The sequence below is a fragment of the Papaver somniferum genome, chromosome 11, assembly GCF_003573695.1.
Source record: "Papaver somniferum cultivar HN1 chromosome 11, ASM357369v1, whole genome shotgun sequence".
Lineage (NCBI taxonomy): Eukaryota > Viridiplantae > Streptophyta > Magnoliopsida > Ranunculales > Papaveraceae > Papaver > Papaver somniferum.
The window spans coordinates 124409704-124481792 of NC_039368.1; the positions used below are offsets into that span (position 1 = coordinate 124409704).

Genomic DNA, 72089 nt, shown 5'->3' on the forward strand with positions numbered 1-72089 from the left:
GTTTGTGAACTCCTGTCGGGAACTTAAGTCCGCGAACTTGAGTATGGTTATGTCTTAAGATGATTGTTTTGAACTTATACTTATAAATACTAAGTAATGCAGTTTTCAAACCGCAGCTATAAAGTTCATGAACCGGTTTAAGTGAATCAAATCATCTTTGCATCAATCGTATATTGTGTAGTTACATAAGATTTCCTTGCAATTGAACAACTCTCTAACTAGTTCATATGAGTCATTTGAACTAGTTATGGTGAAGAAGAATATGGTTGATATGGAAGTGATCATTTGGTTGATTACTGTTGAACCAACTAATGCATACATTTGGGTACGGTTACACAAACCTAGAAACGTGCATTTCATTTGTGTGTAACAAGCTAAGTTTTCGATCTAACGGTTGAAAGATATTAGCTTGAATCTAATCAGGTTTTCATCTAACAGTGAATATTGAATGCTTTGTTACTAAGCTAACATTGATTGCAAACCATGATTTGAAAGACTATATAAGGGGAACTCTAGCATCTATGCAAAACTAATTCCCACACCTTACGTGTGATACTAGTTTGTTTTCTAGAGTCGATTCTCCTTTAACCTTTGGTTTCTTCTTAAAAACCAGGTTAACGACTTAAAGATTTCGTTGGGATTGTGAAGCCATACCGATAATACTTTTATCGTAATTATGTGATCTGATCTTGCATCTTCTATCTTACGAGTACAATCTGATTGATTTGCTTGAGCTTGATATCTCCGATATGCAAGATATAAAAAGTAATCGCAAACATCTTCGTCTCATTGTTTGTGATTCCGCAACATATTGTTTCGCTACCATACGATTAATATTGTTGTGAGGTGATTGATAACTCTAGGCTGTTCTTTGGTAATATAAGACCGGATTATTAATTGGTTCCTGTTCACCTTGATTTATCAAAAGATGGAACAAAAACCTTTGGGTTTATCTGTGGAGACAGATTGATCCTTTCAATATACTTGTCTGTGTGAGACAGATTTGTTTATTTTCAAGTCTTCGACTTTGGGTCGTAGCAACTCTTAGTTATGGGTGAGATCAGCTAAGGGAATCAAGTGCGTAGTATCCTGCTGGGATCACAGACGTAGGGAGCGCAAATGTACCTTGGATCAATGGGACATTGATTGGGGTTCAACTACAGTTCAATCCGAAATTAGCTTGGAGTAGGATAGTGTCTGTAGCGGCTTAATACAATGTGTGTTCAATCTGGACTAGTTCCCGGGGGTTTTCTGCATTTGCGGTTTCCTCATTAACAAAATTATGGTGTCTTTGTTATTTTTTATTTCCGCATTATATTGTTTATCTTTATAATTGAAATAATACAGATTGTGCGTTGTAGATCATCAATTAGAATATCCGACCTTTGGTTGTTGATTTAAATTGATTGATCCTTGGATATTGGTCTATGGTACCATCCAAGTTATTCCTTGTATTTGATTAAAGACTCGTTGATTTCTATTAGCTCGAGTAAATCAAATCAAGAGAGAGATATTAACTCCTTGAGATACTTTTACCTAGATTGAGTCTGACTGTCTAGTTGATTCTATAGAAAGTATTTCGTAGTTAGTTCATACAGATTGCTAAGCGAAATATTGGGTGGTGTTGTTAGACCCCTGCTTTTTCAATTGGTATCAGAGAAGGCAAACACTTTAAACCTAACAAGTTTGTGTTTGTTCGTTCCTTAAAAATTGTCCCATGGGAAATTTATTTGGAAAACATGCTATTGGCATCTGTAACGCACGCCAGAAATCCTTAAAGATTTCTCAAAGATTGTTATGGTCAAAACCTCTGGTTTCTCATGATAGTCTCTCTTCATCTAAAAATGAAGATTTAGATGATAAGTATCAATCTAAAGGAAAAAATAAAAAGAAGGAAAGATTGAGAAAACGTTCGTCATGCTCAAGGATATGGACCCTCACTAGATTAACTCTTGATCTCTTTGAGGAATACTATCATAATGGATCAATTGATAAAGATCTATTCAGAGCATTCGAAGGCGTTTTTAAATTCTTAGAAAAACTTAATTCTGTTAAGTCTAAGAATCATTCCGAAAAGGGTTCGTACATGTTAATACTGTACAACCTAGGAATCGGAAGAACTTTCCTTCTAACAAGATTAAATAAAGAAGAGAAAGCTCTGACTGCCCTGATTATCATCATTATTTTGATTACACAACAGGGACTGTTCACACATATCAACCATAAACGTTTCATGAGAATTCTTCTGCACATTATGCCTCTTGGTAACAAGCTTGGCACTACCCCATGTGTATATTTCTTGAAATGGGGCAAGAAATGGCTTGAATTGTGTACAGTTTTCTTATTCTCTTTTCGAATATCAAATAAAGCCTTCTTATGCATCCATCATCTCTCAAAGTGTGTTGTCAATGGATGCATAACCTTTGTTGTGCAAGCGGCTAAGAAAATCCCACTTTCCTCGTGTCGGTCGCGGTTCACAAACGGGTCCAAGCCCATTTTTGTCCTTATAAAGAAGAAGTTCGCGCACCCTCTTCTTCATCACCCGTCCGCGTACGTGAACCTCTAGGGTTTTGTGTGTTTCCTCCATTGAAGCCTCCTTGAAGAAATTGAAAGAACGGGTGCTCAAGATTCTCTCCAAGTAAGTAAATTTCTCTTGATCCTTTCATATCTCTAGATCTATGATGAATTCTTGATGCTCAAAATGGAATTCTAAAAGCTCAAAATCCTCTAGCTTGAATTCTCATAATGACCAAAATTCTCTTAGAATTAGGTTTGTGGATGAGTCTTGTAACAGAATTTTCGAAAGGATTTTATCAAAAGGTTTCATTATAGAAAAGAAATTGGATTTTTCAAGTGGGCATGAAGAGGATTTAGTTTGTTTTAAAAAATTCAATCTTGGAAATATCTTTGATGGTCTTGGTCAAGGATTTGATTCTCTTACAAGAATTTTCTATGCCAACATTCATGATGTTGATTAAAACAAAATGGAATTCAAATCCATGATAAATAGAGAAAGGTTTCTTGTTGATACAGAATTAATTTCAAGGATTACCAAAATACCGTTGGGAAATGTACGGCTTCCTAGGCCAAGTGAAGAACGTCCGCCATGTGATGATATCTCAATTGGGCTTTGTGGCAAGAAGGTCGTTTGGAGTCAAGGAAAGTTCCCTACTAATAATCTTAGTATTGCATTGATGGCATTTGGAAAACTTGGTATCCCCAATATTTGTCCCTCCACAATTGAAAATTCTTGGTGGAGTCATAAGTTTGCGAAATTAGTCTATTTCCTTGAATCGGGTATTCCAAGTCTCGATATTTGTGGTTTTATTATATTTAAAATGATTTCGATGACTTCACCCATCAAGACGTTAGGTTACCCTTGCTAATTAGTCAAATTTGTCGTGACCGTGGGTTTGATTCAATTGGAAACTCTCTTGGGGTTCCCAAACCGGTTCGTCCTTGTACCTTCAGACGCATAAGGGAAAATGCTTGCAAGCGACAAATAATTGCTTCTCTTGATGTAAGTGATCCTACTACCTTAAGCCTTCTTCAAAAAATTCACAAGGGTGTGTGTAAGGTCAATTCAATGGTAAACTGCGTGAAAGAACAATTGTCATTGGTTTCAACTAAGTTTCCCGATCTCAAGGAAGAATTGAATACTATTCAAGCATCTTGGATTTTTTCCGATGAAGAAGATGACGAGTAAAGGTTCTTGTTTTTTTTTTTGCCTAGTAAATCTTCTTTTTTGTTTTTGGAAGAATAACTAGAGTTTGGAATAGCCATTATTGTGACTACACATAGCTATATCCATTATTTTCATCTTCATGTTCTTAGGTTTATTTGTTTAAATTCTAAAACTTTTTGGGAGATGATTTTTGCAGTATTAATCTTTATGATTTTATATATTGCAATATGTTATGGTATATGTATGTTTACGTCCGTGAACCTTGTTTGTCCCATACCTTGTCAAAAGTAAAGTCGTTCGTTGTCGATATTCACATATTGATAAGAGAGTGAATGGACTTTTGACAATTACAAAAGTTAAGCCTATTATGTCAATTATTGATGGAAGATAGGTTAAAATCTTTTGTGAACAAGGATTACTTCTATTAATTGTCGTTATGCAAATAGTGATGTAAGATAGAATGAATCCTTGTATATTCCGCAGTATTGATCTTCCCTGATCCATATTTATGTGTATACTGCATTACTCCATAAGTTTTGTTGTGTTGAGTATATGAACGATTAATCTAATCATTTCCTTATGGTTAACTTAGTCGTAGCTTCGTAAGTTCTCTTATGTTGAGCAATTTTTCAATTAAATTGATCACTCTTGTGTTTAATTTGATTGCATATTCCGATTAAATTAATCATTGGTTTACTCGTGATTAATTTGATTGAGTTTTTTGGATATAGAAAATCATTCCTTATGGTTTTTTGTGTCCAACAAAATCCTTCTTTTCTTTCGAAATTAAGGTTGCTCTTGTTGTTCTTTCGGGAATGACATCAAATGGGGGAGAATTCTTTTGAACTTGTGATTAATTTCCAAATATTGAGAGGAGTGCGGATGTGGAATATTATAAGGGTTATCTTGTATCTTTAAACTCCTTGATGAATGCATTTAGCTTCGGCTTTATGATTGTATCTAAATTAGTTGGTATGTATTTTTTTTTTCTTTTAGTCATGAAATGTCTCTTTCGGAAATTTCTTTAGGATCCCGTTCTTGTACCTTTGCCAATTTTATTTACAAAAAGAGGGAGAATTAATATGTGGTTCACACTACAAATACATATGGTTTTCGGATCATTATGTAAGGGGGGGTGGTTTCCATGTGAGATGGAGTATTGACAAAGGGGGAGTGATACGTATCACCATAGTGTTATTGTCAATGTTGTAATTCAATTGAACTTTAATACTATGTAATAATACTATGACATTGTATAACAATGATCGAGAACTATGTTTTCTCATTGTTATAGCTACGGATCTTCAACAACGGTGATGCTGAACTTACAACCTTTGGGATCATTGGAGTACTTGGAAGTGACGAAGATTTCGAGTAATGTTGAGGATTAAGCATGTGGAATAGGAGCTACTAAAGTTTCTTTATCTTTTTTTTATTCCATATGTATTGATAGTTTTGTCACTAAAATTAACAAAGGGGGATATTCTTAGAGCATTTCTCGGTCGAACTCGCATGTGTTGCTATCTCAAGCATGTTTGTCAATGTTAGTGATCAAAACTATAAGTCTTTATTTATGGTCTACTATAGAGAAGTCTCGGACTAGGATAGAAAGTGTAGTTGAGCTCAAGAACTCCATGGAGATTCATCATACAAGACGAAGAACTACTCAAAAGAACCGGTGGAACTTCATCAACTAAAAGGTATTTGAAGACTTGAACTTATCTATCACTCAAAAGTCTATCTACTCTATCTCCTACTTCTTGAGACAAAAAGTAGTTTGCTATATATAGACTTTATTATATACATTTGGTATTTCGAGCCGAGTATACCTCTCTTATCTATATCTCGAAAGAGTTGGTAAGCTTTTCGCTTTAACCAAGTTTATCTTTACCATGTGGCGAAAGTCATGATATGTTTCAATCATCTTGAAAATTGCTTTGACGAGAAATGGTGTAACAACTATATAACGTCCTCTATGAATGTTTCAATGATTGGAATGAAGGTTTAGATTATCTAACCAATGGTGTACATAAGCATTGTTGTGGAAACACATTTATATATAAGTCATATTCCTTGACTCATTCTGCAAACCAGCGGAAGTTTTCGTCCGAGAATTTCTGCTGAAGTTTGTGAACTCCTTCCGGGAACTTAAGTCCACGAACCCAGTACGCGAATTTGAGTAGGTTATATTTAAATATGATTGATTTGAACTTATACTTATAAATACTAAGGAATGCATTTAGAAAACCGTGGCTATAAAGTTCATGAACCGATTCAAGTGAATCAAATCATCTTTGCTTCAATTGTGTCTTGTGTAGTTACATAAGATTTTCTTGCAATTAAATAACTTTCTAACTAGTTCATCTTGAAGTAATTTGAACTAGTTATGGTGAAGAAGAACATGGTTGATATGAAATGCTCGTATGGTAACCTTTGGTTAATTATTGTTGAACCAACACGTGCATACATTTGGGTACGGTTAACAAACCTAGAAGCGCGCATTGTTAAGTATGTGTAACAAGCTAAGTTTTCGATCTAACGGTTGAGAAATATTAGCTTGAATCTAAATCAGGTTTTCATCTAACGGTGGATATTGATTGCTTTGTTACCAAGGTAACTTAAGTGCAAACCCTGATTTGAAAGACTATATAAAGGAGACATCTAGCCTTGTGCAAAACTATTCCCCATACCTTACGTGTGATACTAGTTTGCGTGCTAGAGTCGTTTCTCCTTTAACCTTTGGTGTTCTTCTTCTAAATCCAAGTTAATGACTTAAAGACTTCATTGGGATTATGAGGCCAGACCGATACTACTTATCGTAGTTGTGTGATCTGATCTTGCATCTTCTATCGTACGAGTATAATCATATTGATTGGCTTGAGATTGATATCTCCGACAGGCAAGATATAAAAAGTAATCACAAACATCTTCGTCTCATTGTTTGTGATTCCGCAACATCTTGTTTCGCTACCATACGATTAAGATTGTTGTGAGGTGATTGATAACTCTAGGCTATTCTTCGGGAATATAAGACCAGATTATCAATTGGTTCCTGTTCACCTTGATTATTATCAAAATACGGAACAAAACCTTTAGGGTTTATCTATGGGAGACAGATTGATCCTTTGATAGACTTGTCTGTGTGAGACAGATTTGTTTATTTTCAAAGCCTGCGATTTGGGTCGTAGCAACTCTTAGTTGTGGGTGATATCAGCTAAGGGAATTAAGTGTGAAGTATCCTGCTGGGATCAGAGGCGTAGGGAGTACAATTGTACCTTGGATCAGTGGGAGACTTATTGGGGTTCAACTACAGTCCAGTCTGAAGTTAGATTGGAGTGGGCTAGTGTCTGTAGCGGCTTAATACAGTGTGTGTTCAATATGGACTAGGTCCCGGGGGTTTTCTGCATTTGCGGTTTCCTTGTTAAAAAAATTATGGTGTCTGTGTTATTTCTATTTCCGCATTATATTGTTTTATCTTTATAATTGAAATAATACAGGTTGTGCGTTAGATCATCAATTAGAGTAATCCAACCTTTGGTTGTTGATTGTCACTGATTGATCCTTGGATATTGGTCTTTATTACCATCCAAGTTATTCCTTATATTTGATTAGAACTCGCAGTTCCTGCTTGAGTAAATCAAATCAAGAGAGAGATATAAACTCGTTGATATACTTTTAATCGATTAAGTCTTGTTGATTCTCTCAAAAGTATATTCGAGTTAGTCCATACATATTACTAAGCGAAATATTGGGTAGTGTTGTTAGACCCGCGCTTTTTCAATTGGTATCAGAGCAGGCAAACACGTTCAAGACCTTACAAGTCTGTGTTTGTAGCAATCTGAGTCTGAGGACAGAATCTATTACGCATACCAAGATGCCTCCTAAAGCTTTCAACTATGTCAGTTGTCTCGGGAATACCTCAAAGTATTGCTCCTTAGTTGATTCTTCTGAATCCCGAGGTAGGAAGATTGTCTCATCTTGTGTTGATCACTCTTCCTACAATGAGACATTGGACACAATGGAAAAAGCTGAAATGGAGCTCACCAGAATCGCAAAAAAATTATACTGAGTTTGTTGATCTTTAGAATCATGATCAACTCATCGATGAATTTGAAAAGTCTATTGATCGAGAATGTGTACTCTATAACGTTATTGAGTCCTTCTCTAAGGATATTGAGAAACTTCTTCAAGAGAATAATCTACAGCGTCAAAAGATTTGTGATCTTGAAAAGGTTGTCAAATAAGGCTCAATTAGAGAAAAACGTTTGATCAAGACACATTCATCTGATCCTGACGTACTTCGTGTTGAAAAAGATAAGCTAGATGCATCACTTTCACGAGCCCATGAACAGTGTATGACCTTGGAAAAGGAAAACTCTGTCTTAAGGAAAAATTCTTTTGTTCAAACTGTTCCTCTTAACATACAGTACATGAAGAAATATCATCCAAAAGAAGATTGTGTCGAGAAAAGTTTATATAACTTACAATCTTCTCATAGGGCTGTAAAGTTAAAGCAGATGTCGTCTATTGCGTCTTCTCCACGAACTTGTACTTTCTGTGGAAAAGGAAATCACTATGTTATCCGTTTTTTTGCCGGAAAGAAAAAAATTTCTAAACTTCGTAATTTGCTTCTTTCCACTGTCAATGGAGTAAATAGTCAGTCGACTACTGCAGTGAACCTCATGCTCATAGGAAACCAAACATCTTATAAAAATGATCTCTTTCCTAGAAATCATTACATGAATTTGGTGCATCCTAGAGGTATAAATTCTTGTGCTTCTAGTGATAGCATGTTCTGTGCTTATAAGAACAACTCTGGTAAATCTAAGTCTAGAGTTTGGAGACACATTTCAGAGAATCCTCTAGACCCGATCTCTAGAGGTCCTAGGCTCAGTAATCAGAAAGCTTCCTCTGTTGAGCTTTCAGGAAGGGCTGTGAGAAATTTCTCTAACTTTAAAAGTGGCCAAGGAAAGACAAGAAATGCTGAGTTCAGATATCCTGGTGGAAATCACAACTACTCTCTCAAAACCTATGGTGAGACTATGTCTCCGTCTTCTACCTAGTAGAAGAAAGTCCCATTCTTGTATCTAAATTGAGAGATACAAGGATGATGTTTGAGAGATGCTCAAGTGTTTAGTTGATTTTCATCTTTTTGTATATATGATATCTTATGATGTGAGTTTGGAATATTTCTTCCCCCATGACTGTGATCTTTCTTTTGGGCTGGAGAAATTTTGGAAGCAACACAGTATGCAGTTTTCCTGGTTGGGTCATGTTGTCTTGGCATATGACTTAGTCCATGAACGCCCATATCTCCTCAAGGAACTCTAGGGTTTCTATCAAGGGTATACACCTGAACATATATATATCCCATATATGTGTCCATTAATCTTCATAAAGGAACTCGATGAAACTGTTCCCAAAGAAGAAGTTAACCCTACTGTAGAGGATGATCTCAAAGGAAGTGATCCTGCTCAAGAGTTTATTCTGAAGAATATGCTTGAAAGAAAAGAATATATTAACTCTTGGATTGGAGAATCTGTCAAGGATTTAATTCTCGTTCAGAATGATGTAAAGAACGAACTTCCTAACCTTCAATTGCAGATAAACCAGCTTATTGATGGACATGCAAAATCCTTGGTACTCAGAACATCTTGATTAGGATTCAGAAGAAATTTATTCTTGACTGCGCTAAGGCTCGACATTTTGCTCGTATTATTAATCGAAAAACTAATGTTCTCACTCATGAACATGGGGTCTCTACGGTCAACAAGATCAAGGATATCAGTGATTCCTATTTCGACGGACCATTCCAGAGGTATGAAATTATCAAGGAAATTTGAGTTCTATTTTTATTTTGCCTAGTATGTATTCTTTTTGGTTTAGTTGGAAGAATAACTAGTGCTTTGAATAGCAATGATTGTGACTACACATAGCTATTATTTTTCATCTTCTTGTTCTTTTTTTAGGTTTATTGGTTTTAAATTCTAAAATATATTTGGAGGATGATGTTTTGCAGTATTAATCTTTATGATTTGATATATTGCAATTTGTTATGGGATTTTGGTGTTTACGTCCGTGAACTATGTTCGTCCCATACTTTGTCAAAAGTAAAGTAGTTCGTGTTCGGTATTCACATACTGGTAAAAGAATGAATGGACTTTTGACATATACAAAAGTTAAACCTATATTGTCAATTTTTGATGGAAGATAGGTTAAAATCTTTTGTTTTCAAGGATTATGTCTATTAATATCGTTATGCAAATAGTGATGGAAAATATAATGAATCCTTGTGTATTTCGCAGTATTGATCATCCCTGATCCATATTTTATGTATTAATGTGAGACTTCGTAATGTATCTTATGTTGAGCACTATACAACCAAGTTGTTATTTTTATCTTAGTTGGTGTTCCGTGAGATATGTTATGTCGAGCATATTGAACTAAATTAAGCATCTTGTTTGGTTATTTAGTTATTGCTTCGTAAGTTTACTTGTGTCGAGAAAAAAAAAAGACAATTAAATTGATTACTCGTGATTACTTTGGTTGTGTATTCCAATTAGATTAATTATGGGTTCTCTTATAATTAATCTAGTTGAGTTATTTCATGTCTCCATAAGTTCTCTTATGTTGAGCACAATTAATTGAATTGATCACTTTATGTGTTTAATTTGATTGTGTATTCCGATTAAATTAATCATGGGTTTACTTGTGATTAATTTGATTGAGTTTTTGGATATAGCAAAAAATTCTTATGGATTTTTGGTGTCCAATAAAAATACTTCTTTTCTTTCGAAATTAAGGTCGCTCTTGTTATTCTTTCGGGAATGACATCAAATGGAGGAGAGTTCTTTTGAACTTGTGCTTAACGGTCATATCTTGAGGGGTGTGCGGCTGTGGAATTTTAGGAGGGTTATCTTGTATCTTTAAACTCCTTGATGAATGCATTTACCTTCGGCTTTATGATTGCATCTAAATTAGTTGGTATGTATTTTTTTTATTTTAGTCATGAAATGTCTCTTCGGAAATTTCATTATGATCCCGTTCTTGTACCTTTGCCAATTTTATTGAAAAAAATGGGGAGAATTAATATGTAGTTCACACTACAAATACACATGGTTTTCGGATCATTGTGTAAGGGGAGTGGTTTCCATGAGAGATGGAGTATTGACTAAGGGGGAGTGATACATATCACCATAGTATTATTGTTGAAGTTGTGATGCAATTGGACTTTGACACTGTGTAATAATAATATGACACTGTATAACAATGATCGAGACTGATGCTTTCTCATTGTTATAGCTACGGATCTTCAACAGCGGTGATGCTAAACTTACAACCTTTGGGATCATTGGAGTACTTGGAAGTGTCGAAGATTTCGAGGAATGTTGAAGATTAGGTATGTGGAATAGGAGCTACTAAAGTTTCTTTATCTTTTTTGTATTCCGTATGTATTGATAGTTTTGTCACTAAAATTGACAAAGAGGGAGATTGTGAGAGCATTGCTCGGTCGAACTCGCATGCGTTGATATCTCAAGCATGTTTTTCAATGTTAGTGATCAAAACTATAAGTCTTGATTCTAGTATATTATAGCTAAATCTCGGTCTAGGATAGAAAGTGTAGTTGAGCTCAAGGACTTCATGGCGATTCATCATACAAGTAGAAGAATTACTCAACAAACCGGTGGAACTTCTCGAAAAAAAGGTATGTGAAGACTTGAACTTATTTATCACTCAAAAGTCTATTTACTATATCTCCTACTTCTTGAGAAAAAATGTCTTATGCTATATATATAGACTTTATTATACACATTTGGTATTTCGAGCCGAGTATACCTCGCCTATCTATATCTCGAAATACGAGTTGGTAAGATTTTCGCTTTAACCAAGTTTATCTTTACCATGTGACGAAAGTCATTATATGTTTCAATCATCTTGAAAATTTCTTTGACGAGAAATAGTGTAACAACTATATACCGTCCTCTAAGAATGTTTCAATGATTGGAATGAGAGTTTAGATTATATAACCAATGGTGGACATAAGCATTGTTGCGGAAACACATTTATGTATAAGTCTTATTCCTTGAACCAAAGTTTGTGAACTTTGTTGATCAAGGGAAATGGAATGTGCTCAGTCCGCAAACTCAGTCCGCGAACCGGCAGAAGTTCTCGTCCGACAAATTCTGGTGGAGTTTGTGAAATCCATTCGTGAACTTAAGTCCGCGAACCCAGTCCGCGAACTTGAGTAGGTTATATCTAAAGATGTTGATCGTGAACTAATACTTATAAAGACTAAGGAATGCAGTATGCAAACCGTGGCTATAATGTTCATGAACTGATTCAAGTGAATCACTTCATCTTTGCTTCAATTGTGTCTTGCGTAGTTACATAAGATTTTCTTGCAATTGAACAACTCTTTAACTAGTTCATCTTGAAGTCATTTGAACTAGTTATGGTGAAGAAGAACAGGATTTATATGAAATGCTCATATGGCTAACCTTTGGTTAACTATTGTTGAACCAACAAGTGCATAAGTTTGGGTACGGTTAACAAACCTAGAAGCGTGCATTGTCCAGTGTGTGTAACAAGCTAAGTTTTTGATCTAACGTTTGAGAAATATTAGCTTGAATCTAAATCAGTTTTTCATCTAACGGTGGATATTGATTGCTTTGTTACCAAGGTAACTTAAGTGCAAACCCTGATTTGAAAGACTATATGAAGGATACATCTAGCCTTGTGCATAAACTAATCCCCACACCTTACGTGTGATACTAGTTTGCGTGCTAGATTCGTTTCTCCTTTAACCTTTGGTTTTCTTCTTCTAAAGCCAGGTTAACGACTTAAAGACTTCATTGGGATTGTGAAGCCAGACCGATACTACTTTTATCGTAGTTGTGTGATTTGATCTTGCATCTTCTATCGTACGAGTACAATCAGATTTATTGGCTTGAGATTGATATCTCCGATAGGCAAGATATAAAAAATAATCACAAACATCTTCGTCTCATTGTTTGTGATTCCGCAACATCTTGTTTCGCTACCATACGATTAAGATTGTTGTGAGGTGATTGATAACTCTAGGCTATTCTTCGGAAATATAAGACCAGATTATCAATTGGTTCTTGTTCACCTTGATTATTATCAAAAGACGGAACAAAACCTTTAGGGTTTATCTATGGGAGACAGATTGATCCTTTGATAGACTTGTCTGTGTGAGACAGATTTGTTTATTTTCAAAGCCTGCGATTTGGGTCGTAGGAACTCTTAGTTGTGGGTGATATCAGCTAAGGGAATAAAGTGAGCAGTATCCTGCTGGGATCAGAGGCGTAGGGAGTACAATTGTACCTTGGATTAGTTAGAGAATGATTGGGGTTCAACTACAGTCCAGTCTGAAGTTAGCTTGGAGTAGGCTAGTTTCTGTAGCGACTTAATACAGTGTGTGTTCAATCTGTACTAGGTCCCGGGATTTTCTTCTTCTCTGGCATTTGCGGTTTCCTCGTTAAAAAATACAGTGTCTGGGTTTATTCCTATTTCCGCATTATATTGTTTATCTTTCATTGAAATTGAATAATACAGGTTGTGCGTTAGATCATCAATTAAGTATCCAACCTTTGGTTGTTGATTGTCATTGATTGATCTTGATATGGTCTTTGGTACCATCCAAGTTATTCCTTTATTTGATTAGAACTCGCAATTCCTGCTTGAGTAAATCAAATCAAGAGAGACATATAAACTCGTTGATATACTTTTAATTGATTGAGTCTTGTTGATTCTCTTAAAAGTATATTCGAGTTAGTCCATACAGATTGCTAAGCGAAATATTGGGTGGTAAATAGACTAGAAATCAAGACTATAGTTTTGATCAACTAAACTTGACAAACAAGCTTGAGATAGCAACGCTTGCGAGTTCGACCGAGCAGTGCTCTAACAGTTTGTAATCCCATGCATGTTTAAGGAATGGGGAGGGACTTTGGACTAGGTGTGACCCAAAGTTACAGGTTTTGTTGGTCCAAAACCAAGGCCCAAAAGTGTATAAAGGAACGGTAAGTCAATAAATGATGGTTGACTTGAAACTTGAAAGTCAATGGTTACTTGCAAACGAGGAAAGTGATTGTTTAGTAATAAGAGAAAGAAATGACATGTGTCGGTGTGAGGTGAGATAAATAGGGTTATAAAGGGAAAATAATATTATTTTGGAAAGTATTTTTTAGTGACTTTCTCCATTAAGTACGGGGATTACACTTGCTATCTCTTGTACTAGCCTCCTAAGTCCTAACCATTTTCACCAATGAACACATACTTTGAAAACTCACAAATCAGCTCATGAATACAAGAGTAAATTTTCAAGTTCAATGCATACAGTAACACTTCAAAATTTCATAGTTCGCGAACCCATAAATTGGTACATGATCTCTTGTGCACTTTGGAGTCCAGGCATATCAGTGTTTTTTTGCGTAGTTCTTGAATATCAATTTGTGAACAATATGTTTCAACTTGATATCTTTAGGTTTATATATTCGAAAACATAGTTTTTGAACAAAAAATTGTTCTCCACCTCAAAAGCGATGAACTTACGAACACCCATTACTTGAAATTATATTTAGATATTTGTCAAGTACAAGCTTGAAATCGAAACTTCTTCTTTGCAATTTATCATATACAAAAATAAATGACTTTATTTGTTTCTTCTGACCTGTAAATTTAAGAACTTAAACACAAACCAAATTAGGTAAATATGAATGATACTCATGGTACATGGATCATTAACCATATAGGTTTGCCTATTATAAGCATCTCATCTATGATCTATTACTACCTTAATCACGTGAAAGAATTTAAAGATGAATAGAGAACTGAAAAGTGTGCAAGCTGAATTAAGGTAAACACCAATGTTTCACAAAATACCTATATGATTATCATGCCTTGAGGGTTCTACCCAGAAATCATAACCTAGGTTCAAATATCAACTTTATCATTAGATATAAAGGGAGGACCCATGGACACTCTTAGATGCACGTTATCATACATGATTTGTGTCATTCTCTCCATAAACCCAAACGATAATGAATTTAAATATAGTATTTTGATGATATGTTCCTCTTATAAGACTCTACATTCTTACCAAAAATGTGCATGATCCAAGATACCAAACCTCACCATCCACCGATCTTAATTTCTACCGTTAACTTTTAACGTCTGATATTCAAATGGGTAGATGGTGGTGTTATACGTCTCGGATTGTGCTCATTTTTGGTAGGAATATAGAGTCATATTAGAGGAACATACCAGGAAAATATTATATTTAAACTCATTGTCTTTTGAGTTTTGTGGATAAAATGGCGCAAATCATGTATGATAGTGCATTTAAGAATGTCCATGGATCCTCCCCATCTAAGCTTATTATGCTTGTTATGCAGCTATTTGATAGATCATTTTCCGTCTCTTGCATAGAAGTTATATAGGCAATGAGAATTATACAAAGCGTAAGAAGCGTTGACACCCAAAAAATGCAACGGAGTTCTACGGAGAAAACTCTACATAAAAAGCATAAGTGTCAACACCTAATCATTATATTTTGGACACACTTTGATATCACCTTGAGTTGGAATTTTATTTATTACGCTTCCTTTTATATTTATTTATGCTATTAGATTAAGAAAATTTCTTTGGATTCATAATTTTTCATACCTTTTCTTATTTTATCCCTTGTCAGATTTCTATTACAATTTTCCATGCACAATAAATAAGGGTATTTAGAAAAAAAAATCCATCTTGAAACTAGGACTTCGCCTATCTAGTGGTACAAATAAAAATAAAACTTCCTCTTATATAATAGGTACAGAGGGAGTATTGTCTTCCCTAAATAATTGGGTATTTAACTAACTCCGAGTATATGCTTATGATGATCCCAAAAAATTAAAGCGCAAAAATCAAAAATAAATTGATTTTGTTATTATTTTGTAGCTCTAACAAGGGCTACACATATCTATATTTAAGGGACAACGGTGTTTAGATATGGTGTTGGTTTTATGGTTCTAATTGTGGTTCACTCAAACTATTCAATTTAGTTGGATGCCAGTAAGCATAGTGTCTATTGATATCAAGTGTAAGTTGATCAGGTGTTCTAGATTTATCTTCAAAAATTCTAAGATACCTTTCCTTCCAAAGAAACCAGCACTTTGTTGCTGCGAGTGCCATTGATATAGAAGTCGGATCTCCTGCTATCCATTCATTGTACTTGTGCAAGAAAGAAATATTGACATAGTTTGAGTTATGACGTGCTCCCTGTAAGGCCATTGGCGGAAGATTCCACACATCATTTGCATAATCGCAGTCAAAGAACATGTGATATGTAGATTCCACAGCATCATTGCAAAACACACATTTGTTATCCACTGATCTTAATTTTTGTCTAGTAGGCAGTGCGTCTTGCAAGCATTTCCAGATGAACAACTTGATTCTCTGAGAAGTACTCATGCTCCATAATCCTTCCCAAAACTTCTTTGTTTTGTTAGGAATTGAATTAGAAGGATTTAGAAGTCTGGCATATAGAGATTTTACAGAAAAATCTCCATTCTTGGTTAAGATCCATCTTAGTTTATCTGTTTTCAAACTCCCTTCAGCATTCGTATACAATCTAATTTTATTAATTTCTTGTACTATTGAATTGTCAAACAAAGATTGTAACAGTTCCATATTCCACTTTTTCGTGTTTGAGTCTATTAGCTCATACACAAGTGTTATGTTTCTGTTTCCTTAGTGAACAGACTCTGCCAGAGTCTCTCCCCTGGTTGGTATTCATTTATCATCCCAGATATTTATGGATTTACCATAACCCACTTCCCATATACTATATTTTTTAATGTGTTTTATGCCCTGTAAGATGGACTTCCATATCCAACGATTTCTTCTTGGAATGTAAGGCTCCTGTTTTCTTAAAATATTTCCCTTTTAGAATTTGAGCCCATAAATCATATGGTTTACTTACTAACCGCCAAGTTATTCTGCTGATCATGGCTTGGTTGACCTTGTTCGCCTCCTTAAAACCTAGACCTCCCTGTTCTATTGGTTTACATAGAAAATCAAAGGATTTTATGTAAATACCTTTAGAATTTGAGTGTTTTCTCCACCAAAAGCCTCTTTGTAATTTATTAATTCTTTTTGTTATCTTTTTTGATAAAACAAAACAACCCATGCTGAAGATTGGCATGCTAGAAAAAATTGCTTTGTTCAAAACTATTTTACTTGGCTGTGACGGGATCTTTCCCAGTCAAGTTTTTATTCTTTGTTCCATTTTTTCAATTATATTGTCGAAGGCTTTAAGCTTTGATCTATCTATGAACTAGGGTACTCCTAGATGTGTGTCTTTTATGTTTATCTTTTTTATCTTCATTCTGCAAATTAAGCCCTGGTGTTTATTGTGAACTTTTTTGCTAAAAACAATCCAGATTTTGCAAAATTTATTACATGTCCTAATGAAGCACTAAACATGTGAATGACTTCTAGTAGATTTTTACAACTACCCAGATCAGCTTTAGTGAACAGAAGGAGGTCATCTGCGAAGGATAGGTGGGAAACTGGAGTTGATTTAGGAGTTAATTTAATTCCTTGAACTTTTTTCGTACTTTCTAAGTGACTTCATAGTCTTGAAAAAACTTCCATACACAGGATGAATAGGTATGGAGACAATGGATCTCCTTGCCTAATTCCCCTAGATGGTTTGAACTCACCACAAGGGTTTCCATTAAGAAGAACTGCAATTGAAGAAGTAAACATACATTGGTAAATAAGTGTACACCAATGTTCAGAGAAACCAAAAGCTTGTAGAGTTTTGATCAAAAAGTTCCAGTTTACCCTATCAAACGCCTTCGACATGTCTATTTTCAGGCCAATGTTACCAGTTTTCTTTTTACTTTTTTTTTCATAGAGCACCATTTCATGAGCAACAATAATGTTGTCTGAAATTTTCCTGGATGAAGGAAAAGCAGACTGTAAAGGTGAAATTATATTTTCCAATGATTTTTTGAATCTATTAGCCATAAGCTTAGCTATGATTTTATAAGGTGTATTACACAGACCAATTGGCCTGAAATCTGCAGGAGATTTTGGATTTTTTGTCTTTGGAATAGAAAAAGAAAAGTTTTATTAAGCTCACTATTTAGTTTTTTGCCTTTTAAAAAATCTTGTTTTACAGCCACTAATTGTGGTCCTACTATACCCCAATTATGTATGAAAAAACTCACTGGGAAACCATCTGGCCCCGGAGCTTTGTTTGGTTTAAGTTTTTAACCACCTCCCATATTTCATCTGAAGATGGTACTTCTGTTGGTGCATTATTTTCCTCAAAGGATATACAAGGTGAAATGTGAGAAAATATTTGGTCATCAGAGTTATTGGAAGTCTCAGTGAACAACTCAGAGAAGTAAGAAGTCAAAACTTCTTCAATTTCTATTCTAGTAGAAACCACAATATCGTTTTTATCTTTTGTACAATCTATGTTATTTCTTTTTTTCAAAGTTGTAACATGAAAGAAAGTCGTGTTTCTTTCACTCAAAGCTATAATGTTATTTCTTGATTGTTGTTTTGCAAATTTCTCTTATAAATCATACAGTGCATATAGTTCTAATAACTTGTTGTTTATGAGATTTGTATTAGTTTCATTTGTTGGTTTTGCTGTTAATCTCTCTATGTTTTTTCAAATTATCTTGATTTTTTTATTTGGCTTTCCATACACATCTCTTTTTATTTTGTTTAAGAGAGCTTAGTACATCTATAGATACCAACTAATACCATATCCTTCACCTATATTTTACTCTGTAAATATATCTGCTAATACTTGAGCTTTTTTTCTTCATTAAAGATACCAACTAACCGAACTATATATAACTAGCTTACACTTTACAGAAATCGGTTTAAGAAATATTTTAATATTTGATTGCATCTCCATTTTGTGCTAGAAAATTATAAAATTATGGCAATTTTAGCTCTCCTTTGTCCTCTTAGGTCAAGGTGTTTCACAGTCTCGTACCATTGCCATTTAGACCGGGTCTCTAATTTACTTTTAGATCTCAAACACATATGCAGACAAAGAGAAACTCTCCCGTAAATCGTGAATTTGTTCATGTATAATTGAAGATAGATTTTTGTTGAATTTTACGGGCACAACGTACCTAAATATTGTAAATCGTTCTTAATCGAGGATTGGTTACTTTTGTGGATTTCACTGAGGATCGTAAGTGTGGACTTAAAGTGAATATTGTAAATACTTGCAATGGGTAGAAAAACGGTAAGTGATAATTTGGCGGTATATATCAATAGGACCATCACATTCTTTCAGAAACAGAAAAACAATAGTTGAACAAGGTTTCATTGGCAATTCCATTGTTGATAGATCGACCATTAGGTCCATCACACTAACAACTAATGATATAAAGTAATATACATGATAAAAATTCATAGTACCGTGAAATCGTCACAAAAACAATGTCTTATTCCACATTGAACTTTTAAGGAGTATGATCTACAATAATATAACTAATCGAACAAGTGTAGCAAACATTCCGAACCAAATCCCGTACATATCCTAGTCCAAACATACAGAACAATGAACAAGGTTTACTTTACAAAACCCATTTTAGAAAAGCAACTTCTCTGTCTACAAACAATTTGTTAGATAATCTAAATGTAAAGACACGAGAACACTTATCCTAGAGGAAAATCGAACGTCAAAGAGTAGACCAAGAAACAAACCCCTGAATGATACCATCTTTCTCAGGATTACACATACTATATATATGCACTTATATTCTATAACAGCGCTTTATAAAGTTCTAATAATACACTGTACTCAGACTGTTCTATACCCTGTTAATGGTTTACTTCAATTGGTAATACGATGAGAGTACCCTCTCACAGTCAATCATCCAAAACAATCACTCCAGCACTTCTCTTCGGTTCGGTATCAGCCATATCCACATCTACTGATCCTTCCACGGAACTTGACACGGGTATTGACGAATCATTGGACTCGGCAACTTCAGAGCTATCCTTCACAGAATTTAGGAGAGCTGACGGAGGCTCTGAATCTGCTTCAGAAACCTTTGGCAGGGAATCCAACTTTTCACCAACTTTGGAATCATCTCCATCTTTTCTTGTTAGACACTCACCTCCAGAAACAGTATCCTGGGCTGATTGATCAGATACCACTTTGATTTCTTCGGAAGATGGGGTGGTATTTGGAGGAGTAAAAATATGTTGCAAGTCCTCCTTAATGGCTTCAATACGAGAGATGCTTCCTTTCAGGGTAAAACCGGCAGGTTTATTTCCGTCCTGTGGCTGAACTGATTCTTGGATGTCCTCTCCAACTACTTTACACAGCTGGTGGAAGATTATATACAAACAAAAAAGGGTCAATAGGGATGCTAGGACTTACACGTGGCATTAAATATTTTGCTCGATCTAGAAAAGACTATCGAGAAAATAAGAAGCTGCTTAAGAAAAAACACCCGGCCAAATTTAGAGGGAATCAGGCCGATCTTGCTCAACTCATGCAATAACGATTGACAAGTAAAATTGAGTTTTCATGATCAACTGTAATGGCATAATATTACAAGCATGTTAGTTTACCTCATTATAAAGCCTTCCCATATTAATACGATCTGAACTGTCATCACAGGCAACAGTTTTTAATTCTTCAAGAGCTGCAGACATCCAACCATGTATATGAATAAACTTTCATATAAAATCTAGCAGACAACATTGATATATATGTATCACCAATCTCGGCCGCATTATCATCTAAGCAAAGAAACTAAATGTTGAGTAACTATAAATTAAAGAAATAATCCACAATGCGCAGAAAAAGTGAAGATGATTACCCTGTCCACTGATCTAGATAAACAAAAATACTCATGTAGATTTATTTTGGGTTTTTTGTTTTGTATCCTAACAGGATAGGTACTGGCGTATTGCCTTCAAACTATTATAATAACCTAAATGATATCAACAGAAGAAAAAAGTTACTATTTACTCTGTTATGTGTAACATGATCCATGCCAAAACTAACTTTTAGCAGTTATAGGCTTACCAATTGGTTCTATCGGAGGAAGAGGTTCACCAGTTTGGGCATTGTTCCCCAAGGAAGTAGGCCTCTCGACGTCAACAACATTTGGAGCACCATTTGACACCTCATTCGGTTGGTCATCTCCCTGAGGCCGCACCCCCCCCAAAAAAAAAAAAAAAAACTTGAATGAGAGTCATTCATTACCTTGCAGACAAACCTGATACAGGACCCATTTGCATATATATGCAGTCTCCATAAGAAAGAAATTAAATCATTATTCATCAACACTGTCAATGTCTCCCCGTAAAGACTTAGTGGTCTCATCATTATTTGGAGAAGAGTCAACTGTCATCAACATATGGAACACACACAGCATAAACATGCCCAATTTGGTTTTTCAACTAGCAATGTAAGGAATTATGACTCGCGATTCATCTTGCATTGAATACTTATGTTGTGGAGATAATAGTAGACTATTAGTTCAAGATACACCACGAATGTGATCACATCTAATCATATCATAAACTGGAGTTACATGCAGCCACACTAATAGAAGTGAATTAACAAAAAGACAACTTACAAAATAAACTTTCTGGTACTCTGCATTGAGTCCTTTCTCCAAAAGAAGTACTCTTTTTTTAATAAACTCAACCAATCTTCTCTGCATCTCCCTGAAATTATACAACATAGAAGGATCCTGAAACACTTGGGCACGGTTAGCGTTCTCTGCGGTACCCAGTGCAAAATCAGACTTAAAATCATTTACACCACCAGATCCCGTTGATTGCTTATTGGATGTCATTTCAGGATTAACTGGATTTACACCAGCATTCATTTGAGAAGGTCCATAGGAAGAAGTATTTATGAAGGGTAGATTTTGCTCCTGGCAAATGATCTCTTGAAGATGCAAATCCTTATCATCAACAATATTTTGCCATCTTCCATACCCATGCCTAATGATTTAAAAAAAAAATCAGATAATAAAATGGGAAAAAGATATATACTCTGCACCAATTGAAGAGTGTATTTATACACATCAGTAAATGGTTCAACCTGAGAGGGTCTTTTAATAGATTGGCAGTTCACCATATTCACAGTATGCAAGTACTTAAGGTGCGTGACATAAATGATTTGTCATAAAGGTAAGTAACCAAAACCAGCTACCATAAAGACAACGCGGATGCTTTAAATTGGAATGTAAAAAGTCGTGGACCCATATGATATCCTCAAGGATAGGATACTTCATTTATATACTTGCATGGTCACATGATGGCAAATGTCAAAATGTGCTAGTCTAGCTCTAACAACCTGTAAAGATATCATTTCAGACTCAAACCCTACTGTATCCTCCACACTGCCATTACAGGCATGTCAGTTTCTCATATTCATGGCATAACGACCAAGAAACAAGGCCTAGGCTAAAATTCATACGATACTGTAACAACCAAAATGTTAAAAAGAAATGCAAATAAAAACGCAAAACTAAATAATTGCTGGCAATAAGCTACATATCTAAGAAGCACAATGGGATAAAATCCTGGCAAACATACTTTAAAACTGCATGCAACAACAATAAGTCATGTTCCTCCCTCCATGATTTTCCACTCTTCAGCCCAGGATAGCGTGAAATGATGTTTTCCGCAAAAAGGGGATTACCAGGTTGTTCTTGTTGAAGCTGTACCTGTTACATTCCTAAAGTTTAGTAATTTGTGAAATCTGTTTAACATGTGCTTCTAGTACTTGTGTGTGACATTCAGTTCAGAAAGAACATAATGTAACTTTAATACAACCAGAAATCATCCAAAAACCTTTTAGTTTAAAATAGAACGGTGAGGTTAAATAATTAGATCCAACAAATTTATTACCACCTGTAAGTAAGACAGCTTTAAATGCGGAATACTATTATGCACTTCCAACATAAGTGCGACCACATGTAACAGAAATATCTCAACCAGATAGTTACTTGCCTTTTCTTTGATCAACATCAACACTGCAATCCTAACAAGTACATCTTGTATCCTAAGTCCTTCTTTTGGTACGCCATCTGTTGCAAAGCCAGTTGACAAACAAAAATCTAGTAAAATGTCAAGAGAGTCAAAAAAACAATAACGCAAACAAGCGAAGGCATACAGATGTTCTAAAAAAAAATATCAAGCGACACTAATTAGAAGTGCATAGGACTGGGTACAAGGAAAAATTACCTGAAAAACATGGCGCATCATTAATATCCTCAGTAATATGTGACAAAAAGAGAGTTCCATATCTGAAGAAGTGAAGATTAAAATCAAGGCATTGCATAACTGAATAAAGTTCCACAGCACAATACTCTACTTTGTATGTGGTCCTACTGGTACTTCTCTTTTATTGGCAAGTGCTAGCATTCTAATTCAAAGATCACAGATCTAATTTATAAAGAAATTTTAATACAAAACTGATGGATTCATGTTCTTAATACAATTTTCCTCCCTTAGAAGTGTTTCAGATACTAAGCAATTTTAAAAATGAGCACATACTCTTTGATTTCCTCGTATGCCTTCTGCTTCAAGCGAGGAGCAAACTCAACCCAATCATAATCACCTACTCCGAACCTGCAAGATAAACAACGCGTCAGCCTTCAAGGAATAGGCACAAGATGAGAGAATACAATCTTTTGTTTCTTATTCAGATGAATAGATGTGATAAAGATCGCCAGTAAAACAAAACAAAAAAAAAATCAGGTTCAATCCACGATAGCAGTTAGCATCCAGAATCGCGTTTTTCAACAATAGAATCTTAAAATATGTCCCTCTTGAAGACCAATCTATGATATGCGCTACCGTTTCATACTCCCCTCCAACCCCATGATTGTCGAAATTATATAAGTGACAGCTAGATACAAGCACTAAGGTCCAGATATTAGTCACCAAAATCTAAAGTGTGTAGGATGCACCTATCTGTACTGATATCAGTGGAAGGAACCAAATCGTATTCTTTTTGTTTGTTTTTCTTGTGTCTACAAGATGTTTTGATATGTCTTGGTTGATTTAATTACCTCATTAATATCTGGACAAATGCAGCCCTTTGGCTTTGGTTGAATCCGAGAACTCTGAATGAATTTCCCTCACCTTCCATCAAAGGAATCGGTCCGCTGGCATCCGCTGTAAGATTTTAAACTCACAGTTATGCTACTAACAGAAAATATATGCACCAACTAATTTATCAAAGATGAAGACTAAAGTGACTGAAGATACCACGTGCTTTCTTCTTTGACTGAGGCTTCTTTCCTGCTGCAGTCCCAGCAGAGATCATTTCAGCATCAACCCAATCAGCTTCAGTAACATCAAATTCTTCATCAGAACTAGCATCTTCAAGTCCAGCTAGGTCATCCTCTTCGACAGATACCATCTGATACAAGCCAAAAACACATAAAGCAAAAAATAAGCTTGAACTAGAAACCCAGGTTGTTCAGACACTCTAAATTTCACAACAGATGATAAAAACCAAAAATGATAATAACAAATGTGAAGCATAAGCATAATTGAAAACATAATTGCACTGTGACTACAAGGATACCCTGGTAGCCAGAACTTATGAGAGAAAAGACCCTGGAAGGCAGAAGTTGTGGCTTTGAAAACAATGCAGGCAGCAATGTTAACCAGCTTCAAATGTATTTCTGCAGTAACTCATGGCCCTTCTTTACTTTTTCGTGTTTTTCCCATCCTCAACCTCAATAAATTACAGACAGAGTTTGAATATACCTGTTTACGGCTTCTCTTTCCCTTCCCCATAGCAGTGAATTCTTCAACTTTATGTTCTTCATATCTGTCCTTTAATAGATCTTCCCAGTAAACTTTTGTTTCTGTATTGCTGGCAGCAGGCTTATTCAGCATGGACGCCTTCTGCGCTTCTGCTTCAGCTGCTGCTTGCACTTCATCTATGTATTCAAAATTTGCTACCTACAACAGATTACACAAATGCATTATTAAAATTACAAGAAAAATGACAGTAGGTACTGAAGCAATGCAGTAGGATACCAGTCACTAATCACTACAAACGTCAGAGAATGATAACAACAGCATTTATATGTTTTTTCAATTTTTAAAATGAAAAACAAATATAAAGAAATATGAAAAACAAATAACCAACCGCATCATGCCTCAAGTGTACCGGTATGATAAATGACAGTTTGAGTTCAAGAAACTACCACACTAACTAAAGGGCATAACATGCATCTAACATCTTAGCCGAGGATACTTGACATTTTAGAGGAAAAGTCCCAAGTCATCGTTCGCTTTGAAGAGAGGTGTTATCTTTCCATCTAGGTCTTTACAGAAGTTGGCCTATGCAATCGAGTTCATAGGTGTGTCCATCTTAGCATGATTCAGTTCACAGCAAGCCTATTGCTCGAGATGATAATTGAAAGAGAACAATTACAAGAGTTTTCACGCAACGGTGTCAAAACCCTAGTAAAATCCAAGTTCTTTCACCCTCGAGCCAAAGAAGAAACAGGGAACTCATCTCCTTCTATTCCCAATCCATCTACCAAACTTTTCTTTTGAAGGACTAGGTTCTATTGAAGGGGCATGAATCCATATTCTATATAATTCGTATCTACACATCCAGATTTTTCAGCAACATCATGCAGTGTGCTATACCCTTAATGCATCTGTCTTATTTCTCCTGACATACCCAAGTACTGTATAGGACTTATTTCAATCAGTTCAGAATCACAAAGTGGTACCTCATTCCCAAGTCCCAACTAGAACTGCATAGGTTCTCTTAGTTCCCACTCACCTCTTATGGAAAATTTTTAAATGTGGCGCACTTCAAAAAAATAAATAAATAAATTGCCCCCATTAGATGTCGAAGGCCCAATGCACATCACAATCCAAAATCCAAAAATGATTTTCTAAAGGCCCAATGCGTCTTTAGATGTCATAAATATCATTCGGAACTTCTAAGCGCACCGATATGTTAGTCTTAAGATTTTTCACGGATACCAGGGTACCCTTGAGTTCAATTACTTCTTCCATGCTGCTTAAACTAACTCAAAATCCTGCTTAAACTAACTCAAAAATTCCCTGTCCGTCTCATCCTGAAACTTCATAGCGGTTACCTTCAAACCCCTATTCCACTGACTAGATGAGTGATCAAATCTTGGTGGGGCATTTATCAAGCACTTGGCATTGCACTTTTGAGTTCAACTTCACCAGAGGATGGGTTACTCATATTATAGCCATCATAACTCAGCTGATTAATCTTGGCTAACACCCCGGGGTCTTTCTTAAATATCCCATTTTGTTTTGAATCATCGTAAATATGTCTAGTAACATGCCGAACCTTTGAGAAACACAGAAATCCTTTACTAACAAACACATGACACCACTAAGCTTAGATCCCACTCAAAAAATTATTCTTATCTCAACCAAAAACTCTAGGAAAATCTTCTACCAATTTGACAACAAAATCAGATACAAAACACAAACCAGCCCAATTGCAATAAACAAATTCAACAGACTACCAATCCAAATATCTACTACCAAAATCAAACGTCACAAGACAAAAATTAAATGCGTACTGAGATAAAATCTTATCAAGGGGTTCATACCTTCGTGTTGACGGCACTGTGACCAATTGAACTCCTAGCTCTTATAAAGTTGACACAAGGAAGAATCATGAAGTCGATGTTATTAAATTCTACAGAAGGCCCCCAACGAATATCTAGAACTAGATACTAATTTTATCTAAGAAAAGGAGATTGGGTTCACTTGTTTTTCAGATTCCTCGTTATTAACAAACATAAAATAGTTTTATCTAGCTAACGACCCATTTTAATAGCACTATGCGATGCAAAGCCAAGATAAAAAGATGAAAGATTTGCAAAACCCAAATAAGGACAATTTTTTGCAGGACCAAATTGATGAAATGTAGGATTTGCAGAACCAAAATAAGGACAAACAAAGGTTTGAAAAACTAAAAAAAAAGAGAGGCAAAATAAGGACACGGAGGTACGCGCAATAAAAGGACAAACATCATTTTCAGAATATTGCCCTCAATTTTAAGACATAGGATAAAACGTAAGGTAATCGCAGACATCCACCAATTAATTAAGAGGTTGCTCAGACTTTTTGATTTTTTAAAGGTTCCGAATGATATTTATGACTAACAAGATCTTAAGACGCATGTAATCTTCTTATTACAAAGAAACAACAGAGATGGAGAACTGCTCATCTTCACAAAGCAAAGCGTGCATTCCCTTGTATATGTGGAGAAAAAGTCACCATTTATCATGGATAATTTATAAAGTACAATAGAAAATTTTCTCGACATCATGGCCCAATACATATATATGCACAAACACTATTGAGTGGGAAAGGGAGAGAAACCTTAAAGGCTTTTAAAAAGCCGCCATCATCAACCACGTCATCTACTGTAGCCTCTTCTGCTCCAGCTTGATCACGATCCAGCAATCTATTCAAGGTAAACCCCATAATAACATACAGTAAATAAAAAACATAAACTTCAAATTTGTTGGGTGAAAGTTAAGATAAAAGAGAAGGCAGAACAAATTTCACCTATCTATTGCAGCATCATCATAGTGTATTTGACGAGCTTTTCCAGCTTCATCACTCTCATCCGCAAAAAGCTCTTTTGAGCCATATCTTATGATGTCGTCTAGCTCTTCCTGAAAATATAGTTTTAACATCAGAAGCTGTGTTAAAATTTCATAAAGAACTAAACACATGATTAATATTCAAAATAAATAAATAAATAAAAATAAGTCCCTGAAGAAGCATGCGCATCTATTCTTTGCTAGGAAGCATGAATAGAAAGAAAGACAATCATTCCACATACATGACGTAGAGGGACTATAGAGCAAAGTTATACCTGATTTATATTTTGTGCTTTGAGTTTCCCCACAACCAGATGCTCCAAAACCATTTTCTTTTTGGTCAGCTGCATCATTCTCTCCTCAATGGTTCCTCTAGTTATCAGCCGATAAATCATTACCTGACATGTGGGCAAGAATCAACAAACATGCAACTTGCACTGACTTTTATCAATATTCAATTATAAACATGTGGCAACAAGCTCCCGCACTTGCACCTTGAAGCAAAAATAAGATGCCAGTTCATCAAACCAGTAATTAAACAGTGGAATCAAACCTTATTGGTCTGACCTAGCCGGTGAGCTCTAGCCATGGCTTGTAAATCAGCATGAGGATTCCAATCACTGCAGAATATAAAGGTTTTGTGAATGCAGAACATAGGCAGATAAGGTAATACTAATAAACTAGATTTGTGCCCGTGCTACGCATCAGGAGTTTTTTTTTTTCTTTTAACTTGGTGAGTCGCTGGGCATCGCCCCGCCCCATGGCGATGCATTTTCGATTTGGTGAGTCGCGGGGCATTACCCCGCCCCGTGGCAATGCATTTTCGATTTGGTGAGTCGCGGGGCTTCGCCTGGCCCCGTAGAGATGTATTTTCGATGTGATGCGGCAAGGCGAATACATTAAAAAGTGGAAAAAAGATATGAAATATGTGCCGATTTTATTTAATTTTTCTTTTTTATTTTCAGATACATTTATTTTCTTGCTTTTATTTTTGCATAAAATATGTGGGTTCTTTTTCTTGTATGTATTAATTTGGGAAAAAGAGTCCTAATATGGTAGGTATTCGACTTCCCAATCGAATCCGGATTTCCATAATTCCAAACACGTTAAAAAAGGAATTTTTAAACAATTATACGATGCCAAGTGTCCTCACCAAAATGCTCGTTTCACAGAACTCAAAAAAGACCTATTTCTACCAGTAGGAAGCGAGGGTTTTCTCACCGTTCAACATGGGAGCTAATTTTGTCTAGGCCTTTAAGTCTTTAGATGATAAAATTTGAGAGAGATCAAGAAACTAAACGAGCATATGTATTATGCACTCTAGAAAAGAAAGTTTAAATGTAAAGAAACAAGTAATCACCTGTCATAAATGATGACTGTGTCAGCAGTAGCAAGATTTATTCCCAATCCCCCAGCTCTGGTAGAGAGCAGAAAACAGAATCTGGAAGAGTTATTGGCATTAAAGCGATCTATACGGACTTGTCTCTCTGCTCCACTGACTTTTCCATCGATCCGTTCATATAGCCATTTCTTGAAAATATAAGCCCCGGTATATCAACAGAAGACACTCTTAGAACACCAAAAAATTAAACTCGTGCAAGCCCCTACTCGTTTTTACTAAACACACATTACTAAAATTTCTTCAGATAAAAGACACTAGAGCATTACCCCACAATATTCACAAGAGCAAATCACCAGTTTGGATACAAACTTTTACTAGCAGAATCAAATATTGATAAAATTCTTTGGAATTTTACCTTGTAGATGCAATAGTCTTCCAATAAATCTAGCATGTGCTGAAACTGCGTATATATAAGAACTCTATGCCCTTGTTCTTTAAGCTTCACCATCATTTTGTCCAATAAATGCAATTTTCCAGAAGTATCTAGAAGCTGCCTGCCAATTGGAAAAGAATACAAAAGCACAGGAAATGAGAATTATAAAATTATTGTTAATTTGAAGATTAAAATCCAATCAAATAATATCTAAAATTTGTATACATAATTTTTTGTAACAAAAGCACACCAGTTATCTAGATTTTGCTGTATCCGCATATACCAACAGTTGTGGATACTTCAGTGCGTATATAATGTGTGTACATCTCGCTTATTATGTTAGTAATGGAGTGCATATCTTGTTTGTATAATTAACAAGCAAACATAGGACACTATATTCAGTTTACAATTGTAAGCGACAACTATAAGCTAAAAATACACCTTATTTAGTTTAAGAAGTTAAGCGAATTAGTAAGGAGACATGAATGGAAGAACAAGGCAACATATTATCCCGCTTTACATAGTCAAGGAAATTCTATGGCAGCATATAAATATTTAATATGCAACCAGATAAGAAGCACTAGCAATTTCACGAACTAACATCAGCAGTAGGCGATGGATCAAATTCATAGCATGTTACCTGTAAGCTTCGTTAGGATCTTCTATATCCGGTTCAACTCCATCTAGCATATATGCATGACAGCACAGCTTTCGTAGTTCCATAACCACATTTATAAGAGAAATCTGCATAAATTATGAAAAACGAAAAAAAGAAAGAAAGCAGAAATCATTATGCTTCCAACCATAACTTCAAAGACAAGATGGTTATTCATCACAATTCTGCATTCTTACATGTCCACCACCCTTGCGAGTCAGTATCTCATAATTCCGAGTCAAGATGGCTTTGTAGTATTCTTTCTGCTTGCTACTTAATTCCACGCGTAAAATGAGTTCCTTCTTAGGCGGCATCTCCTTCAAGACATCCTTTTTAACTCCTACAGTTGTCGCACGATTTATATATTTTTAACTCCAACAATCATCAGAAGAACTGAGGTAAAGCTAAGCACATAAAAACTAAGACATGAAATTATTTATGTTCATCCTTCCAAATACCTGACATAGGAAAACAACTACGAGTAAAAGAAAACAACAGTTTTTAAGCCAACAAGAACAACCAAATACTATCATTTCAGCCACCACAAATTAGTTATGGGTTATACATAATGGAGGCAACATGATTATTCCGGTTATTTCACCTGTAAGGGTGAAAAGTAAGGGTGAAAATGATGCCTGTATAAGTGGTGTTAGAGTAGAGACGTGGCATCAGCAGATCAAAATCCAACATGCTTTCGCGGATGAGTATACTAATATGAGGATGTGGCAGATTTGTCTGATGACAAAAGAACGACTGCTATGTGCATTCATATTTGTAATCAAATTTGGATAACCAATCAAATTTCTAAGAGACCATAAAGCACATAACATTGTACTTTCAATTCAGAATGAAATTAAAATGCATTTTTCATCGAAAAACAAGTCAGTTATGAAAGTAGTCCAAGCTAATTCAATGAGAGATACGAAGAAACCAATATTGTCAATGGAATTAAAGCAGATTTAGATTTGTACTTCTGAGAAGATGTGGCGCCAACATTTTATGGAGCCTAGCAATTTGCTCTTCTTGATTGATATCCTTAAACTCCTCTTGGAACTCCTCCAAACTCGAAAACTGCAAGTATCTACCGCAAGTCAAAACCATTTTCCGATCTTTGAAATCTACCTTGGTTTTTTGTTGGTAAGTATCAACGGGACATAAAACTGACCTTTCCAGCATCTAGGAAGTGCATCAGCATGAAAAGCTCATCAAGATTGTTCTGCAAAGCATATCAAACAGGAACCATCAGTGTGCCTACAGAAGAATCAGAAATGCACAGCTAACTAAAAGGAACATGAATTGCACGACAAAATCACTTCGCTGATAAACTCAACACAAATATTATCATGGAAAACATCGCTGAAGCAAAAGCAGAATGTAAAGTCAGGTACATGAAATGGTATGGGCCATGAGAACCAACACTCAATACTTTTATTACTTTATGCTTTGGTTTTCCGTCTCCTTTCTTGAACACGATATAATGAAAGGAAACACCCACGGTGCACATAATTAGGTTGCAAATGAAGAAACAAAGCCCGAGTAAGAAGAAGAAGAAGAATAAACCTGTAGAGGAGTCCCAGTTAGAAGCGTACGATGATTACTGGAGTATTGCTTCAGTGAAATAAATAATTTTGAATCTTTGTTCTTTAGGCGATGGCCTTCATCAACAATCTGCAAAACATATATCCACATTAGCAATACATGTCGCCAACTAGCTAGGAATGCAACCAGCAAATGAGTAATGAGTATTACCACACACTCCCACTTAATCGGTTTCAAGGAGGCTGAGTCTAAATTAATCATTTCATATGAAGTTAGAAGGACGTCAAATTTTATTCTATCTTGCTTGCTTTCAGACAAAATTTGACCAGCCTTCTTTTTCTTCAGCTTCTTAGATTGACCTTTAGGGAAGTAAAATTCGTATTCCCTAATGACAGAACGAGCTGCAGAAGACCCGACATACATCACCTGAAACAAATTTATTTTGAGCCCAGATCACAACTTCATAAAATATTTGCTCTGTAAACTCTTGTTGGTTAACTATAAAATGATTAGTTACAAGGTGCAGATCGCTATGGGGCTTTTTGTTCATTGCAGGATACTTCAAATAATGTTCGACATAAAAAAAATATATTGAAGGAGAAGAATGAGGTGCACCAAGAAGTATATCGAAATGGTTAGGCAGGTTGATAAATACAGAGACTCATGATACATACCACATTCATGTGAGGCGCCCAGGTTGCAAACTCACGTTCCCAGTTGCGTAAAGTTGAAAGAGGTGCAACTACCAAATGAGGATAGAGATTTTCTTCGAATAAAGATCCCAGAAAAGCAATACTCTGTATGGTTTTCCCTGCACTCAATGACAATCCTCAGCCATGCATCTATAATGATACCAACAATCAAAATAAAAGGGAAAAATAAAAAAGCTAAATTCTTTGTTATTAAGCATAAGTCTTACCGAGACCCATTTCATCTGCAAGGATGACATGTGTCTGTTTAGACCAAGAGAACCGTAAAAAGTTTAACCCTTCAAGCTGGTAAGGATGTAGAGAACCTACAACAATGCAAAGCAATTATAAAATGATGAAGTAAAAGGTTCACAGCGCATATATATAGAACATTAGAAAGATCCATATGCCTTGAAGAAAATGGATGTTCTGCGAAAGCATGTACCTCCAGTAAGAAAATCAGGGCTACGTTCATAATGCTGAAATTCTTTCGGCTTCTTTTTGGCTTCCTTTGCATCTCGGATAGCACTTTTCTGCTTACTGGAGGATGGATTGCGAGACTTTGAATTGATACTGTCAAATCTTTTGATTTCAGGTTGGAATGCAGATATGTCAGATTCAACTTCCCAATAGCACTCGTCGTAGCCAAGCTCTTTCCACTTCACAAGGAACTCCCTCTCATCACCATTCTGCCTGAACGTAACAAAAGTACAATATAAAAATGCATCCAAAGATCAAGGAATTTGGTTACACAGAATAAACAACTACACAATGTAACAACTAGGATTAACGGTTCATAAGATTTCAATGTCTTTCACAATAATTCAGAGCCTGGTCGAACACTAATGAATTACAATGAGACAGTACCCAACATATGTTCAATCTGAAACACAACAACATGAAGTGTTTCATATTGAAGACGAAAGAAGAGCATTTTAAGTGGTGAATGTAAACAATCAAATTAAAGCGTTTGAACCTAAACAAACTCTTAAGAGACTCTTATACAGCTAAATATCTATACAAGTACACCCGAATTGTGCTACCTTATAAAGCAAAATAACAACATTTTGCAGATACATTCCACTGAAGGCATCACAAATCGAAAAATGGGTGTGTGCGCAAATGAATGAAATAAATTAAAAATGGAAAATCAAAACAAAACAAATGGTCTTTAACCTGCTAGCGAGAATCCTATCAACGGTAGTCCATTCAGGACGAATTGCCACAAAGTCATCTTCGGAGTTATTCGCCGTCGTTGACTTATTGTTGAAATTATTTACTTTAGTCCTTAGACCAGGATGTGCCTTGAAAGCTTTTAGAAACTCCTTCTCCGGCACCCTGAGTCAATAGAAGATAACGGATTAGTGAGTTCCAAAATCTCAAAGCACTAGATGGCCCATATGGAACAAGACCCAGTATGGTAGCAAGCGCATCAACAGCTATTGACATATCTTATGTAAGCGGGAAAAGCTAATTAGCAATTTAAATGATGCTGAAAGATCTTTTAGTAAAAGGAAAAACCTAAGAAAATGCCAATTTTATTTTGTAATACAACAAAAGGACACATTCAACTTAATCAGTTTTTAAGAACAACTACCATGTGCAGTGCAGATATGACAGTCCTTTCCACTTGACAAGGTATTGCTTAACGAATATTTGCTTGGAACCCAGCTTGGAAGCATCACAGTCTTCTGCTACGGTGGGTCGCATTTCACAATCTAATATCTTATCAATGTCATTTAGAGGGCTCAGCTGCAACAGCCAAAAAAAAAACGAATCACCAAACTGGAAAATTAATTATCAGATCCAAAAACAATTAACCGTTATCTGCTAGTATTGTATACAATCAGGAGTGGCCATAAGGTGGATCGACAAAAAACCAGCAGTAATCAAATTCAAAAACAATTAACCATTAGTCTAGTAACATACACATTCTGGGCACTTCCAGCTGTTAGGAGGAGATCTTAAAGGAGGAAGCAAACATTTAGAGTGGTATGCGTATGTGCATGTCTCGCATTCAAGAAGATCCCCGTTTTCTCCGCAGCCTTGACATGAGTCAGCTTTCTACAATTGAATTGGAAGCACAAATATAAGAAACTCTCATTGTTGCTTAGAAGCGTGGAAATATAAGCAGTAGATATATTCTGCCGGAATAGTAAACCAAACGAATCATCTTCGACGTGGGACTTTATATGTGTAATAAACACAGGTTTGCGTAAAAGTTAACATGCATAGTCTGCTTCATTACAGAGAATAGAAAAGTCCATAGCCAGAAATATGTTACATTCTTGTCTTTTCAGGATAGTGTACTCAGGTATCATTTTTTTTCTTTGATGAGTAACTGCAGGTTCAGAATATATGCCAAGTAAAGATGGATATGAAAAAGTATTGGGAATACTCATGAACAGAGTGTGCAAACTTTTGTTTTTCCTCATTTACACTTACAGTGAAACAACTCATTTCAACAGTAAACCATTATCCTCTAGTTTGAACTCTAAAGAGAGTCATTCATATGATAGTATACAAAAAAATACCGAAAGAGGGACAAAATTAGAATCTCTTTCAATAACACCTGGACTATCGAAACAATGAAAGGTGCAAAATGAAGAAGAAAACTTACAGCGTCACTTCTGACATATCTCTCAGGCTTTTCTTGTGTACGCCCAGATCGTTGCTCAAAATCGGCTTCATCATCTGATTCATCGATGTTATATGACGGTCTTCGATCAGACCTAATCCGCAGTCTCTCCACCAAACTACTCATCTCCTACAATCAGATTATGATGCTAGTTGGCAATTTTCTTTGAAGAGTTGCGAATATTGGGAGGAAAAACTTTAGAGAGACACCAAGAGTTCAAAAACAGTTAAGCAATGCCCAGAACCAATTATCTATCTTAAACACGTAAAAAGGATCATTTGAATGCAACACTCATGCTTCCCAAGAAATACTTGGAAACAAGGGCTCCAGGAAACTTGAATCACTCGGTGCATTTTTAAAGACATTCACGGAGTTCCAACATATCCTTGTGTAGGATATGTAAAACTTGGTTTGCAGTATACACTATATCTCAATTTTCCAGGACCGAGTTTCCACACCATGACATCATAAAAGGGTGCTCATAATTTTCTCCAAAAGAGAGCAAACATTTCACATCAAATCCGTAAACCCAAACTAAGCAAGATGCCAATCTCTTATACTCTACTAAGCAAGTGATCAGCTTCTAAAAAACAACCCCGTAGATTTTTTTCAAAAAGGCAACAATAAGATAAGATTACACATGACAAGCATTGTAATCTACACCTGACCTACGCATACATTAATTCCCAAGAGCACAAAATGGATTCATCCATAACTCCTCTAATCACAGAATTTCTCTTTTGATTCTCAAGAAAGTTAACCAAGTTCCATAATTAAATCATAAATTAGAAACAGCCTTCGTTTATATTAACCGAATGATTGGTTTCATGAGGCTGAAGATACATTTACACTTGAGACACAAAAAAAAAATCCACACCCGGAAAAATTGGAGACAAGTACACTATTAGCTTTAGGATAAAAACAAACGTGTGAAGTAATGTGATGTGTGGTACAGGGTAAACCAAATGGTGGACAGCATCCAAAAGTTGCATTAATCACCTCTCTCTCTCTCTCTAGAAAGATTCACGCTCACATTTAGAGTGGTAAATCATATCCATCTGTATGCTCTGGAAATGGAGCAAAATGTGCAAGTACATTTCCCACATCAACGTCATTAATTGGTAGTTTTGGTCATAAGTTAGTGATCCTTCTTTCCCACTTGCAAAACCTCGCCTCCCATTTATAAGAGTGAACCAGCTGTATACGCTGGAATCATTACAATATCTGCAAGAAGCACTGTAAGCCTAGGTGCAACGTCACCTCCGTTCCTAAACCTATCACTAAGAGTTGTCCATCATTTGTGTCCGGTAAAATCGGCACAAACATTACTTCATTGAAGGGAATCTAAAGGACCCTCGTAAATTATTTCACATCAGCTGATCTTATTGGTCAATGATTAATCATCCCTCTCCTCTTGTCAAAACGGAATCTGAGTCAGCAGATAAGTTTAGTTAGGTCCATAACTCAAACATGTTGTTGCTGATTTTACTCTTTTGGTAAGAATATTAGGTTTGATTTGGTCCATAACTCAAACCTAGGGATGCTACTTACTACTGTAATCCTAGACAAATATGAAATAATCATATAGCTACAAACAAACATCCAACACTAAACTCCTTAAACACATTCTCCAACAGTAAACTAAGTGAAGCTCAACAACATTTCAGAAATTCAACAACAAAATTTCATCAACAGAAAGAAATCACACAGGAAATTCAAAACTAAACTAAGACAAAGAAAACCTTCAGTATTAGAGCTTCTTTCTTCTTCTCGTTTTTCTCACAAGAGATCAGAAACTAGGGTTTCAAGAAACGATCAATTACAAACCATGATAATAACATAACTTTTAGTTACTTACGACAACATCTTTGATTTGATGAGTGAATTACTCATAAATGAATGAATTATAAGAAGAGATGCAGAAATGTTGGTGAGTTCGTACCTGAGATTTTCGTCAGCACAAACACGACGACGACGAGGAGAATTAATAGAGACTGACTGAAGAAACTAAACCAGGCTGTGAGATTTCGGGGTTTCCACTTTCATTTCCTTCCAAATTAAAATTAACCCTTTATCGCGAACAAATATAACGAGAATACCACTCTCAAACAACCTTGGTATAGGGGCGGCAAGGAATGGTAGAGGGACGGCAAACCTAATAAGGCAAAAAGGGTCATTAGGTGATAATTCAAGTGCCCCTTATCAAATAAGATATGGAAATGACCAATTAACCCTTATTGTTAATAATCAAGATTAGTGATTGATAATCAAGTTTAGTGTTTGATAATCAAGTTTAGTGGTTGATAACTAATTTTCACTTATAATAACTTTAAAATCAGATTTTTAGAGTTATGAAAATAAAAAAAAAGTTAAGAGGAGAGAAATAAAAAACTTGTGTGATATTTGTGAAACCCTAGGTTTTGATTCACTCAACCAAAATGAGTGATTTCAGTGGCAACTTTGAGGTGGGTGAATCTCTATATGATAGAAAAAACAAGTACTACATACCTCTTGATGGAGATCCTGATATGGAGTATTTGTTAGATGGTGTAGATGTTTTAACCCAAAGTGATGGTCAATCTCAACCAATCGAAGAAATTAGCCAACAAAGTGGAGAACCAAGCACTGAAAATGACCAGGTATACTTCTAAACTAGTTCCCATTAGTTTTTTGTTGCTCAAAATTCTCTAAAGTACGTAAAAATATCAAACTTTTAAAATTTGCAGAAGAACATACGGTTGGAATTGAGTGATAAGAGATTTTTCGTGGCTGTAGTAATCAAGGTTCGAACTCTAAGACTTGTGAAGGTGAAGGATTTTTAGATTTATAAAAATTATATATACAAAAATATTAACAATGGTGCAAGAGGTACTGGGGTTTAGGATTCCACCGAATTCATTTCTTAAGGTTCAAATAATGATTCTTTTAACAATTATAGCTCAGTAAATATATAAAATATATTGACTCTTATTTTTGCCAAGATAAATTCTCCAAATATTAGATGTAAATGTTAAGCATGAGGCATCAAATCATCTAAGCTAAGCATGCCGCATCAAATCAAATGACAACTAATTTTTTCAAATCATAATTTCAATTAAAACTAGTGCAAAAGTCATGAGAAGAATTAAATATAATTACCCAAGTGTGAAATAAGGCTTCCTCCATCACCCCAGTGTTGGGGTTTAGCTCCTCATATTAATCATAATCTCAAAATACATGTATTAAGCTCAAAAAGTTGATTAAAGGGAGTAAAACAAGTGAACAGAAAAATTGCAACAGAAATAACTGTTGCAAAGGCGCTGTTCACCGTTACAAAAGGAAGAACGATAAAAAGATAAACTGTCGTTGTAGCTTTTAAGACCCACACTACGACCCACGAGCCACTGTCGCTGTCACTGTTGAAGAACGACTGCTCTGGAAGGTCCGTTCTTCGTGTTCTTCAGGCGTGTTAATGGCAGCAGCAGCAGCAGCAGGTAACTTCTCTGCAACTCCTCCTGCGCCTCTCTGCTCGCCTCCAAACCTCCCCAAACTCTCGACCGCCTCTCTAGTACTCCCAAGGAACATATTTATACACCTACAGATCGTTGAATCTCCCTCAATTACTCCATATAATTCTCTTTAACTCGGCAGTAAAGAAAAATATTCTTGAAATATTTTCTTTCCATTCTTGCTCTGGTACGCATAGATTTCCATCCTGGTCACTCTAGAAGTGTTTAAACACGACCCACAACGTTTCTAGAGCCCTCATGCATGAGAAGAACACGCTCAAATCTTCTCCAATCCCGTGTCCAACCCGTGTTTCCCTGTTTTGCTTCCGTGAATTGTCCAGCTAATTATGGCCAAATTTGATCGAACCAAAAGCCCAAAACGTGTTTATAGGTCATAACACAACTTCCTACCAAAAATCAGCCGTTGAATCGCCCTAGAACACGTTCAAAAATTCCAGCAAACATCTGCCAGTTGATATATTTTTTTCCCGCCAATTTTTGGTTTTTGAATTTGGGAAGAAGATGTCCTCCCCCCTAACCAGAACTGGGGTGCGAATAGCAGCTGCCTTGGGGTGACCTGGGGGTGCCCCTTAGTAATTAGGTTACCCCTTATCCAAAAGCGAGAGTCCGAATAACACTTGTCCTCCGGGTGACAAAATCAACTTTTCGAGCCGAATTTTCCAAAAATATTTATTTCCAAAAAATACCTACAAATACATAAAATAACAAAATTAGTACAAAATCGAGTGCCAACAATATATAGTATTGAGAACAAATTGGACACAAAACTGTGTCTATCATTGAGCTCATTACCAACCGTACCTAGTGGTTACGGTTGCAAAAGTATCAGTTACCAACCGTATGTTCTTCAATTTTGGGGAAAAGTATCAGTTACGGTTGGTTGAGAATTTTCGATACCAACCGTATCTAATCATCCTTTGCATGGCGGTATTTACTGCACCTAGTACGGTTGGTGTTTAAGAATTAGTTACCAACCGAACCTATCCTACGGTGTCTTGTGTATTTTCGTGACAAACCGTATATTACTCTGTATGTTCGTACGGTTGGTTAAAATTTTCGAATAACCAACCGTATTCGAGGTTCGGTTGCTAAGTTTTTATCGTTACCGACCGTACCTGCATTACAGTTTGTTTGCCTCTATCATTAACAACCGTACCTATAAACATATATTTGTTTTGTTTGCCTCTCCAGAGACTTGAGGATTACATTTGCACCAACAAGAGTTCCGTTTGACGAACACTTTTCAATTAAAAAAACATTTGTAATGGGGCATGTGGAAGGAAATCATTACATTGGTCTTCGATTATATGAAGGAAGTCCATTACCTCCATTGTGGAGGGAATTTGGTTGTGACGGTGAACTCCCCAAGACTTGGTGCAATCGATTTGAGGAAAGGATTGAATTATGGAAGGCCATAATTCAATCTATGCCGAAGCAATTCGTACTTATGAGCGATGATGAAGAATGAATGAACGAATGAAGTATTATGTTCAAAGTAGTTCAAAAAATGTTGAACGTATTTTGTATTTTGACTAAATGTGATATGATTAAAAGTGACAATATCATATCTATTTGATTCGGGTGATGAATGAATGAAATATTTTGTTAAACCATGTTCATTACTAAACCAACACTACAACCATGAAACCATTACAAATATAAATGAAATTACAACTCATTCATTCATGCGACTTAAAATGATACTAATATCCGCGTCTACGAGTGCGATAGAAGTCTTTAAGGATGTTGAAATGAGGTAAGTATTGAAAACTCGACCTTTTCCATCGCCTCCATTCTTGAATAGAGCTCTCTAAAACTTCAGCGTCAGTTTCACCCCTTAATCGTATTTCACCCATAATACGAATTAATGCCATAAATTCTTGAACGTTATCCCGAATAGTTCCATAACGAACATACAACATAATTTCATTGTGGTTATTAGGGTTACATGTTTCGGAACAAAAGTTTTCAAGTAGAGTACCCAAATAACTTGTACTCACAAAACCACATCGACGTCGTTCTTCTCCTCTTTTTGGATAACATAGAACAAAGTTACGGCAAATACATAAATCTTTTTCCAAAGTGAATTCAAGGTTTGGAGCCATAATATAGTTTAAGGTAAGAGATCTATTTTTGGAATTCAAGTGGAGGTGTAAGTCCAAGCAAAGAGGATAAGCATATATATATATATATATAAAGTCTTCAATAACGGATCTATTTTTTTGAAATTGAAGTTATTGATAGTCTCAACGGATATATTTTCAAATTGCACAAGTACATGTCAGTGCAACCAACTGCCAAAAAGTGGGAGAAAATACAGGTACGGCTGGTAAAGGAAAAACAAATACGAACCGTATGCCTGTAAATTTTTTGATTTCCAGAGTTACGGCTGGTAATTAAAAGACAAATACCAGCCATACCTTTGAGTAAATTTGAAATCCAGAGATAAGGTTGGTAACTTTTTCGGACTTACCAACCGTACCTCTGAGTAATTTTGAAATCCAGAGATACGGTTCGTAACTTTTTCGGACTTACTAACCGTACCTCTGAGTAATTTTGAAATCTAGAGATACGGTTCGTAACTCATTTAAATTTTTGAACCGAACACACAACTTCAAACATACAGGAGCATGTACGGTTGGTAACCTGCATCAAGTTACAAACCGGACCCAAGTACGGTTCGTCTTGAAGGTTTCGACACCAACCGCACCCAACTTCGGTTGGTAATTCAACAAAATTTTGAAACCGAATATAACAACTTCAAACATACACAGGACAATATACGGTTGGTAATGTACTTTAAGTTACCAAACGGACCCAGGTACGGTTGGTAATGTGCTTTGAATTACCAGTCGTAGTTCAAATTTATAGATGATATCCATAAGTTCAAATCCATAAATAACACATATAAGCTCATAAGATAAATTCCATAACTAACATAAAACAATTATCCATAACATAAGTCAAAATTCATAACATCCACACACAAATAAGATAAATCCATAAGTCGAAAGTCATAACTAACAACACACAACTAAGATAAAACCATAACTAAGCATGGCGGCCGCCACGACCCATTTTGTTGGTGCTACCACCACCACGAGTTCTAGAACCACCGCGACCACCTCTTCGGCTATGGCCCACCCCGCCCTCCTCTTCTTCATCATTTGTCTCTTCGCTGCCAGGTGAAGTTGACGACAGCTACTACTCGCACCTCCAAGAGAGTTTCTACTCCTCTTTGAGCCTCGTTCTTCCATGGTAAGTAAAGATTCGTTGCTCGGACTCGTTTAGATTTAAAAATAAATATATGTACAAAATATGTGTCACAATGATCAAGAGACTGGGACTCAGGATTCCACCAATTCTTATACTCATGCGATTCAATTATCAATTCTAAACAGTTATAGCTTATAAATATTGACTCTTTTATTTGCCAAAAATAGATTTTGTAAAACATCAATTGTAAATCACAAGCATGGTGCATCAAAAGCTCTTAAGTCTAAGCATACACCATCAAACGACATCACAACTAATTAATAAAAATCATAAAACGATTAATAAAAGTGAAAATAGTCATAAAAGAATTAAATAAAATTACCACATGCATGAAAAATGGCTTCATCCATCATCCCAGTGTTGGGTTTAGCTCCTCATATTAATCACTTGCTCAAAATACATGTTTATAGCTCAAAAAGTTGATTAAAAGAATGAAAAGAATGAAAACAGTGATTCTGCGACCTACAGACGGCGTCCAGAAAAGAACGATAAAACAGCACTGCTGTAACAGAAACAACGATACCTAGCTTCCACTGTCGCTGTCGCTGCAGTTTTAAGACTGCCGAAAATAGTTTTTACGATGCTGAAAAACGACGGTCCTTGCAAGTGTGTTCTTCGTGTTCTTCAGGCGTGTTAATGGCAGCAGCAGCATCAGGTACAATTCCTGCAACTCCTCCTGCGCCTCTCTGCTAGCCTCTGCTCGACCCCAAAACTCTTGATAAACTTCTAGGAACCCTAATCTTCCTATTTATACACAAAAGGGTCATCCAATCTCTCCAAATTCTTTCGGTTTATCCTTTTATCTCTTCGGCAGCAAGTCACGAAGAAAAGCTTCCCAAGTCTTCTACGCGGCTTCTGAGAGTTCCCAGCTTATCCCAAACTCTCTGTAGGATATATTAGAATATATAGGAAGGTTTATCAGCAATTCCTTATATTAGAAATCCTAATCCAACTCAAACAGGACCCGATATTCCCTGTTGAGCTGTGATTGCTTCTCATGGATTTTCCAGCCACTTCTGGCCCTTCAAATCACCCCCATTAGCTTCCTCTAAGTACTAGTAATAAGCCCAATGAATTCTAGCCCTTTAATCGTACTATAGCCCCTTCAACAATCAGATCGAAAAACTGGCAGTTGATGAACTTTTTTTTCCCGCCAAAAATCTCGTTTGAATTTGAGAAGATGACCTCCCCTTATCTGTGACTGGTCTCCCTTTAGCAGCTGCCTGGAAATGGGTTACCCCTTATCCAAAATCAAGGGTCCGTATAAAAGGTGTCCTCTGGGGCATTTTCCGCACTTTTTCCGGGGTTTCTCCGGAGTATTTCTGGTAGACTTATGGGGTACTTCCGGCACTCTATCAACGGAAGTCCAAACGCCGCATTTTCAGCCAATTTCACCGCAAATCCTTATTCTTCTAAAAATACCTACAAATAAATAAAATAACCAAATAAGTACAAAATCGAGCACTAATAATATATACAATTGAGATATATTAGACACATAAATGCGTCTATCAAATACCCCCAAACTTATTATTTGCTAGTCCCGAGCAAATCAAAATAAAATCCTAACTCACTTTCGCAGGCATCGTCGATTGCATTTAGCGTATGCAATAAGCCTTTAAACCCCTAGGTGGCCCTAGTGGCCGAGTTATAGTCTCGGGTGGGTTTACCAAAGGTGTACCCACAAAACCTTTATACTCCAGACCCTAACCATTTACGCAGAACCTTGGAAGGCACTAAAGAACCTCCTTGGTTGGCATACTTATTGATTACAAGAGGAAGTACCCTGATGCGAAATTCCAATTGTTGTACACGAGTTTGCACTCAAGCATACTAAAATTCATATAAAGTGACAGAGCTCTACTCAGATAGTTTCACTATGGACATCATATTCGGAGTCAAACTAATCACATGGATAGATTAAGAGATGGATATAGAAAAACATATATGGTTTTGATGTTAACTAGGTGAACGGTGTTTCTCATATCTGTCTGAAGGCCACTGCCAAAATAAACCTATCCTAAATGACTGAGATAGTCTGACTAGTATCAACTCACCGGCATATACAAGGGAACCAGTGGTCAATAACCCTAACTCTAGGTCAACACAACTGGCATATACAAGGGTTCCAGTGGTCGACTTTATTGAATCTTATTCCGTTTTGGTCTAATGATCTGGTCTCAATACTTTTTTCTTTTTCTTTTTTTTTTCACAATTTTTTTTCATCTCATGTTTTTTTTTTTTTTTTTGGTATCTCAATCACTCTATTTCACCCTAGCAGTGGTAACAACTTGAATCGTGAGCCCCACCTAATCACTTAGAGAAACATAGTTTAAAATGGAAAAAATAAAAACAGAAGTGAAAAGGACTCAACGAGATATGGTGAAACTATCATGTTATTTCTAACACCTGAGCTCTGTGCTTTTATGAATAGACTCTTTAGATGTTTCCATCTAATCAGATTGGTTCCTCAACTCCTACAACCAAAATGCTTCCATCCACTTAGATTGGTTAGTGCCGAACTTAGTAAGCATAAATTTCTAGGCTCTGGAGTTTATTTAATGCAACTAAAAAGTTTCCCCCATACCCCCAAACTTAAATCTAATATTGTCCTCAATGTTCTAAAGATAAAATTAAAAGCATGAAAAAGGAGAAACTGTTACCATTCGAAGCAAAAGAGTTAAGGAAATATATTACCGTGTTGCGTGAGTTTGAGTTACCTCCCAAGAAGTGCTAAGTTTAAAGTCTTCAGCCAGACTTAGGAAAGGACTAGTCAACTCGAACCGTATAATAGTAGCCGAAATAACTTCGGGTCTTCAAAACCAAAAAGAGCTGACCAAAGGAAACTGCAGTAAACCAAGAAATTGAACAATACTAGCATGCCCTTACCTAGTTTCCTGATTAAGAAATTTATATCTAATTGTGGTTCAGGTTCAGGTTCTATGAAAGGGTCTAAATAGAATATTTTCATTGGCTGCGTTTCTTCATAGATGGGATCCGAATTACCAGGTTTTAGAGTCTGTAGAAACTCAAATAAAAGCTTAGAATCTCGAAGTAATAACCTAAATAACTGAGGATCCTCTAAGTCAATTAGATTTGACTTACATAATTGACCACAATGAGAGTAGTGGTCATTCTTAGGAAAATGTGTCGTTTCTATTAACCTAAAGTACTTAGGCTTAGTCTCAGAACTTAATAATCGACTCATTTTAAATATAAACGTTCCCACATTTGGAAGAAAACTATTTGGTTGGAAAACAAAATCGATCTGGGTATCATAGCCTGGGCAAACCACATCAACCAGAGGATGGGTTTCTAACGACTGAACTTCTTTTTGGACATCATTAGGTTCCGGGAAACGTGTATGAAGATAATCTTGTAAAATGGTTGAGGCACATATGTTAAGTCCCAAGTGAGGGACCTTTCTAAGAGTTAAAGCACACGGAGAATGATAATCACCCCCAAACTTAGAGTTTTCAATGTCTCTAGTTAGACTAGTCACAATCTCCCTAATTTCTAGGTCATCAGATTCCGGAAAATGGGCAATTGATTCTTCTAAGTCAGGTTCATCCTCATTAATCTCTACGAGTTCATCTAAGACTATTGTTTCTAAATCGTACGACTCTAAAACTGTATTCTCAGGATAAAACCGTTCCTCAAAACCATCATCGATCACAGTTTCTAAATCGTTCGACTTGAAAACAGTAGTCTCAAGATAAATCGGTTCCTCTAAACCTTTATCGGATTCGTAAACATGACAAACTACATCGTCTAAAACGGTGGTATCCCTAATCAAGTCCTCGTCCTTTTGAATAGGTGAATAATCATAAAAATTATTTGGATTTGAACTAGAAATAATATAATCACTATAAAGCTCAATTGAATTACTAGATTCCTGATCACTATGCCTACATATTTCAAATTCTTCATTACTACTATCCTCATCATCATTATAATAACATGAAAATGACCGAACCTCATCTAAACATGTAATGTTACCAATTCTAACCTCTTCATCTTGATTATGCAAATAACTATCCTCATTTTCAAGGGTATTATTGGAAACACTGTATTGGAAATTATTTCGAGCAATTCTGTCGTTCGTCTCAGCTATCAGCTTGAAGGATTCCTCTATAGAAAGTGTTTTTTCATCATAAACTAAGTTATTCATCTCAGCTAACTTACGTGTCGACTCTTCTAATTTTCTGAAAGACTCTTCTAGAGGAGGAATAGGAACTGAAGGATCATAAAAAGGACTACTTTTCAAAAGTTTGATTGTATCCTCTAAAGACGAAGAACTAGTATTATAATATTCTTGCTCGTAAGACTGATGCACATGCGGATAATAATTGGGCTCACTATGGTATGAACCATAACCTTGAAAAGGTTGGCGTTCCCAAACACTATTCTCACTATAGTCATAATAATGATGATGTTCGTATTCAAATTCAGGTCGATACTCATTGTATTGGCTTCTATTGTACCAGTTTGACATTCTTAATTTGCAAGGGAATTTTACACAATCAGAAACAAGGCCGACTTGACTTCACCAAAGCAAACCTAAAGATTTCTAGCAAACAAAAAGCATGATGGCTCCACTTAGATTGTTTCTAGACTAGCTTCTATCTCTCGAAGGGGAATTCGTTACAGTTTGAGAAAACCCCTCTGGATCAATCCGAGCTAATGTGAGATGAAACTGAGGCGAGGGAAGCTCAATGGAGCTTTGATACCCAAGGCCTCACCGGCATTACAAGGCGGCTTGTTTTAACTCCAGAAGTCATCATGAACTTTGAAGTTGCTGAAAAGGTGACCAATATCCTTCGAATTTTTTTCCTAACAAGCTCGTTACCCTATAGGTCTCGTTCTAATCAAATTTTAAGCTTGGGTTCGCGTTAGGTTTCGTTTTCCTAAGGCGGGCAAGAAGGGAGCGGTGATGAAATCCAAACCCTTATCTTGTTTAGGCCAGGCCTTTCCCTTTATTAGGAATTTAAAGTAGTCCGGTTCGTCCTCAAACAATTATCACCTTAAGGAATACAGTAAACCCGCTGACAGGGGATTCACGGGTGATTAGAATTTTACCTCCCGTACCAGACGGGGGATGAACCGTTGAAGTCGACTCGGGACACTGACTCCGGTGTCAGTGTGCGAACTCGAGGGGCCGAGACGATATCGTAATCGTCGTCCTTCCCTGCACACAGTTTATATTTAATTTTAACCCTTCCTTAGGGTTTAAAAATAATAAAGTCCAAGTCCAAAGTCCAAAAAAAATTCCAAAAGAAAAGAAAAAAAAGTACAAAATAATAAAGAAACCCTAATACAATTTCTAAAAATAAAATCAAATAGCTATTTACAAAACTTCTTCTTCACTCCTTTTGGATTCCTCTTTTCTTTCGTTCTTTGGCCTCGCTTTTCTTTTCAGAACTTTATCTTTCTTTCCTTAGCTCAGCTCCAAGTCTGAAAGCAAACAAAAACACAAAAACGGGTAAAAAAGAACAAAAATAATAATAAAAAAAAATAAACCTAAAAAAATAAATAAACAAATCTATAAACAAGTCCCCGGCAGCGGCGCCATTTTGTTGCGGTATTTTCAAGTGGTAGTAAGAGTTCTTTGCTCGGACTCGTTTAGATTTAAAAATAAATATATGTACAAAATATGTGTCACAATGATCAAGAGACTGGGACTCAGGATTCCACCAATTCTTATACTCATGCGATTCAATTATCAATTCTAAACAGTTATAGCTTATAAATATTGACTCTTTTATTTGCCAAAAATAGATTTTGTAAAACATCAATTGTAAATCACAAGCATGGTGCATCAAAAGCTCTTAAGTCTAAGCATACACCATCAAACGACATCACAACTAATTAATAAAAATCATAAAACGATTAATAAAAGTGCAAATAGTCATAAAAGAATTAAATAAAATTACCACATGCATGAAAAATGGCTTCCTCCATCATCCCAGTGTTGGGGTTTAGCTCCTCATATTAATCACTTGCTCAAAATACATGTTTATAGCTCAAAAAGTTGATTAAAAGAATGAAAAGAATCAAAAAAGTGATTCTGCGACCCACAGACGGCGTCCAGAAAAGAACGATAAAAGGACGCTGCTGTAACAAAAACAACGACACTGAGCTTCCACTGTCGCTGTCGCTGCTGTTTTAAGACTGCTGAAAGTAGTTTTCCGCTGCTAAAAAACGACGGTCCTTGCAAGTGTGTTCTTCAGCGTGTTAATGGCAGCCGCATGTACAATTCCTGCGCCTCTCTTCTAGCCTCTGCTCGACCCCAAAACTCTTGATAAACTTCTAGGAACCCTAAGCTTCCTATTTATACACAAAAGGGTCATCCAATCTCTCCAAATTCTTTCGGTTTATCCTTTTATCTCTTCGGCAGCAAGTCACGAAGAAAAGCTTCCCAAGTCTTTTACGAGGCTTCTGAGAGTTCCCAGATTATCCCAAACTCTCTGTAGGATATATTAGAATATATATAAAGGTTTATCAGCAATTCCTTATGCTAGAAATCCTAATCCAACTCAAACAGGACCCGATATTCCCTGTTGAGTTGTGATTGCTTCTCACGGCTTTTCCAGCCACTTCTGGCCCTTCAAATCACCCCCATTAGCTTCCTCTAAGTACTAGTAATAGGCCCAATTAATTCTAGCCATTTAATCGTACTATAGCCCCTTCAACAATCAGATCGAAAAACTGGCAGTTGATGAACCTTTTTTTTCCCGCCAAAAATCTCGTTTGAATTTGAGAAGATGACCTCCCCTTATCTGTGACTGGTCTCGCTTTAGCAGCTGCCTAGAAATGGGTTACCCCTTTGTAATTAGGTTACCCCTTATCCAAAATCAAGGGTCCGTATAAAAAGTGTCCTCTGGGGCATTTTCCGCAATTTTTCCGGGGTTTCTCCGGAGTATTTCTGGTAGACTTATGGGGTACTTCCGGCACTCTATCAACGGAAGTCCAAACGCCGCATTTTCAGCCAATTTCGCCGCAAATCCTTATTCTTCTAAAAACACCTACAACTAAATAAAATAACCAAATAAGTACAAAATCGAGCACTAACAATATATACAATTGAGATATATTAGACACATAAATGCGTCTATCAAATACCCCCAAACTTATTATTTGCTAGTCCCGAGCAAATCAAAATAAAATCCTAACTCACTTTCGCAGGCATCGTCGATTGCATTTAGCGTATGCAATAAGCCTTTAAACCCCTAGGTGGCCCTAGTGGCCGAGTTATAGTCTCGGGTGGGTTTACCAGAGGTGTACCGACAAAACCTTTATACTCCAGACCCTAGCCATTTACGCAGAACCTTGGAAGGCACTAAAGAACCTCCTTGGTTGGCATACTTATTGATTACAAGGGGAAGTACCCTGATGCGAAATTCCAATTGTTGTACATGAGTTTGCACTCAAGCATACTAAAATTCATATAAAGTGACAGAGCTCTACTCAGATAGTTTCACTATGGACATCATATTCGGAGTCAAACTAATCACATGGATAGATTAAGAGATGGATATAGAAAAACATAGATGGTTTTGATGTTAACTAGGTGAACGGTGTTTCTCATATCTGTCTGAAGGCCACTGCCAAAATAAACCTATCCTAAATGACTGAGATAGTCTGACTAGTATCAACTCACCGGCATATACAAGGGAACCAGTGGTCAATAACCCTAACTCTAGGTCAACACAACTGGCATATACAAGGGTTCCAGTGGTCGACTTTATTGAATCTTATTCCGTTTTGGTCTAATGGTCTGGTCTCAATACTTTTTTTCTTTTTCTTTTTTTTGTTTTTTCACAATTTTTTTTTCATCTCTTTTTTTTTTTTTTTTTTTTTTTTGGTATCTCAATCACTATATTTCACTCTAGCAGTGGTAACAACTTGAATCGTGAGCCCCACCTAATCACTTAGAGAAACATAGTTTAAAATGGAAAAAATAAAAACAGAAGTGAAAAGGACTCAACGAGATATGGTGAAACTATCATGTTATTTCTAACACCTGAGCTCTGTGCTTTTATGAATAGACTCTTTAGATGTTTCCATCTAATCAAATTGGTTCCTCAACTCCTACAACCAAAATGCTTCCATCCACTTATATTGGTTAGTGCCGACCTTAGTAAGCATAAATTTCTAGGCTCTGGAGTTTATTTAATGCAACTAAAAAGTTTCCCCGATACCCCCAAACTTAAATCTAACATTGTCCTCAATGTTCTAAAGATAAAATTAAAAGCATGAACAAGGAGAAACTGTTACCATTCGAAGCAAAAGAGTTAAGGAAAGATATTACCGTGTTGCGTGAGTTTGGGTTACCTCCCAAGAAGTGCTAAGTTTAAAGTCTTCAGCCAGACTTAGGAATGGACTAGTCAACTCGAACCGTATAATAGTAGCCGAAATAACTGCGGGTCTTCAAAACCAAAAAGAGCTGACCAAAGGAAACTGCAGTAAACCAAGAAATTGAACAATACTAGCATGCCCTTACCTAGTTTCCTGATTAAGAAATTTATATCTAATTGTGGTTCAGGTTCTATGAAAGGGTCTAAATAGAATATTTTCATTGGCTGCGTTTCTTCATAGATGGGATCCGAATTACCAGGTTTTAGAGTCTGTAGAAACTCAAATAAAAGCTTAGAATCTCGAAGTAATAACCTAAATAACTGAGGATCCTCTAAGTCAATCAGATTTGACTTACATAATTGACCACAATGAGAGTAGTGGTCATTCTTAGGAAAATGTGTCGTTTCTATTAACCTAAAGTACTTAGGCTTAGTCTCAGAACTTAATAATCGACTCATTTTAAATATAAACGTTCCCACATTTGGAAGAAAACTATTTGGTGGGAAAACAAAATCGATCTGGGTATCATAGCCTGGGCAAACCACATCAACTAGAGGATGGGTTTCTAACGACTGAACTTCTTTTTGGACATCATTAGGTTCCGGGAAACGTGTATGAAGATAATCTTGTAAAATGGTTGAGGAACATATGTTAAGTCCCAAGTGAGGGACCTTTCTAAGAGTTAAAGCACACGGAGAATGATAATCACCCCCAAACTTAGAGTTTTCAATGTCTCTAGTTAGACTAGTCACAATCTCCCTAATTTCTAGGTCATCATATTCCGGAAAATGGGCAATTGATTCTTCTAAGTCAGGTTCATCCTCATTAATCTCTACGAGTTCATCTAAGACTATTGTTTCTAAATCGTACGACTCTAAAACAGTATTCTCAGGATAAAACCGTTCCTCAAAACCATCATCGATCACAGTTTCTAAATCGTTCGACTCGAAAACAGTAGTCTCAAGATAAATCGGTTCCTCTAAACCTTTATCGGATTCGTAAACATGACAAACTACATCGTCTAAAACGGTGGTATCCCTAATCAAATCCTCGTCCTTTTGAATAGGTGAATAATCATAAAAATTATTTGGATTTGAACTAGAAATAATATAATCACTATAAAGCTCAATTGGATTACTAGATTCCTGATCACTATGCCTACATATTTCAAATTCTTCATTACTACTATCCTCATCATCATTATAATAACATGAAAATGACCGAACCTCATCTAAACATGTAATGTTACCAATTCTAACCTCTTCATCTTGATTATGCAAATAACTATCCTCATTTTCAAGGGTATTATTGGAAACACTGTATTGGAAATTATTTCGAGCAATTCTTTCGTTCGTCTCAGCTATCAGCTTGAAGGATTCCTCTAGAGAAAGTGTTCTTTCATCATAAACTAAGTTATTCATCTCAGCTAACTTACGTGTCGACTCTTCTAATTTTCTGAAAGACTCTTCTAGAGGAGGAATAGGAACTGAAGGATCATAAAAAGGACTACTTTTCAAAAATTTGATTGTATCCTCTAAAGACGAAGAACTAGTATTATAATCTTCTTGCTCGTAACACTGATGCACATGCGGATAATAATTGGGCTCACTATGGTATGAACCATAACCTTGAAAAGGTTGGCATTCCCAAACACTATTCTCACTATAGTCATAATAATGATGATGTTCGTATTCAAATTCAGGTCGATAATCATTGTATTGGCTTCTATTGTACCAGTTTGACATTCTTAATTTGCAAGGGAATTTTACACAATCACAAACAAGGCCGACTCGACTTCACCAAAGCAAACCTAAAGATTTCTAGCAAACAAAAAGCATGATGGCTCCACTTAGATTGTTTCTAGACTAGCTTCTATCTCTCGAAGGGGAATTCGTTACAGTTTGAGCAAACCCCTCTGGATCAATCCGAGCTAATGTAAGATGAAACTGAGGTGAGGGAAGTTCAATGGAGCTTTGATACCCAAGGCCTCACCGGCGTTACAAGGCGGCTTGTTTTAACTCCCAGAAGTCATCATGAACTTTGAAGTTGCTGAAAAGGTGACCAATATCCTTCGAAATTTTTTCCTAACAAGCTCGTTACCCTATAGGTCTCGTTCTAATCAAATTTTAAGCTTGGGTTCGCGTTAGGTTTCGTTTTCCTAAGGCGGGCAAGAAGGGAGCGGTGATGAAATCCAAACCCTTATCTTGTTTAGGCCAGGCCTTGCCCTTTACTAGGAATTTAAAGCAGTCTGGTTCGTCCTCAAACAATTATCACCTTAAGGAATACAGTAAACCCGCTGACAGGGGATTCACGGGTGATTAAAATTTTACCTCCCGTACCAGACGGGGGATGAACCGTTGAAGTCGGCTCGGGCCACTGACTCCGGTGTCAGTGTGCGAACCCGAGGGGCCGAGACGATATCGTAATCGTCATCCTTCCCTGCACACAGTTTATATTTAATTTTAACCCTTCCTTTGGGTTTAAAAATAATAAATTCCAAGTCCAAAGTCCAAAAGAAAAGAAAAAAAAAGTACAAAATAATAAAGAAACCCTAATACAATTTCTAAAAATAAAATCAAATAGCTATTTAAAAAACTTCTTCTTCACTCCTTTTGGATTCCTCTTTTCTTTCGTTCTTTGGCCTCGCTTTTCTTTTCAGCACTTTATCTTTCTTTCCTTAGCTCAGCTCCAAGTCTGAAAGCAAACAAAAACACCAAAACGGGTAAAAAATAACAAAAATAATAATAAAAAAAATAAACCTAAAAAAATAAATAAACAAATCTATAAACAAGTCCCCGGCAGCGGCGCCATTTTGTTGCGGTATTTTCAAGTGGTAGTAACAGTTCGTTGCTCGGACTCGTTTAGATTTAAAAATAAATATATGTACAAAATATGTGTCACAATGATCAAGAGACTGGGACTCAGGATTCCACCAATTCTTATACTCATGCGATTCAATTATCAATTCTAAACAGTTATAGCTTATAAATATTGACTCTTTTATTTGCCAAAAATAGATTTTGTAAAACATCAATTGTAAATCACAAGCATGGTGCATCAAAAGCTCTTAAGTCTAAGCATACACCATCAAACGACATCACAACTAATTAATAAAAATCACAAAACGATTAATAAAAGTGCAAATAGTCATAAAAGAATTAAATAAAATTACCACATGCATGAAAAATGGCTTCCTCCATCATCCCAGTGTTGGGGTTTAGCTTCTCATATTAATCACTTGCTCAAAATACATGTTTTTAGCTCAAAAAGTTGATTAAAAGAATGAAAACAGTGATTCTGCGACCCACTGACGGCGTCCAGAAGAGAACGATAAAATACCACTGTTGTACCAGAAACAACGATACTTAGCTTCCACTGTCGCTGTCGCTGCTGTTTTAAGACTGCTGAGAGTGGTCTTTCCTTTGCTTAAAAATGACGGTCCTCGTTACTGTTTTATTCGTGTTCTTCAGGCGTGTTAATGGCAGCATCAACAGCAGGTACAATTCCTGCGCCTCTCTGCTAGCCTCTGATCGACCCCAAAACTCTTGATAAACTTATAGGAACCCTAATATTCTTATTTATGCACAAAAGGGTCATCCAATCTCTCCAAATTCTTTCGGTTTATCCTTTTATCTCTTCGGCAGCAAGTCACGAAGAAAAGCTTCCCAAGTCTTCTACGCGGCTTCTGAGAGTTCCCAGATTATCCCAAACTCTCTGTAGGATATATTATAATATATAGGAAGGTTTATCAGAAATTCCTTATGCTAGAAATCCTAATCCAACTCAAACAGGACCCAATATTCCCTGTTGAGCTGTGATTGCTTCTCACGGCTTTTCCAGCCACTTCTGGCCCTTAAAATCATCCCCATTAGCTTCCTATAAGTACTAGTAATAGGCCCAATGAATTCTAGCCCTTTAATCATACTATAGCCCCTTCAACAATCAGATCGAAAAACTGGCAGTTGATGAACTTTTTTTTCCCGCCAAAAATCTCGATTGAATTTGAGAAGATGACCTCCCCTTATCTGTGACTGGCCTCCCTTTAGCAGATGCCTGGAAATGAGTTACCCCTTAGTAATTAGGTTACCCCTTATCCAAAATCAAGGGTCCGTATAAAAAGTGTCCTCTAGGGCATTTTCCGCACTTTTTCCGGGGTTTCTCCGGAGTATTTCTGGTAGACTTATGGGGTACTTCCGGCACTCTATCAACGGAAGTCCAAACGCCGCAATTTCAGCCAATTTCGCCGCAAATCCTTATTCTTCTAAAAACACCTACAAATAAATAAAATAACCAAATAAGTACAAAATCGAGCACTAACAATATATACAATTGAGATATATTAGACACATAAATGCGTCTATCAACCAACCCCTCGTACAATTCTTCCATGTTTGTATTATGCATGTTCCTCATTTGCTCTTGCAATATCTTTTGTTGAGGAGCTTTAATCACACCATTACTACGTATGCATGAAGTCATGTTATTTGCCAAAGCTTGTCCTCGGTCTTTCTATTGACATGTCAAAAAAGTGTTAAGAGATTATTTCATAATATACATTAATCTTCAAATCCAAAGTCATGAGGATACCAAAATTATGTACCGACATGAAGTATAGCTTCTTCCAAGATAAACCAAATAGACTCATTTTCTCTTTGGTCTCATCAACTGCCTTCCTTTGTGCTACAGCCTTTAGAATAGCTTGCTGGGCCTCCGGGTCATTATTAATCACATATGGATGACCAAAATAAAAATACCAAGTCATGTAATCAGCAGCGGCTTCTTTCGTGCTGATACAAGGAATTGCCTCTCCCACTGCGAGTTGGTATCTTTCTTCATGGCGATTGTTCCAAGCATCAACCGTCGGAGTTGGACGGTAGTTGAGTACAATGGTGGGGCCTTTTGTCTCGGATCCTTCCTTGGATAATTTGAAGTTTTCCTTGATAGCCCTTACTTGAATATGACCAATTTGGCGTAGAATGCGACGAGGATTGGTCATAACGTAACCTGTGGGATGATACAATGGTCCGTTGTAGCCTGCGGTCTTTGTGAACTTACGAGCATCAACTCCATTTTGGATCCTCACATAAGGGTCAAAGATAACATCTTCAACAGTGAAAGCATCTATTTTCTCCCTCATTCTAATGAGCTTGTCGTCTTTGAACCTTTGTTGTCTACCAGTGAACATGAACTTCTTTCCCGTAGGGCCATAATCATGTGGTTCCCAATTAGTAGGAGGGGCCAGGCTAGGAAAGTGGTCATAAACCCATGCCTAAAAAAAATTAAGTATAAATTATTGCCTCATGACTAAAAATATAACAAACCATCATATAATTGAGTAAAAATATAACCAAAATTACCATTAGAATCGCAACATTCCCGGCAATTTCAGTAGCTCTAACCTTCGAGGCTTTTCTTAGGCTATCAAGTAGATATGCAAGGGTGGCAGTGGCCCACGAAAAGTTTTTGATGTTGTCCAAATTCTTCAACAATTGTAGATAATGAACATTCACCCGATTTCCCGAGTTATCGGGAAAGAATATGGTCCCAAGAGAATACAACAAGTAAGCTGTGGTTGTACGCTTAACTGATATTTCATCAATCACCTCACCTGCCTTTTCCCTCTTGAACGTTCCTTTAAACTTGTTCCTCAGATTCTTCAACATTAGCTTTTTCAACGGTTTTTTTGGTTTATGTGGTTCATCTGGGTCATAACCACCAGCCAACTTAAACTCCATCTCAGTTTCATCTTTCCCCCACCCAAGTGTTTCTTCAACAAGAGATTAAAGGTCAGTCCATACCATGTTGTTGTTGAAACCTTCAAATACTGATTGTCCTTCAACTTCAAGGTCAGTAATTTGCTTCACATCGTCCGGTGTTATTGTCATCTCTCCAAATAGAAGATGAAATGTATCGGTTTCAAGCCAATATCGTTCCCTGAAGGCAGAGACCACAACACTATCATACTCTGTTTGGAAATTAAGAATTCCGGTCCCTAATCCTGTACTAGCCACTAGATTTCGAACCGCAACACATTCTTTACTTAATGCCCAATGTTTAGCCCTTTGACGCTTGAGCAATTTTGTGCATCTTGCATGGTCCTAAAAACACAAATATACAAAAATATAAACACATATTGGTGAACTGAAATAAACAAACAAAATGGATCACAATCAGTTAAAAATTGAATGCTAAGAAAAACAAGAAAAATCATACCCTTGTCTGACAGACTTTTGCGGCCCAGGAATCTTTATAACCAAATAAGATTGAAGACTTATCTGGAGCCTCGCCCCAAAGCATTTTATTCTTCTTCGCTGGCAACAACAATTCTTTTCCTTTAGGAATATGTATCCCTTTCGGTGCGGGCTCCTTTCTCGGATTCTTTTCTTTCTTTTGCCTTGGAGGTGCAGCTACAACTACCTCTTTTCCCTTGGTATTTTCTACCTCTTCATCATTTTCTTCCTCTTCCTTTTCTTCATCTTTATTTTCTTCATCGGCCTCCTCTCCATCATTTTCTTCATCTTCCTCCTCTTCATCATTTGCTTCCTCTTCCTCCCCTCCATCATCATCGGTTTATTTAGATTGTTCTTCATCGTTATTAGTTTCTTCCTCCACAGTTTCATTTTCGCTGCCTTCACGGTTAGTTTAGACTCTGATATCTTCTTGATCATTATGTTCCACTCCTTCTAACTCAACTCAAGATTCAGCCACAGGTTGTTCCCTCAACTTAATTTCAAATTTATTATTCATCTTCTTCTCATTCTTGTGCAAACCTCTATTACTAACCCCTAAATGCTTGTCATCGCGAGGGGTGGGCGTATGATCAATCGGGGTTAAGTCATTTCCTCTCTTTTTCTTCCTACACAAGCATTACAATTGATTGATTTACTAAGGGTAAAAAAAATAATATAAACAACAAAAAACAAAACAAAATGGTGAGACTGCATAGTTACGGTTTGTAAACAATGAACATAGACTAACCGTACCAACGATACGGTTGGTAAATAGTGAATCGATATCAACCGTATCAACGATACGTTTGGTAACTGATGTATCGAGATCAACCGTAACTACACTACGGTTGGTATTGTTATCTTAGTTTTCAACCGTAAGTTTTCTTTGGCCAAATACTAACATACAGGATGTTCTACGGTTGGTAATGGATGTTGAGTTACAAGTCGTAACTCAAATACGGTTGATAACATTGATGAAATTACAAACCGTAAAAACCAAATGAAAGTTACAGAACAATGTATGTTCGTAACTGAAGACACGAGACCGACCGTAAGCCACTTACGGTTGCAAAAAAAAACGTAACTGAATAATTTTTCTTAAATTCAAGAACTTACAGTTGGTATTTCAGTTATTACGAACCGTATCATCAACAAATACCATAGTTACGGTTGGAATTGGAGTAATTATCAACCATACCTCACATGTAACACACAATTTCCAGTTTCAATTTCGATTCAAAACCCTAATTTTTCATACAAAACTAACTTAAATCAAACACAATTGACTAAACCCTAACTGGGTTTTTCGAAACATACCTTATATAAGTCATTGTGCTTGATTTTGACGGTTGAGGAGTTTCAAATTGATGTTCTTGACCTAATGGAGGATTTGGTTGATTAGAACGGCTACAATCTTCGTCAACCTTCTTCTTCGGCATCTCTAATATAGTTTTCAATCAACGATTATAAATTTTTTAAATCGCCGATGAATCAAAGAGGACGATGAAAAATCAATTTTAATGGAGGAGAGGAGAAGAAGAGAAGAGAAACTATTTTGAAACAGTTATGAATTTTCAGTTTCTATTAGGGTAAAATCAGGGGAGGACAATTCTGTATTTTCAACCAAAGAAGTAAGGGTAAATCAGTCCATTTAAGGTGAAAAGGGTAATCTAGTCAATTAACATCCCATATGGGACACCCCCTAACCAATTAGAAGGACATTGCTATCACACTTGCAATGTCCTTGCCGCCCCTATACCAAGGTCCCTCTCAAAGGTTTCCTTTATTGTTTATCTAAGAGTCCAAGACCGGGTCTTATGGTCCGATCAAAAAAAAAAAAAAAAACCCAGGTCTTATGGTGATGTCCAAGTGATTCTCAATTGCCTTACACCTAAGCCCGGAAAGGGCCTAGGTCTAGCGGTTTTTCTATGAGAATACGGGGACGGCTAATGGTTAGTCGTTCTGTTCCAAAAAAAAAGGTAAGTCATTAACCGTTCTTCACCGTTTGTCCGAAAACGGTTATTCATTACTCGTTCTCCTATATTGACCAGTCAACCACCCGTTGAACTGGTTAATGGTTGCCTGTTCCAGAATTTGGCCTAACACACAAAAAAATCGACCACGGTTTCATTCAGTTCATATGTTCTTCCCCAATTTTTTCATCTCTTCTCACACATGAAACCCTACTTAACCAAAAAAAATCATCAGTTCCACACTTTCTGTTACTGGGTTTGTTGAGAAAGCTCTCAATAATCAAAGGTAATCCAATTAAATTATAAACCCTAGTTTTAAAAAAAAATCAATTGAAAGGATTTTCATTAGATTTGAGATGAATAACATAAATTGAATCCAAGTACTATTAGTTACCACTTTGTGCAGACTTGAAGTTGTTAAACATTGTTAGTTTTAGGGACTTAGATTTTGTGTCTAATCGTCTAGGTAATTTTTCCAAGTTATATGAATTTTTATATTTAGGAAAGAGATAATTTAGATTGTATGTCTAATACTCTAGGTAATTTACAAGTTATATATATTATCACGGTCCAAAAATGCTGCACTTTTGTTGCAATCCAATTGCAAATGTTGGTGGTATTAAACTTTGTTATAGTTGAATTCTAGTGTCTACTTTGTTAGATGTTCACTATGACACTATTTAATGGATACTCCAGTGTTGTTGTTAATTGAAGCATTTCTTTAAGGAAACATGTTAGAGCATTGCTCGATCGAACTCGCATCCATTGCTATCTCAAGCATGTTTGTCAGTGTTAGTGATCAAAACTATAAGTCTTGATTTCTGGTCTACTATAGCTAAGTATCGGACTAGGGTAGAAATTGTAGTTGAGCTCAAGAACTCCATGGCGATTCATCATACAAGACGAAGAACTATTCAAGGAATCGGTGGAACTTCATCAACTAAAAGGTATGTGGAGACTTGAACTTATCTATCACTCGAAAGTCTATTTATTTTATCTCCTACTCTTTGAGACAAAAGTCATTTGTTATATATAGACTTTGATTATACACATTTGGTATTTCGAGCCGAGTATACCTCTCCCATCTATATCTCAAAATATGTGTTGGTAAGCTTTTTGCTTTAACCGAGTTTATCTTTACCTAGTGACGAAAGTCATGATATGTTTCAATCACTTTGAAAATTGCTTTGACGAGAAATGGTGTAACAACTATATAACATCCTCTAAGAATGTTTCAATGATTGGAATGAGAGTTTAGATTATATAACCAATGGTGGACATATGCATTGTTGTGGAAACACATTTATTTACAAGTCCTATTCCTTGAACCAAAGTTTGCGAACTTTGTTGATCAAGAGAAACGGAATGTGGCGTGAGCCAAGTCCGCGAACCGGCGAAAGTTTTCGCCCGAGAAATTCTGTTGGAGTTTGTGAACTTAAGTCCGCGAACCCAGTCCGCGAAGTTGAGTAGGTTATATCTAAAGATGTTGATCGTGAACTAATACTTATAAAGACTAAGGAATGCAATATGCAAACCGCAGCTACAAAGTTCATGAACCAATTCAAGTGAATCACATCATCTTTGCTTCAATTGTGGCTTGTGTAGTACATGAGATTTCTTTGAAATTTAACAACTCTCTAACTAGTTCATTTGAAGTCATTTGAACTAGTTATGGTGAATAAGAACATGGTTGATACGAAATGCTCATATGGTAACCATTTGGTTAACTATTGTTGAACTAACAAGTGCATACATTTGGGTACGGTTGACAAACCTATAAACGTGCATTTAAATTGTGTGTAACAAGCTAAGTGTTCGATCTAACAGTTGAAAGATATTAGCTTGAATCTAATCAGGTTTTCATCTAACGGTGAATATTGATTGCTTTGTTACTAAGCTAACATTGATTGCAAACCCTGATTTGAAAGACTATATAAGGGGAATTCTAGTATATGTGAAAAACTAATCCCTATACATTACGTGTGATACTTGTTTGCGTGATAGAGTCGATTCTCCTTTAACCTTTGGTTTTCTTATTCTAAAACCAGGTTAACGACTTAAAGACTTCATTGGGATTGTGAAGCCAGACCGATGATACTTTTATCGTAGTTGTGTGATATGATCTTTCATCTTCTATCGTACGTGTACAATCATATTGATTGTCTTGAGATTGATATCTCCGATAGGCAAGATATAAAAAGTAATCACAAACATCTTCGTCTCATTATTTGTGATTCCACAACATCTTGTTTCGCTACCATACAATTAAGATTGTTGTGAGATGATTGATAACTCTAGGTTGTTCTTCGGGAATATAAGATCGGATTATCAATTGGTTCCTGTTCACCTTGATTATTATCAAAAGAATGAACAAAACCTTTAGGATTTATCTATGGGAGACAGATTGATCCTTTGATATACATGTCTGTGTGAGACATATTTGTTTATTATCAAGTCTTCGACTTTAGGTCGTAGAAACTCTTAGTTGTGGGTGAGATCAGCTAAGGGAATCAAGTGTGCAGTATCCTGCTGGGATCAGAGGTGTAGGGAGTACAACTGAACCTTGGATCAGTAGGAGACTGATTGGGGTTCAACTACAGTCCAGTCCGAAGTTAGCTTGGAGTAGGCTAGTGTCTGTAGTGGCTTAATACAGTGTGTGTTCAATCTGGACTAGGTCCCGGGGTTTTTCTGCATTTGCGGTTTCCTCGTTAAAAAAATTCTGGTGTCTGTGCTATTTATATTTTCGCATTATATTGTTTTATTTTTATAATTGAAATAATACATGTTGTGCGTTGTAGATCATCAATTAGAATATCCAACCTTTGGTTGTCGATTTTCATTGATTGATCCTTGGATATTGGTCTTTGGTACCATCCAAGTTATTCCTTGTATTTGATTAAGACTCGCTGATTTTATTAGCTCGAGTAAATCAAATCAATAGAGAGATATAAACTCGTTGATATACTTTCAATTGATTGAGTCTTGTTGATTCTCTTAAACGTTTATTCGAGTTTGTCCATACAGATTGTTAAGCGAAATATTGGGTGGTATTGTTAGACCCCCGCTTTTTCAGTTGGTATCAGAGCAGGCAAACACGTTCAAGACCTTACAAGTCTGTGTTTGTAGTGATCTGACTCCATGGACAGAGGTGCTATCTCTATTAACGTACTACCAGTCTTCGATGGATCTAATTATGTATGGTGGAAAATTGTTATGCGATCTTTTCTTCAAGCACGCGATTTTCAATCATGGGTATATGTTGTTAATGGCTATGATGCTCCCGTAGTGGCAGTTGGAGATGAAAACATTCCCAAGAATATTGGTGAATACAGTCCTGCCGAGATACTTGCTGCAAAGCAAAATTCTGATGGTTTGAATATCATCATACATGCCATTACCTCAAATCTTCAGCACCATGTGTCAAATTATATTAGGTATAAAGATGCTTGGGATATCTTAGAAACCGTATTCGAAGGTAACTCCAGTGAAAAGGAAACTAGGCTTCAAAACCTTAATTCTGATTGGGAAAACCTTCGTATGACATATGAAGATATATTTGATGATTGGAGTACTTGGAAGTGATGAAGATTTCGAGTAATGTTGAATATTAGGCATGTGGAATAGGATCTACTAAAGTTTCATTATCTTTTTTGTATTCCATATGTATTGATAATTTTGTCATTAAAATTGATAAAAGGGGAGATTGTTAGAGCATTGCTCGGTCGAACTCGCATGCGTTGCTATCTCAAGCATGTTTGTCAATGTTAGTGATCAAAACTATAAATATTGACTTCTGGTCTACTATAGTTAAGTCTCGGACTAGGATAGAAAGTGTAGTTGAGCTCAAGAACTCTATGGCGATTCATCATACAAGACGAAGAACTACTCAAGGAACCGGTGGAACTTTATAAACTAAAAGACATGTGGAGACTTGAACTTATCTATCACTCAAAAGTCTATATACTCTATCTCCTACTCTTTGAGACAAAATTCGTTTGCTATATATAGACTTTGATTATACACATTTGGTATTTCGAGCCGAGTATACCTCGCCCATCTATATCTCGAAACATGTGTTGGTAAACTTTTCGCTTCAACCGAGTTTATCTTTACCTAGTGACGAAAGTCATGATATGTTTCAATCACTTTGAAAACACATTTATGCATTGCAATGATTGGAATGAGAGTTTAGATTATATAACCAATGGTGGACATATGCATTTTTGTGGAAACACATTTATGTACAAGTATTATTCCTTGAACCAAAGTTTGCGAAATTTATTGATCAAGAGAAACAGAATGTGGCGTGAGCCAAGTCCGCGAACTCAGTCCGCGAATTCAGTCCGTGAACCGGCGGAAGTTTCGTCCGAGAAATTCTGCTGGAGTTTGTGAACTCCTTCCGTGAACTTAAGTCCGCGAACCCAGTTCGCGAAATTTAGTAGGTTATATCTAAAGATGTTGACCGTGAACTAATACTTATAAAGATTAAGGAATGCAGTATGCAAACCGTGGTTATAAATTCAAGTGAATCACATCATCTTTGCTACAATTGTGTCTTGTGTAGTACATGATATTTTCTTGCAATTGAATAAATCTATAACTAGTTCATTTGAACTAGTTATGGTGAAGAAGAACATGGTTGATATGAAATGCTCATATGGCTAACCATTTGGTTAACTATTGTTGAACCAACAAGTGCATACATTTGGGTACGGTTGACAAACCTAGAAACGTGCATTTCAATTGTGTGTAACAAGATAAGTGTTCGATCTAACAGTTGAAAGATATTAGCTTGAATCTAATCAGGTTTTCATCTAATGGTGAATATTGATTGCTTTGTTACTAAGCCAACATTGATTGCAAACCCTGATTTGAAAGACTATTTAAGGGGAACTCAAGTATCTATGCAAAACTAATCCCCACACCTTACATGTGATACTATTTTTCGTACTAGAGTCGATTCTTCCTTAACCTTTGGTTTTCGTAGCAACTCTTAGTTGTGGGTGAGATCAGCTAAGGAAATCAAGTGCGCAGTATCATGCTGGGATCAGAGGCGTAGGGAGTACAATTGTACCTTGGATCAGTGGGAGACTGATTGGGGTTCAACTACAGTCCAGTCCGAAGTTAGATTGGAGTAGGCTAGTGTCTGTAGCGGCTCAATACAGTGTGTGTTCAATTTGGACTAGGTCCCGGGGTTTTTCTGCATTTGCAGTTTCCTCGTTAACAAAATTATGGTGTCTGTGTTATTTATATTTCCGCATTATATTGTTTTATCTTTATAATTGAAATAATACAGGTTGTGCGTTGTAGATCATCAATTAGAATATCCCACCTTTGGTTGTTGATTTTCATTGATTGTCCTTGGATATTGGTCTTTGGTACCATCCAAGTTATTCCTTGTATTTGATTAAGACTCGCTGATTTTATTAGCTCGAGTAAATCAAATCAACAGAGATATAAACTCGTTGATATACTTTTAGTTGATTGAGTCTTGTTGATTCTCTTAAAAGTTTATTCGAGTTTGTACATACAGATTGCTAAGCGAAATATTGGGTGGTATTGTTAGACCCCCGCTTTTTCAAGATATATGTCAATCAAACTTGGGGTTCATCTTGTCGATGATTCTGATGGAGAAGATACAAATCAAAATATTCTCATGCTATATCAATTTATGGTGCAAAATACTCAAAATTTGCATCAGTTGGTTCCAACAAAAGTGACGCAGATAGAATCAATCAATAGAAGTCGTGCCGAAGCGGATGCAAGGATAAGACATGATTATTTCAATGATGGTTGCACTTTGGGACCAAAAAAGTTCCATGGCTGTTTAGGTATGTATCGACCCTTATTTTCAAGAATTTTGCACAAAATATGTGAGGTGGACCCATACTTTCGACAAAGAAAAGATGCTGTAAGAATTTCAGGTCATAGCCCACATATGAAAGTGTATGCCGTTATGAGGTGTCTTTGTAAAGGTATCCCACCTGATAGCATTGATGATTATACCCGTATGGATGCTTCTATTATTCACTACTATATTAAGAAGTTTTGTGATGCAATTATGTTTGGGTATAATGCAGAATACATGATACGTCTCACTGTGAATGATACCAAGTGGATGATGAAGGAGAACGCAGCTCGAAGGTTCCCAGGAATGCTTGGTAGCCTGGAATGTATGCATTGGGGTTGGGAGGTGTGTCCAATGGACTAGGTTGGAACACACACATGCCACAAAAGTTATCCCACTTGTGTTCTTGAGGCGGTTGCTTCATTCGATAGGTGGTTTTGGCATGGTTATTTTGGAGTAGGTGGATCAAACAATGATCTTAATGTTTTGAAGTCCTCCAATTTGTTTGATGACAATCTCAATGGCATTGCACCACCTTGTCATTTTACTATCAATGGGAACCAGTACACACAGGGTATTATTTAGTGGATAGAATTTATAAGAGCCAGTCTGTGTTAGTCCAAGCATACGGTGCACCCAGTGGTATTCCAATTCTAGAGTTGTTTAACAAATATCAAATGGCTAAAGGAAAGATGTGGAACGGTCATTTGGGACACTGCAAAGTAAATTTAGGATCCTTTACCACATATGTAACTAATGGGAAAATCAAGATGTGAAATCAATCATGAGAACCTGTTTGATATTGCATAATATGGTTGTACTAGATGAACATCGTGACCCGTTGTGGATATATGTGCCAGATCCACCTCATGCACTTATAGTTGGAACACTGAGGCAGGTGAGCGAGGCATTACTGTTAGAGCATTGCTCGGTCGAACTCGCATGCGTTGCTATCTCAAGCATGTTTGTCAATGTTAGTGATCAAATCTATAAATCTTGATTTCTAATTTATTATAGCTAAGTCTCGGACTAGGATAAAAAGTGTAGTTGAGCTCAAGGACTTCATGGTGATTCATCATACAAGTAGAAGAACTACTCAAGGAACCGGTGGAACTTCTCGACAAAAAGGTATGTGAAGACTTGAGCTTATCTATCACTAAAGAGGTCGCATGCAAAGGTGGGCCCACAGTGATCACGTTGACACTCTTGGGACCCTGGAAAATACTTAAGAGGTCACAAGAGTGTCAACGTGATCACTGGGGGCCCACAATGGTCGTGATCGTACTACGACAGATATGCATCGCCGTAAACCCTAATTAGGGTTTTGAAACAGTCACATACACGTGACTTTGGCCAAACGGTTTGGCGAGCTATGCTTCTCCTTTGGAGAGACCGATCGTGTGGGTCCCACGTTGGGCTTACGGTGAACATATATGCACCTTCATGATGGTCCTAGGCGCGATCTAAGCCATCCAAATATGCTGGCTAAGTTGGATGGTTGTGATCCTTTTAAGACGCTAGTGGAATTTCCGCGACCCTTTAAAGCATCACGCCATCCATGTTTCGAGCAAACTTTCATTGCTCCAAGGCTTTGCCGTGAGAAAACCGATCCGGTAGGGGAGAAGTGGGTTCGCCAACATGTGTGTTAGCGCTTCACTGATCATTCGCGGGATGATCTAAGCCGTCCAACCAGGCTGGTGAAGTTGGACAGTCTTGATGATTTTAAGACTGTCTTGAACAGTCTTCGCTCGTTCGAGCCTTTCCCAAAATAACACGGCCACTCTATTTTAGGGCTGGCGTTCAATGGGAGTTGGGAGTGTAGCGTGGTGTTCGACCGGCTAGGACGTAAGCGGGCCCGCCGGTGGTCATCACGGTGATTGCATGCTCCTGCTAGGGTTCGTCTAGGATGGTTAAATCATGCGGTCAACTTGTGTGGTCGTGATTGTTTTTGAGACTGATACGGACAGTCCATATTTCCCTTAGGAAATTAAACATGATCGATCGGGCTAATTAAAACGCGCGGACACGAGATTATCTTCGTTAGAGAATGGTGTGGCCTATACGGGTATTTCGTGCACATCTCGATATTGACACTTGGAGATTCATGTTACTCTGCTGAGAGTAAACACTCAGTCGTCATGTCGCGCCAATAATGAGAGTTCGCACAGGAAATACTAGGCAAATCATGCATTAATTAATAATGCTATAAATTCATAGAATATTTGGGATTGTTGCTACATGCACCATTCTGGGTGAATTTTGTATATCTATTGAATTGCTTTAAATAAATAAAACGGAGAAGTTTTCTGCGCTCGTCACTTATCAAATGGCTTTATCCTTTGCAGGATGTCAGCATATTAAGTTTGGTTTTACAATTTTAGCCCTGAACTAAAATCCACCATCAACACTAACTTGATTTGTGATTAAAAATTCTTAAGCATAACAGGTTAGAAGCAATAATCAAAACCATTGGATGTTGGTTTTTATTTTCAAAGAATCTTTTTCGTACTCTTATGGTAACCATTCTTGGTGTAAATCCTTATGTAAAAGATTATTCTTCCTTCTAAGCTTATCAATTCTTGTTTATACAAGGTTGTATCTTAGAAAAGATGATCACAATACTTGATCTTGATGATTACATATTGTGTATTATTACCATGAGATAGTTATATTGTTTAGTAACTCGATCTCACGAGAGACTTTCAGTTATTGGTTCGTAGTTTGTATCTCCTTGTGGGTTCCTAAAATCCAATATAAATCCTTATCTCTGGAGTAAGGTCACTCTTGTTGTTCTTTCGGGAATGACATCTTATGAATGAGAGTTCTTAAATGAATTTGTACTTAATTGTTATATCTTTGAGGGGAGAAGTGGTTGTGGAACATGTAGGGGTTAACTTGTATCTAAATTAACTCCTTGATGAACTCACTAAGTTTTGACTCTATGATATCATCTAAAGTAAAGTTGATATGTTTTCCTTTTGGTCAAGAAGTTCCTCTATGGAAATTTTCATTAGGATCCCGTTCTTGTACCTTTGCCAATTTTATTGACAAAAAGGGGGAGAATTATTTTTTAGTTCATACTACATATACATATGGTTTACGGGTCATTATGTAACGGGGAGTGGTTTTCATTGTGAGATGAAGTATTGACTAAGGGGGAGTGATACATATCACCGTAGTATTATTGTCGAAGTTATGATACAATTGAACTTTGATGCTGTGTAATAATACTATGATGGATCTTCAACAAGTACATGATGAACACACGCATAGTTGAAGAACCAAGAAAATCAAGCATGTTGGGTTTTGGAGCTGTAATGATTTTATTTGTTTAAATCCATATGTAAAATGGTTTTGTCACTAAAATTGACAAAGAGGGAGATTGTTAGAGCACTGCTCGGTTGAACCCACTAGCGTTGGTATAACAAGTTATTTGTAAATTTTAGTTGCCAAAATGCATTCTTGTTTTAGCATACTAAAGATCGTTTCGGACTAGATTAGGTCTAAGAAGTTGAATCGAAGCTATCCTTAAAGATTGAAGATTGAATACTACAAGAAGATATCAACAAGTACTTCATCAACAAAGATATTGATTGATTTCATTTGGATTCTTGTGCAATTCTACCTTTATAATCAATCAAGATATATGCTCACTCTATGGAACAATTCCGATGACGGTAAATGTACATTTATGTATATATACTTGAGGTTATTTGATTCATTACCTTGGAGACAATAACCTTTATCCTTATAAATAATCTCATGCTGTAGTGAATGATCTTACGAATCCAACGAGGCAAGAATCACTCAATTACGAGTTATAACGATGAAGTTATGAGTGATTTATTAAAGTTCGTTAGTAGGAAACAATCCATGGGATGTTTATAACAGTTCACGGACTTGGGCCCAATTACGTGTCTAAAAGGCATTTTTGGTCAAATTGGTGATGTTTCCTTATCTAGGAAAGATGGCTATTAATCCAAACATATTTGATTACCATATTAAAGTGTTTGTGATAACTTTTAATTCATGCCTAAGTTAAAATGTGATTTATTCACATAAATACAATATTTGCTAATTAATTATTTATTTAATTATTTTGGCAAAAGTTTTAACTTAGGAAAGACTCCCATATTTAGGAGAGTCTTGAAAAATAGTCAAAACCTTAGCTTAGTTTTCAAGCTAACTTTTCACTATAAATAAAGGGTTCATGAGTTTACACGTTTTCATCCCTTTTGGGAAATTGGCGTAAGCTTTGCAGGATATTTCCATGTCTTCTGTTCTTCGTGAACAAGAGTGAGATAAAAGTCTTTGTATTGGGGATCACAAAGCCGAGTTGGATTTAATCTTCGTGATTGATCATCCAACTTGTAATCTAGGTTTTTCACCTCTTGTCTATTCTAAGTTTTCTCTTCTGATATAAAACCAGTCAAGAGTTGTTGATCATAAACCCTAGGTTTTGATAGATTTCAGTTTCCGATCGTATACCAACACTTGTTAGTCGAAATTGGAAGCTATAAAGAAAACTTCGATCGTAAAAATCCTTAAGAATTTTTAAACAAGATATCTCTAGATTTATTCTAGTTGTTATTGTTGTAGAATTATTAGGGTTTTCTTAACTTGGTTCACGGACTCCTTGTGTGTACGTATACTGATTGTAAGTTAAACCCCTAATCTACAAGTTTGTTTTGATATTACTTTTACCTAGTAATTATTTTTATCAAATTAAACACAAGATTTCCAAAACCTTGATTTACATCTAAAGGGAAATCAAATCGGTATTTTGTGCAAACAAATATCGAATCGTATCAATCGTGTTGTTGTATCTTATAAAGAGAGCCTTGGGTTTTGCTAGAAGATTTATGAGAAGAATTCCTAAAGACAATCGGTGTTGTGCTATAAGTTTTTGCTAAAGCAGGTATTACATCTAATCCGAATAGGTAGTAAGAAATTGGTGTAACAGCTTATAATCAGTGTGTGTTTATTCTGGACTAGGTCCCGGGGGTTTTCTGCATTTGTGGTTTCCTCGTTAACAAAATTTCTGGTGTCTGTGTTATTTCTTTTCTGCATTATATTTTTTTTATATAATTGACATATCACAAGTTGTACGTAAGTTCAATCAATTTTGAATCCGACCTTTGGGTTGTTGATTAAATTGATATTGGTTTTTGATACCGTCCAGGTTATTTCTTATATTCAATCGGGCTCGCAAATTCCTATTTGTTTGATTGCGGATTGAATTGAGAAATTGAGATATAACTTTTGATATACTTTTCTTAAGATTGAGTCTGACTGTCTAGTTGATTATCTTGAAAGTATGTTGGAGTTAGTACATACATATTGCCGAACGAATTATTGGGTATGGTTGTTGTACCCCCGTTTTTTCACATACGCCGAGAGGAATGACTGCAGATGTGGACAAAGTAGAGATACCAGGTCGCGACAGTTTTCATGATATTTTAGAAGAGGAACCACATCTACGTAAATTGATGGAGCAAAAGCGTCTACCTAGATCAAAAAAAATGAAAAATCTCCAATATATATGCAATCAGTAAGTTTCCTTTACAATGTTGGTCTTGAATGTGTGCAGATTCCAATTTCCAGATACTTTGAAATTGATCAGATTAATGCTGTCCTGAATAACAATTTGTTGTTTTTTTCACCACCCCCCCTTTTTACACATATTTGCTTACAAATCCCTGTGTAAGTTAATTTATTGTTTCAATTCCGCCTCACTTTTTAGCCGCCCTTAAGTTAGAAGATGTTGTTTCCACCCAATATCTCCTTTTATCACTACCAAACAAACACTCCCTTTCCCAGCAAAATCATCTTCTTTGGGAAAGTAGTTTATGTTTTCTACTCAGAGTCAAAAATCCAGCAGTTATTAATTGCTCTTAAGAGTTCAGAAGCTGAAGTAAGTGGGAAAACAACAGCAAAATCATCTTCAATTTTAGATGCTTCTGAATCTTTGAGTAAACTATACTCTTCAATCTTCATCTACACAGGTATGGGTTTGTATTCTTTTAAGTGTTGTTTTTCTTCATCTTCCTATGCATGATTGCATAAAAATGGATTCTCTTTTTTATGATCATTTTTTTCTTTGTTGCAAAGAGAATGCAGAAAAATGTAATAACACTTAATGTATTATTTTAATTTTTTTGTTACTCTGTTTTGTGATAGACTATCTAGTGGGAACAATTTGTTTGTGTTGGTGGTGTGTGATTGATTTAAGAATTAAGTGAGATCATGATATGGGTTTTGTTTGAATTACATTATTCTACTATGCAGATGTGTTTGATTTAAGTTTTGTGGTGGTTGTTATAATTTATTTTCTAGGGTTTGATCTGTTTTTTGAGTGAAAATGCAGATTGTTTCTGTTGTTGTTTCTAGGATTTGATCTGTTTTTGAATGAAGAGGCAAATTATTGTCTATCTTGCAATGTATTTGGTTATGTTTAACACCAAAGTAATTGTTTTGCAGCAATACTTTTTTTACACTGCTGTATGGCGTCAAGGAGGAGTTGTAGTCCTGATTCGTCACATGATAGGGAGAGAGACTGGAAAGGGAATAATCCTAAGGTATGTTGTTCGGATGATGAACCAGAGGCAGGAAGCTCCAAGGATCCTCTTGGTAAGTCTTATAAACTGATTGAGATCATGACCCCTGAACAGTTGAAACAGCTCCGAAAGCGTGTGAACGACTTCGTTGCATGTCATGAAATAGGGATCAAAGTTAAATAGGATGATGCGGCACACCGGAGGATGGCTGCTGAAGATGCTGCTTTGCAAGTGGAGTATGACAAGTTCAGATACGAACAGTTCCCTCAGGGGTATTTTCATAAATTAGAAATCAAGGAAAATTTTATGCGCCTGTTCCGGCAGGGGTATTTTCGTATTTTTTGAAATCACGGAAAATTTTGATGCACCTGCTTCATGCGCCTGTACATTGTTATATACCTGATTTCCAAAATATAGGTTGCAGAACATCCAATATGATACTTGGCATCTCACACCTCACCTGGACAAGAATATTGGGTATGTACATGGTTATACCTGATTTCCAAAATATAGGTTGCATAACCATCCAATATGATATTTGGCATCTCAGACCTCACATGGATGAGAACATTGGGTCTGATATGGTAATCTTGCAACTTGACTTCCAAAATAGGTTGCAGAATCATCAAATATGATAATTGGGTCTGTAAAACCTTACCAGCTGGACGAGAACATTGGGTATGTACATGGTTATACCTGATTTCCAAAATATAGGTTGCAGAACCATCCAATCTGATATTTGGCATCTCAGACCTCACCTGGACGAGAACATTGGGTCAGTATACGGTTATACCAATCTGACGAAATTTCCGACTTACGATAGTCCACTCAGCGCCAGGTTTCGATATCGGAGTCACCTTTATTTCTCGAAGTTGTTCTGACGAAGTTTTCTTTAGTTTAACCTAGAAGGAATACAATACGAAGTATAAAGAGTATAATATATATTCCCGAGAATACAATACAAAGTATAAAGTTCAAAAGATAAGCTTTCTTTCTCGAAGTCGGCGGAATTAGGGTTTTTCAAGGTTTCGAGGAATATTCGGAGGAATCTTACATGGAGAGGCTCAGATTCATCGTTCCGACGAAGTTTCCGACTTACGGTAGTCCAATCACCGCCAGGTTTCGATGTCGGAGTCACCTTTCTTTCTCGAAGTCGTTCTGACGAAGTTTTCTTTAGCTTAACCTAGAAGGAATACAATACGAAAGTATAAAGAGTATAATATGTATTCCCGAGAATACAATACGAAGTATAAAGTTCAAAAGATAAGCTTTCTTTCTCGAAGTCGACGGAATTAGGGTTTTTCAAGGTTTTAAGGAATATTCGGAGGAATCTTACATGGAGAGGCTCATATTCGTCGTTTTGACGAAGTTTCCGACTTATGGTAGTCCACTCAGCGCCAGGTTTCAGTGTCGGAGTCTCACAATTTCTTTCTCGAAGTCGTTTAAACGAAGTTTTCTTTAGCTTAACCTAGATGGAAAACAATACGAAGTATAAAGAGTATAATATATATCCTCGAGAATAAAATACGAAGTATAAAGATCAAAAGAAAAGCTTTCTTTCTCGAAGTCGACGGAATTAGGTTTTTCAAGGTTTCAAGGAATATTCGGCGGAATCTTACATGGAGAGGCTCAGATTCGTCGTTATGATGAAGCTTCCGACTTATGGTATTCCACTAGCCGCCAGGTTTCGATGTCGGAGTCAC

The 72089-nt window shown here is 36.4% G+C and overlaps 1 protein-coding gene and 1 long non-coding RNA gene across 3 annotated transcripts; both read right to left on the bottom strand.

Moving 5' to 3' along the window:
* Positions 1 to 19124: 19124 nt before the first annotated feature.
* Positions 19125 to 36709, bottom strand: LOC113323213 (CHD3-type chromatin-remodeling factor PICKLE-like). Of its 2 annotated transcripts, XM_026571491.1 has the most exons (31): positions 36578 to 36709; positions 34618 to 34764; positions 33927 to 34061; positions 33595 to 33749; positions 33174 to 33335; positions 32443 to 32690; positions 32228 to 32323; positions 31983 to 32119; positions 31519 to 31734; positions 31330 to 31437; positions 30935 to 30985; positions 30741 to 30840; positions 29967 to 30109; positions 29755 to 29858; positions 29097 to 29235; positions 28700 to 28869; positions 27893 to 27959; positions 27615 to 27737; positions 27302 to 27411; positions 27113 to 27197; positions 24485 to 24682; positions 23978 to 24131; positions 23779 to 23884; positions 23261 to 23335; positions 22949 to 23010; positions 22715 to 22791; positions 22298 to 22428; positions 21328 to 21700; positions 20772 to 20892; positions 20312 to 20385; positions 19125 to 20062 (listed from the first exon to the last, which is right to left on the bottom strand). In XM_026571491.1, exons 2-31 carry the CDS (start codon positions 34759 to 34761, stop codon positions 19601 to 19603), a joined length of 4326 nt encoding a protein of 1441 aa, XP_026427276.1. In that variant the 5' UTR covers positions 34762 to 34764; positions 36578 to 36709; the 3' UTR covers positions 19125 to 19600. The 2 variants fall into 2 exon arrangements, with proteins under 2 accessions (XP_026427276.1, XP_026427277.1); XM_026571492.1 differs by lacking the exon at positions 36578 to 36709 and having other exon boundaries at positions 34618 to 34780.
* Positions 36710 to 55826: 19117 nt separating this feature from the next.
* Positions 55827 to 56099, bottom strand: LOC113322117. Its single transcript, XR_003346974.1, has 2 exons — positions 55992 to 56099; positions 55827 to 55876 (listed from the first exon to the last, which is right to left on the bottom strand). It is a non-coding gene; the product is annotated as an uncharacterized LOC113322117 (long non-coding RNA).
* Positions 56100 to 72089: the final 15990 nt, after the last annotated feature.

Excerpts from the sequence above, each read along its gene's own strand:
- LOC113323213 (XM_026571491.1), bottom strand. The coding sequence starts at position 34,761 with ATGAGTAGTTTGGTGGAGAGACTGCGGATTAGGTCTGATCGAAGACCG. Across the intron at positions 28,870-29,096 it reads AAGACTATTGCATCTACAAG|AAATGGCTATATGAACGGAT; the intron begins GTAAAATTCCAA and ends TATATTTTCAAG. Across the intron at positions 23,011-23,260 it reads GCATACGAGGAAATCAAAGA|ATATGGAACTCTCTTTTTGT; the intron begins GTATGTGCTCAT and ends TCACTTCTTCAG.